This window comes from Daldinia caldariorum, assembly GCF_022478825.1.
Source record: "Daldinia caldariorum strain CBS 122874 unplaced genomic scaffold F4812scaffold_2, whole genome shotgun sequence".
NCBI classification, from domain to species: domain Eukaryota; kingdom Fungi; phylum Ascomycota; class Sordariomycetes; order Xylariales; family Hypoxylaceae; genus Daldinia; species Daldinia caldariorum.
Genome location: NW_025953038.1, coordinates 2,851,382 through 2,921,845, shown reverse-complemented (window position 1 = coordinate 2,921,845; position 70,464 = coordinate 2,851,382). Strand labels below are relative to the sequence as shown.

General features: G+C 31.1%; 14 protein-coding genes across 14 annotated transcripts in view; 8 read left to right on the top strand and 6 right to left on the bottom strand.

Annotated features, from left to right (window-relative positions):
- Nucleotides 1-33,214: 33,214 nt before the first annotated feature.
- On the top strand, nt 33,215-36,003 carry F4812DRAFT_455941 (threonyl-tRNA synthetase; the record flags this gene model as incomplete). The annotated part of the gene is made up of 7 exons (XM_047936901.1): nt 33,215-34,307; nt 34,362-34,891; nt 34,945-34,977; nt 35,096-35,141; nt 35,196-35,429; nt 35,486-35,701; nt 35,816-36,003. 7 exons carry the CDS (start codon nt 33,215-33,217, stop codon nt 36,001-36,003), a joined length of 2,340 nt encoding a protein of 779 aa, XP_047794157.1.
- F4812DRAFT_195941 (GroES-like protein) lies at nt 36,004-37,477 on the bottom strand. The gene has a single exon (XM_047930172.1). It carries the CDS (start codon nt 37,212-37,214, stop codon nt 36,171-36,173), a length of 1,044 nt encoding a protein of 347 aa, XP_047794156.1. The 5' UTR covers nt 37,215-37,477; the 3' UTR covers nt 36,004-36,170.
- Nucleotides 37,478-38,269: 792 nt separating this feature from the next.
- On the top strand, nt 38,270-39,861 carry F4812DRAFT_449719 (uncharacterized protein; the record flags this gene model as incomplete). The annotated part of the gene is made up of 5 exons (XM_047936006.1): nt 38,270-38,456; nt 38,536-38,814; nt 38,847-39,047; nt 39,176-39,669; nt 39,739-39,861. 5 exons carry the CDS (start codon nt 38,270-38,272, stop codon nt 39,859-39,861), a joined length of 1,284 nt encoding a protein of 427 aa, XP_047794155.1.
- Nucleotides 39,862-41,099: 1,238 nt separating this feature from the next.
- On the top strand, nt 41,100-42,205 carry F4812DRAFT_467765 (NAD(P)-binding protein; the record flags this gene model as incomplete). The annotated part of the gene is made up of 2 exons (XM_047938700.1): nt 41,100-41,864; nt 41,924-42,205. The coding sequence occupies 2 exons, from the start codon at nt 41,100-41,102 to the stop codon at nt 42,203-42,205; spliced, it is 1,047 nt and encodes a 348-aa protein (XP_047794154.1).
- A 163-nt stretch (nt 42,206-42,368) lies between these two features.
- On the bottom strand, nt 42,369-45,083 carry F4812DRAFT_195544 (uncharacterized protein). The gene is made up of 3 exons (XM_047930170.1): nt 45,029-45,083; nt 44,287-44,804; nt 42,369-43,782 (listed from the first exon to the last, which is right to left on the bottom strand). The coding sequence occupies exons 2-3, from the start codon at nt 44,725-44,727 to the stop codon at nt 42,757-42,759; spliced, it is 1,467 nt and encodes a 488-aa protein (XP_047794153.1). The 5' UTR covers nt 44,728-44,804; nt 45,029-45,083; the 3' UTR covers nt 42,369-42,756.
- Nucleotides 45,084-47,297: 2,214 nt separating this feature from the next.
- F4812DRAFT_195345 (citrate synthase) lies at nt 47,298-50,144 on the top strand. Its single transcript, XM_047930168.1, has 2 exons — nt 47,298-48,075; nt 48,135-50,144. Exons 1-2 carry the CDS (start codon nt 47,617-47,619, stop codon nt 49,665-49,667), a joined length of 1,992 nt encoding a protein of 663 aa, XP_047794152.1. The 5' UTR covers nt 47,298-47,616; the 3' UTR covers nt 49,668-50,144.
- A 153-nt stretch (nt 50,145-50,297) lies between these two features.
- F4812DRAFT_415679 (uncharacterized protein) lies at nt 50,298-51,243 on the top strand. Its single transcript, XM_047932998.1, has 2 exons — nt 50,298-50,413; nt 50,473-51,243. The coding sequence occupies exon 2, from the start codon at nt 50,623-50,625 to the stop codon at nt 50,881-50,883; it is 261 nt and encodes an 86-aa protein (XP_047794151.1). The 5' UTR covers nt 50,298-50,413; nt 50,473-50,622; the 3' UTR covers nt 50,884-51,243.
- Nucleotides 51,244-52,030: 787 nt separating this feature from the next.
- On the top strand, nt 52,031-52,894 carry F4812DRAFT_449715 (cytochrome c-like domain-containing protein; the record flags this gene model as incomplete). Its single annotated transcript, XM_047936005.1, has 4 exons — nt 52,031-52,046; nt 52,456-52,646; nt 52,714-52,808; nt 52,870-52,894. The coding sequence occupies 4 exons, from the start codon at nt 52,031-52,033 to the stop codon at nt 52,892-52,894; spliced, it is 327 nt and encodes a 108-aa protein (XP_047794150.1).
- Nucleotides 52,895-53,195: 301 nt separating this feature from the next.
- On the bottom strand, nt 53,196-54,961 carry F4812DRAFT_415672 (Snf7-domain-containing protein). The gene is made up of 3 exons (XM_047932997.1): nt 54,585-54,961; nt 54,105-54,468; nt 53,196-54,015 (listed from the first exon to the last, which is right to left on the bottom strand). The coding sequence occupies exons 1-3, from the start codon at nt 54,620-54,622 to the stop codon at nt 53,794-53,796; spliced, it is 624 nt and encodes a 207-aa protein (XP_047794149.1). The 5' UTR covers nt 54,623-54,961; the 3' UTR covers nt 53,196-53,793.
- Nucleotides 54,962-55,101: 140 nt separating this feature from the next.
- F4812DRAFT_195278 (AAA-domain-containing protein) lies at nt 55,102-57,647 on the top strand. The gene is made up of 2 exons (XM_047930166.1): nt 55,102-55,554; nt 55,640-57,647. Exons 1-2 carry the CDS (start codon nt 55,276-55,278, stop codon nt 57,581-57,583), a joined length of 2,223 nt encoding a protein of 740 aa, XP_047794148.1. The 5' UTR covers nt 55,102-55,275; the 3' UTR covers nt 57,584-57,647.
- On the bottom strand, nt 57,638-61,388 carry F4812DRAFT_467763 (uncharacterized protein). The gene is made up of 5 exons (XM_047938699.1): nt 60,745-61,388; nt 60,565-60,684; nt 60,249-60,515; nt 58,369-60,155; nt 57,638-58,263 (listed from the first exon to the last, which is right to left on the bottom strand). The coding sequence occupies exons 1-5, from the start codon at nt 60,946-60,948 to the stop codon at nt 58,014-58,016; spliced, it is 2,628 nt and encodes an 875-aa protein (XP_047794147.1). The 5' UTR covers nt 60,949-61,388; the 3' UTR covers nt 57,638-58,013.
- A 277-nt stretch (nt 61,389-61,665) lies between these two features.
- Nucleotides 61,666-63,042, top strand: F4812DRAFT_415663 (OSCP-domain-containing protein). Its single transcript, XM_047932996.1, has 3 exons — nt 61,666-61,995; nt 62,136-62,453; nt 62,524-63,042. Exons 1-3 carry the CDS (start codon nt 61,837-61,839, stop codon nt 62,728-62,730), a joined length of 684 nt encoding a protein of 227 aa, XP_047794146.1. The 5' UTR covers nt 61,666-61,836; the 3' UTR covers nt 62,731-63,042.
- On the bottom strand, nt 63,043-67,237 carry F4812DRAFT_415662 (Six-hairpin glycosidase). Its single transcript, XM_047932995.1, has 9 exons — nt 66,702-67,237; nt 66,604-66,642; nt 66,431-66,548; nt 66,287-66,383; nt 66,264-66,266; nt 65,550-66,177; nt 65,028-65,487; nt 63,714-64,958; nt 63,043-63,639 (listed from the first exon to the last, which is right to left on the bottom strand). Exons 1-9 carry the CDS (start codon nt 66,823-66,825, stop codon nt 63,285-63,287), a joined length of 3,069 nt encoding a protein of 1,022 aa, XP_047794145.1. The 5' UTR covers nt 66,826-67,237; the 3' UTR covers nt 63,043-63,284.
- Nucleotides 67,238-68,095: 858 nt separating this feature from the next.
- The window catches only part of F4812DRAFT_449710 (ras GEF), a gene marked incomplete at both ends in the record, with an annotated part of 2,670 nt that continues 301 nt past the window's right edge, over nt 68,096-70,464 (bottom strand). Inside the window, 4 exons of the mRNA XM_047936004.1 lie at nt 68,096-68,191; nt 68,256-70,051; nt 70,177-70,380; nt 70,459-70,464. The exon at nt 70,459-70,464 is cut by the window's right edge and continues 301 nt beyond it. Of these exons, the coding sequence (XP_047794144.1) occupies nt 68,096-68,191; nt 68,256-70,051; nt 70,177-70,380; nt 70,459-70,464 (2,102 nt within the window). The remainder of the gene's footprint in view (nt 68,192-68,255; nt 70,052-70,176; nt 70,381-70,458) is intronic.

Sequence of the window (70,464 nt, the reverse complement as noted above, 5' to 3'; positions counted from 1 at the left end):
TATAAAAAATATTAATAAAGTTATTATAATTTTTTTATAAACGGTTTTTTCAAAATATTTATACGAATTGTACTAATAATAAATATATAAAAATATTTTAAAATATTTTATAATTTTATTTAAATACTTTTATAACGGTAAACCGTATAATAATCCAATTAAAATAATTAAATAGTATAAATAATAAAAGTTTTAATATATATTATATTGCGATATAATTAACAGTTATAAAATTATAAATATATATTATTAAAATTATTAATAAAACTTGTATATTTTATATATTAAACATTATTATTTTAAATTTTTAATTTTTTTAAATAGAATAAAAAAAGTTCGTTAAAACGCTTAAACCCTTTAATATTAATTGAAAAACTTTAATTAATAATAAAATATAATTAAAATATAATAATAAAATATATAATATTAATTGAAAAACTAAATTAGTTTATAAATTATTTAATTTTCATTTGTAAATAAGTTTCTTTTTTAATTTATTTAAATAAATGTTTTTAAAAGTTTATAAAAATTATAAATCTTATATTATATATTATATATTTAAATATAATTTTATAATTATTATTAAATTTAAATCTTTTTAAATTTTAATTAATATTTTATAATAATTTATATTATTTATTTTAATTAAACTTTAAAACATAAATTTATTATTAATAAAGTAAATACTTTTATAACGTTTTTAATATTTTTTAATTAAAGTAAAAAATATACATATTATATTATAAATAAAAATAAAAATAAAAATATTTATTTTTAATTAAAACATGTATAATAAACTGTATTTCTTTTTAATATAATTTAATTTTTAAATCTCATATTTGTTTCATTTCTTTATAAAAGTTAAAGAAATTGTTTTTATAATTTATAATTAAATGTTATTTTTATTAATAATTATAAAAGTAATTTTATCCTTTTTTATTCATTTATTTATATTAATTATAAATATTTACTATTTTTAATTATTTATAAGTTTATAATTAAAATTGTTCTTTTATTAAATATAGTATATTTATATTACATAAAAAATAATAACACTTTTTACTATTATATTATTATTTTTAATTATTTTAATAAAGTTTATATTTTTTATTATTATAATAATAATGGTAAGAAATGCTTATATTAATTTAATATATATTTTCTTTTATTAACTTTTATAAATCATTAATTAAAAATAAATTAATATATTTCAACTTTAATTAAATATAATAAAATAAATGATGTTTTTACCATTATAGTAAAAAGTAAACTAATACCATTTTACTTTAAATTAATTAATGATAATAATATTTTATTATTAATTTATAAAATTCAAACTATTAAATAATACGTGAAAGAATTAATTAATATATTTAATTAAATAAAGTAAAATATAAAAAAATTATTATATGCGTTTATTAGTTTTAAAAAATTATTAATATTTTTTTTATTTTTTTTAACTAATAATATGTAGAATTTTTAATAATTTTTATAAGGTTATTTAGTAAGTATTATAAATTATTAATAAGTAATTGTAAATGAAAAAAGGTAAAAATAAATTATTTATATTATTTCCTTATTTTCTTTAATATTAAAATTTATTTTAAATAATATATTTATATAATAATATTTATTTATATTTCCTTAATTATATTAATTATTATTAACTTAAATGATTTATATTTATTTAAATGTATATTATTTATTCACATATTAATAATAAGTAGCTTTTATTAACTTTTAAAATATTTTAAAGTATATTACATTTAAAAAATTAAAATTTAATTTGAGTAATTTTAATAATTTTAAGTTTTAAATACTTTTAATCTTAAATATTATTACATAAAATTAATTATAAGCAAAAAGTAAAAATTGTAAATTAATATTAATAATATTAAAAAATTAATTTTATAATTTATTTATAATTATAATAAAATAAATTAAAAATAAAGATTATTATTAAAATCCTAGAAATGGTTAATTAATATTATTTTAGATTAATTTTATTTTAAAAATTATATAAACCTTTTTATTAAATTTTCTTTTAATTATTTACGTTTTAATATTGTATTTTTTAACATAAATACTTCTTAATTAAACGCTATTATAAAGATTTTTATTACTTATTATAATATAATTATTAATAAATTAATATATTTAAAACGTTTTAAAAATCTTTTAAAATAAACTATTATTAATTATGTTTATTAAAGTATTATATGTAAATAAAATATATTAAATAAAAAAGACTATGAATATTTAATTAATTATATTTAATAATGTTTAAAAATAAATATAATTGTATAAGTATTAATTACCTTTAAATATTTTTATTAAGTTAAATAATAATGTTATTTTATTTTATTTAAAATTATAAAGAATTTTATAAAATTATTTAATATTATTTGTATTTATTTACACGACTTTTATATTTGTAATAAGAATTAATTATTAAAATTAAATTTATATACATAAATTTTATAAATAAGTATTAACGATTTACAAATGTAATTCTTTTTAAATAATAAGTAAAATTTGCGTAAAATCTTCCTTTTTTAAAAAAGTAAAAATGCTATTAAATAGTAAATCATTTTTCTTGATATTATATAATATTTTATAAATAATTTTAAAAATATATTTACACTATATAATTATTTTATCTTAAATAATTAATAATATTCGCTGGAAAAACTTAATAGCTAATAATTCCCATAAAATAAAATAAAGTAAATTAACTTTAAAACTAAAAATATATATTATAAAAATTATCTTATATTATTTTTATAATTATCTTAAATATAAAGCGTTAATATTTATTAAGTTTAAATAATATTTAATTTTATAAAATCATTTCTTACTTTTCATTATAATTTAATTTTTTATAATAACTTATTTAATTAAATAAAATCCATAATTAAAATAATTTATAATTACTTTTAATAAATTATTATACAATTACTTTTAAATTTAATTCATATATTTCAAAATAATCAGTTATTATTATTATTAATAATATAAGCAAATATATTTATTTTTTTTGAACAAAGTATTTTTAATATATTTTATTTTTTAATAAATTTTATATTTTATAAACTCATTACTTTTATAAATAAATAAATTTAATTAATTTACAGTTCCTAAAATTATTATAAATAATATTTATAAGTAAAATTCTTTTTAATTTTTAAGTAATTAAATCAAATAAATATAATTAATTTTTTCTTTAAAAATTATTAAGAATTATTAATTAAATCTTAATATAAAATATATTATTTATTAAAAAAATAAATAGTTAAAAGTTAAATATTAAGCTTGATATTATAAATAAAATATTTAATTTTTAATTTCCGGTTTCATAAAATTTAATAAATTAATTATATAAATATTTATTAATTAAAATTATTTTATATTTTTTTATTTATAAATATATTTAATAATCTTTATTAAAACATATATTTTTATATTAATATAAATTTACTATTTTTAAATTAAATAAAAATTATATAAAATTACTTAATTATTATTAAATATTTATAACTTTAAACTATTGTTAAAATTTTAAATTATAAGCTTTTATTTATAAATTAAATAATTATTTAAACTTATTATTATTTTAATATAAAATAACTTTAGAAAACTTTTAAAATAAATGTTTTTAATTATATATAAAGAATTTAACTTATTTTACCTATAAAATCCATATAATTTTTAACTTAAACATATCCGCATAAATTACTTTATTAATATATATTAATTATAAATAATAATTATAATTAACGTTTATTAAAAAATTAAATAATGTATATACAGCAAATTTCGTTTTTAATATTCGATAATTTATATTAATTTTATATAATTACAATTTTATATTTTTTTTTAAAAAAATATTACGCGTTTTTAATTAAAAATCTTTACGTTAGTATTAAATCAATTACTTCTAATTTATTCTAAAAAAATATTTTTAATTTTTAATTAATTTAAGTTTACTATAAAAATAATAAATAATATTAAATAATAAAAAATTTTTTAAACTTATAAATATTATTAATAAATAAATCATATATTTAATTAATAACGTAAACCACGTGTTAGTGGTTTACATAGGTTAAAAATTTATAATTTTATACTTTTTTAATTAAAATTATTATAATTTAATTATAATACATTAAATTAATTAAGTATATAATTAATCCTTATTATTAAAGGTTTTTACTTTAATTTAATATATTTTTAAATTGTTGTTTATATTCTTATAAATGTTATAACGTTAAGGCGTTTAATAATATTTATTTAAAGAATTACTTTTAATTATTATTTAATTATTTTTAATATTATTATTTTTTTTAAAGCTATAAAACTTTTTCTTTTTTATAATTGTTTATTTTTAACTTTATAATCTTTGGAAAATATGTAATTCTTTTAATAAAGTAATTTTATATAATAAATGGTATATAATCTTTATAATTTAATTTAAAATATTTAAAATATTTATTAATAAATTAAGTAATTAAAAGTTTAATAATAATATATAATTAATTTTGATTATATTAAATTTTAAAATTATTTTTTTATTATTTCAAAAATATAATTTAATTGTTTTAAAGTTTATGCATATAATTTCTTTTATAAATAAAGTTTAAAACATATTAAAAAATGTTAGGAAAAAAATCCTTTTTTGCGATATGTATAAAGTTATAGTATATTAACTCCTTAATAAATAACGAATACACATGTTTTAAAGGTGTAAAAATAAGTATATTTAATGGTTAAAACTTATATAAAAATAGGCAAATATATAAAAATATAACTTTTATAATTTATTGTACGATTTTTAATATATTTATTAAAATACTTTAATTATTTTAACCTAATTTTATTTATTATTTAATTATTTTTAAAACGTTTAATAATTTAAGTATTTAATATATTATTTTATGTTATTAATGGTTATTAATGCGACCACATAATATACTAAAAAGAATATTATATAATTTCATAGCGTACTTAATACTAAAAAATTAATTCTATTAAAAAACATAAAATATAAAGTTTAATTTAATCTTTTTTTATTATAATATATTATGAATTAAGTAAATAATATATTATTAAAATACGTATATTATTTTAAATATATATATAAACCATTAACCCGTGTAAACCGTTAACCTATAATTTGTATTAATATATTAATACTTTTAATTAATATTATTTTATTAAAATCAATTTCAAAAACCTTATAACAATTACTTTATTATAATTTAAATATTATTAATAAAACTATTTTAAAGTAAATATTATTATAATATTAAATTCGGGTTTTTATAATTACTTTTATTAATAAAGATTATTAAATCTTATTTAATTTTTCCGTAAAATTATATTAAAAGATAAAAAAAAGCATATAAAATAAATAATTAAAACTTTTATACAAAATTATATAAAAAACCTTAAAATATTTTAATTAATTAAAATAATTTTAATATTATTTTTTATTCTTAAAAAATTCTTTTATTTTTAATTAATATTTTGTTTAATAATAAAATTTAAATTTAACTTTAAAATTACTTTAATTTAAACTTAATTAACCTTATTCTTTTATTAATTAATATACAGCATTTTATAATTATTTTTAAGCGGGAATATATTTTTTAATATAAAGATTTTTCTTATAAACTTTTTCAAATAATTATATTAAAATATCCATATTTAAGTTATTATTATTTATTATTATTTAATATTAAAAAACTATTTATAAATCGTGAAAATATAATTAAACATATTATAATTTTTTATTTAACGTTGTATTTATTAAATTAATTTAATAAAAAAAAGTTTTTTATATTTAAAAATAAATTAATTTGATATTATTATTAAAATAATTAATAAATTTATAATGTATAAAAATAAAGATAAATATTAAATTATAATGTTAAATATTTTATTTAAATAACTTAACCTTAAAATTAATATTTCCATTTTTATAATATAAATTATGAGTTTTAATTTCTTTTATTTTATCCTTTAAAAGCTTATTTAATCAATGTAAAACATTATATACATTATATTATTTATTTATAACTTTGTTATTATAAATCTTAATCATTAAAAGATTATTTTTTAATATTGAAAATAAATATTATATAAAAAGCTTTAACCTTTATTAATTATCCCTTTTATATAATTAATTAATTGTAAAAAGTTAAAAAGTAATACTTTAGTATTATTAGCTTTTTAATAAAACGATTTTATTTAATAAAAAACTTTAATTATTATTATTTAAAGATTTTACATAATTAAATAAATTAAATAAATTAAGTAAATTAAATAAATTAAAGAAATGATTTTTAAGGGAAATACGTTAATAAAAAATAATTTATTAATATAAACTTTTATTTAATAATATAATAGTTAAGTTTAAAATTATAAAAAGCTTTATATTATAAAAGAATTATAAACGCGTATATAAAATATATTAAAATATTAATAATTAATATTATTTAAAAAAGGATAATTTATATAATTTATAATTAAAATTATATATAAATGCACTTAAAAGTGCATATATAAAAACGAAAAACGTTATAAATTTTTTGTTTTTTTAATTAACTGTTGAACGTTATGGCGTAATTGATAAAACAAAGAAAATAAAAAAATATTTTAAAAAGATATAAAATTATTAAAATAATTTTAAAAGAAAAAGTTTATAAGATTATAATTAAAAATGTATTTACATAATTAAATATAATAAAATAAAATAATAAAAATAATAGTAAAAATATTTAAAATATTTATTTGAATTTTAAAAAGTTTTTAAAATAATAATAATATAATAAAATTATAATAAAATTAAAATAATGATATTTTATAAAGATAATAATAAAAATATACAATAAAATAAAAAATATAATAAAATAATATTTAAAATAAAATAAAATAAAATATAAAATAAAAACTTTAATTTATAAAACAAAATCATAATATAATTAAATAATATTTTATTTTTAAATTAAAATTAAAATAATATTATATATTTTTTAATAAATTTTAATTAAATAAATTTTAATTATATAATATAATAAATGTAAATTATTATTAAAAGATATTAAATTAATTTTATAATAATAAAAAAACTTGAATATAAAAAAATATAAGTATAATATTATTATAAATGAAAATTAAAAAACTTATTCATTTTTAATTTTTTAAATATTATTAATATAATAATTTTATTTTATTATTACTTAATTTACTTATTTTTTATTTTTTACTTTATATATATATTAATTAATATTAATTAATCTTTATTATTAAAAGTTTTTACTTTAATTTAATATATTTTTAAATTATAGTTTATATTTTTATAAATGTTATAACGTTAAAATGCTTATTAAACCTTATTTAAAAAACTATTTTTAATTATTATTTAATTATTTTTAATATCATTACCTTTTTTTCTAATAATAAAAGGTCCTCCTTTTTATAATCGCTTATTTTTAACCTTATACCATTTAAAAAATTATTAATTTTTTTAATAAAATAACCTTATATAATAAATAGTATATAATTTTTATAATTTTATTTAAAACATTTCAAGTAAATTAAATAATTAAAACTTTAATAATAATATATAATTAATTTTAATTATTTTAAATTTTAAAATTATGTTATTATTATTTACAAAATATATTTTAATTATTTTAAAACTTATATATATATTCCTTTTTATAAATACTTAATACATGCGTTTTAAAAATGCAAAAATAATTACATTTAGTGGTTAAAATTTATATAAAAAGTAAATAAACATATAAAAACATATAATAATAATATTATTATAATAATATTTTTGAAATTAAAAATATAACTTTTATAATTATTTAAAATTAATAACTTTTTACAGTTTATTATATAACCTTTCATATATTTATTAAAATATTTTAACCATTTTAAAATAATTTCATTTATTATTTAATTATTTTTTATTATTTAATATTATTTTATTAAAATTATATATATTTTTAAAAATAATACTTTTAATAATTATATTATTATTTAATTGTTAATAAATATATACGTAAAGTTAAAAACAATTAATAGATAAAATAAGTAATAAATAAATTAAATAATAATAGGGTGAAATTATTATATTAATGATATTTAAGGAAAGAAGTTAAACTAAAGAAAGATAAGGGAAAATTTGTTCTTATATAATTTAAAGTATATAGGTATTTCTTTTTATTAAATATGTACCATAATAAAGTATGGATATGTATTATATAATTATTATTTACTCTATTTTTTTAATTACTTAATTATAGATTTAATTATTTAATTTGCATTTTCCTTATTTTTTAATTATAAGTTAATTTAATTATCTTTTATTAAAATCTTTATAACTTTTTTTGGAAAAGGTTTTATCATAATATTAGCTAAGTTATAAGTCCTATATATTTAATAACTATTATTTATTTTTTAGTTTTTATAAGATTATCTTAAAATTGTTAAGTTGATTATTAATCTCTTTTTATTAATATTATGGATCTCTTTTGTATTTGATCAACACGTAGGTACGGGCTCTTCGTGAGCCTCACTCCCGCCGTCCCATACTCTTACGTAGTGTCAAGACCTAGTAAGCCCTAGTTGTATGGTAGATACATAAGTAGTGACCGGCTTACCCGGACGTAAAATACATCATCATCATCATCATCATCATCATCATCATTTTATTAATATTATCTATTTATATTAAATATTAGTATAAGGAGAAAAAATTGGTGTATAAAATGAGAAAGGTTTTTGGAAATAAAAAATATTTTAAAATAAAATTAATATTAAAATTTTAGATTATTTTGTAAAAGGTTTTATTATTTTAATATTTAAAGTATTATTTATTTAAAAACTAATAAGTTTAAAAAGGTTTAAATTTATAATTAATAAATAAAAATTAATATTTAATAATATATAATAATATTTTTTAAAATATTTATTTTTTAAATTAATTAATAAATATATAAAAATTATTATATTTTTAAATTATTAATTATAATTTTTTATAAAATGTAAATATTTTAATGTTATAAATTTGAAATTTTTAAAATTATATTATAAAATTAAAATAATAAGAATTTAATTTATATTTTATTTTATTATTATATAATATTTTAAAGTAATTTCGATATTTTAATTATATTATTTATTTTAATTATTTACTTATAAATAATAATTTATTAAGATTTTTAAAATTCTTTTATAATTCTTTTAAAATATTTATTATAAATTAAATATGAACTTTGGGTTTTTATTTAATATTACTTTAATTAATAAACCTTAATTTGTAATAAATAATATAATATGTAATATATTAGTTTAATTTTTTATAATATATTTTATACTTTTAAAAATAAATAATAATTTTTTATTAAATTTTTTAAATTATAAATTATTTACTTTAAATTAATATAATATTTATTATTATATATTAATTGGAAAATCTTATTTACGTAACTTTCCGGAATATATTTAATTAAAATCTCTTTTTAAAAGTCATCTGGAATAAGTATAAACGTTTTTGCAATATAATTAAAAACTTTTATAATATTATCGAATTAAGTTTTAAATTTTTTTATTATTTTTTATTTGTTATAAGGGTTATTATATATGAATAATTAAGATAAAATATTTGAAATTAAGTTTATTTATTTGAAGATATATTAAATATTTAATTTATATTATAATAATTAAATTAATATAATTATTAATTTTAAATTAAATTTTATAAAGTTTATAAATTTTAATAAAATTTAATTAATAATTTTTTTATACTTTTATAATTTATTAAAATAATAATATTATATAAATATAATGGTAATTAGATTTATATATTTTAGCACGTTTATACGAAATAAGCTATTTTTAATTTTATAATTTGGTATTTTTATTTAGCTTTTATAAAGATTTTGTTAAAAAATTAAATTAATTTTATAAAATTTATTATTAATTATAAATTATTTTTTTTATTATAAAAAGTTATTATTATAAAACTTTTTTAATAATGATGATAATAATAATATATTTTATATCTGAGTAAGCCAGTCATTACCTATATATTTACCATACAATTAGGGCTATTAGGTCTTAACTTTACGTAAAAGTATGGGACGGCAGGAGTGAGGCTCGCGAAAAGCCCGTACTTATATGTTAATTAAATATAAAAAAGATCTTCCTGCGCAGCATCCCACTGTTTACCGTTTGTGGTATGTGTTAGTCCTCTGTGTTTTAAAGAGATATTTTACTGGTCTTACCCTTTTATTAAGGTTTTAAGGTTTTTAAATTATTATATTATTTATATTATTATTATTATTTATATTATACGGGTAAATTCTATTAAAAAAAGAAATAAATTTATAATAGTTTTTATAATTAAATAATATATATATTTTTTTATTAAATTATATTTAAAGATTAAATATTATTTATTAAGTACGTAAGTAAATAAAAAAATGGTTTAGGTTTTATTTATTTTTATACTAATATATCTTTTAAATATTATATTTAAAGCGTTAGTAATATTTTATAAAATTATTATAACTAGATTTTTTTATTAAAAAATAATAAAATATAAATTACTAAAAAGTAAGTTTTTTTAATAAAGGGATTATTAATAATTTTTATTAAATATATAAAAGAAATTTATTATTTATTTATTATGTAATAAAAATATTTTATTATTAAAAATAATTAAGTTAGCGGATGTAAATAAAAGTTAAGAAGGTTTTTTTTTATTTAAGAGTTAATGCCTTTATAACCTAAGGATTATTAAATATTTATCCACCGAGGTTTAATCCTTATTAAAATATTATAAAAAAGAAAGAACTTATATTAAAAGTTATTAAATAGATAGTTTAAAAGATTTTAAATAATTATTATATTATCAAAGTAAAAATATAATCTTATAAATTAAAGTAATAAATTATATTATTTTTACTTTATTTATTTAGTTATAATATAAGCGGCCCGTACTTTAATGTTAAAAACTTTAACCCCGATTAAGCAATTATATATTATATAAAATTTCTTATTGCTTTAATAAATAATAAAACTTTAATTTATTTATTTTAATTTAATAAAAGAATTATTTAAGTAAAGGATTAGGTTTATTAAGGGGAAGGAAGATAATTAAGTTTTATACATTTTTGCACTTTTTTTTGTTTAAGAAAAAAGGTAAAAAGAAGTAAAACCATTTATATTTTAATAAAAATAGTTTTAACATATTATTTTTTAATGCGTTTTATCATTAAAGCTTAGTAAATTATTATTATATTTTTAATAATTGTTAAAAATGTATTATAAAAGGGTAATTTTTATTTAACGTTTCAAAATAAAGAATATTGTAAAGCAAAGTTTATTTTAATATTATTTTAATTAACAGAATTCCTAATTTCTGGTGTAATATTGGGATATTAATGGTGCGTTATATAAGAAGGGCTATTTTTGTTGCTGTTTTAAGGGGTTTGTTAAATATTTTAAAGTAATTTATTATATTAATATAAATAAAGTTAATATTTTTAAAAATTAATCTTTTTATATTTAATTGTTATATTTTTATTATATATATTATAATTAATATTATATATATTTTAATAGTTATAGTTATTTTATTTAATAAAATTTTTTTAAGAATTTTATTAAGGTAATATAAGTAATTAATTATTTTAAATGTTTTAATATTTTATATTAATGTATATGCTTTAAAATGGAGCTTCAAATTAAAAAAGATTTTTAATTATTTTATTACTTTTTTAAAATTTATAATTTTTATATAGAAACTTTTTACTTAAATTGTATCTTATTAAAGTATTTAATTTTTATAAAAATGTTATAACTTATTTTTAACGGAATTGAATTTTAATGTATTTTATTAGTTTTATTTTAATATATTTAAAATATTTTACCTAAATAATTTATTTATTTTTATGGTATTTTTATCTATTTTAAAGATAATTATATTATTAATATACTTAAAGTATATTGTACTTTTTAATATAATTATTAATTATATATATAATATAAATAAGATTAAAGAGATTGGGGAGCTTTATGGCACTTTGTACGTTAAAAGGACTGTATTAAATGTAATATCTTTTAATTAAATTATTACCTTTTTATTTATTATAAAAAGGTTTATTTAATTAATTAATAAGTCAGTTTAATTTTATTATTAAAGTTATAAAATTAAATGCTTACAAAGTATTATATTAAAAACGTTAGAAACATTTAATATAAATAATAATGTTTTTTACTTTTTTGCGAAAGCTTATTTTATATTATATATTATATAAATTGTTAAATTTATTATTAAGTATTTAAGAAAGGCCTTAAATTGTTATGCGTGTAGGATTTAATATTTAATAAATTTTTTTATTATATATTTTATTATAAGTTATTTAAGGCTTTTATTAAGGTAAGAGAATAAGGAAATTAACTTTTATAATTTAATTATTTTAATTAATTTAAATTATAGAAGATAATAATTATACTTTAAGCACTTTTTATAAAAAGTTCGGATTGTGGGATTAATTGTTAGTTATATTATTTATAAGAAACTAGTTAAGAGGCTATTCCGTTCTGGCAATATGTTTAGGGTGCAAATATAAGCGTTTTCCGCTTTTATTATAATTATTTTTATATTTTAAAAGATTAGTTCGTACATTATATAATATTTAATAATAGTTTATAATTTTATTATAAAGGGGTTTAAGTTCGGAGGGCTTAACAGTTTCCACAGGTTTTTAATGTTTTTTTCCGCTATTTAAATGATTAATATTTTATATTTTAAAAGTTTAATTTTATTAATCATTAATTATTAAGAAGGAATAAAAGTTATTTTTTAATTTATATTATTTAATAATATTAAAATTATTTTATTTATTGTAACGTTTTTAATTTAAATACATTAATAATTCTTTTTAACATATTTAATAATTTATTATTATTATTTTATTAATTTTTTTATTTTTCTTTATAAAAATTAATAATATAGGTAATATAAAAGAATTATATAATTAATATATATTTTTTATTTTATTAAGCAAAATTACGTTTTTTATTATAATAAAGTTTATTTATAGTACTTATAACCTTTTTTAATATTTTAAAAAATTAATTAACTAATTTATTAATTTTACTTTTATTTTATAATATAGTAAATATTTTAGTTCACGCCTTTTTCATTATTTAGGCAAATTATAACTTTAATTTATTTATAAGGTTAACTTTTTTTATATTTATTTATATATTTTATTTATAAAGATTTTATTAATAATAATAAAGTGGTTAAAATTAATATATAAAAGGTTATTTACTTTTATTAAGTTATTTATAATATTATTAATTATTAAATTAATTATATTTTTTATTTTATAAATAGGGGCATTTAAATTAAAGACTTTTAATTTATATAAGTTTAATTAATTTATTACCCTTTAACTTAAATTATTATATTAGTTTTTTAATATTATTTTATTATAATTAATAAATTATATTAAAATTTCCTTTAATTATTAAATATAGTAGGGTTAATTAGTTTTTTAATTTAATAAAAAGATTATAAAAAGCTTTTTTATTAATATAAATATTTTTTATTATAATATTATTTATTTTGCTTAAACGCGTTTTAAGACCTTATATTTTAATTTTATAATTATAAGTAAAATTATTATAAAATATTTTTTATAAAGAATAAAAGTTTATTAAAATCGTTTTTTATTATTTAAATTTTCAAAGATTATTTTATTTTTTTACAAAATTGTTAATTATTTTAAAAGAGGACCTTTATTTTAATATATACTATATTATTATTAGGTATTTTACTTTAATGAAGCTTTATGGATCTGTGGTGGGGCCTTTACCATGTTTATATTTAGGCCTTGTTCCGGCCCTAAGTCCGGTATTAAGGGAATATTAAAAGATCTTAGCTCTAAGTATAAGCTATTAAGTACGGGGGAGGGTTAATGTTACAACTTAAACTATTATTTACTTTATCCTTTATTTTGTCCTTTTCTTTATCCCCTTTTTCGTTTAAGCTAACTTTAAATATTATTTTCTTTATATTTATGGATATTAAAGTTGGTGGGAGCGCTGCTGCTAGGGCTTTATTGCGGGCAAAGGAGGGTAAGGCTTTTAGCGTATCTATTAATAAAAAAGCTATTTGGTTTTTTATAAGGTTAAAGGACATATATTTTCCTTTATTTAAGGTTTTTTTTTAAGTTAATAATATTAAGTTAAAAAATTAAAACTTAATATTATTATTTTTTAAAAGTTTAAATATTTATTAATTAATTTTTAATAAACTTAATTATAAATTTATTTTTTTAATAAGTTAAATTATATATTATAATATTAAAAATAAATAAAGGCTTTTATAATTAAAGCATTTTATTAATATAAAATATTTTTTATATTTTTTTTATTATAATTATAATAATATTTTATTTTTTTATAATTACATTTATTATCAAAGTTAAAGCATTTTTAATATTAAATAATTTTAACTTTTTATTTTAAAAAATATATAAATTTAAAATTAAAAAATTAAAAACTTTTTTTTTACAAGTTAGTTAAACAAAATAAGTTCGTTCTATAAGGATATACCCAATACCGTTCTGGCCCTTTTAACTAAAGTAGATTTAGCGCCTATTTAAGTTATAACTTTTTGCTTAATTATTACGTCCATTTCCTTCTGGTCCATATAGGTACAAAGGTGCTCAAGAACTTTTAGGACTATATAAGTTACCTAATTCATAACCTCATTAAAATGCAAATTAAGGATTTTTAACATTTTATTAAATATAATTACAGACTATAACAGTTTATCTTATATTTATTTTTTAAATTTCAATAATATATATAAAATTTAATTAAAAAAATGTTATTAAAGTAACTTTTATATTAATTAATGTAAATATATTTTATTTATAACTTTAAAAAATTTAGACAAATAGTTGCCAATTTTTAAGGTATATTTCTTTTTTAATTTAAAGTTAAGCGTTTGCCACTATAACTAATATTAAAGAAATTAAAGATTATTATTTTATAAAAAATAAGTTTATTATTATATTAATATATATTTAACTATTATTATTAATCCGTAGGGGCGGCGTAAAAAATAAGCTTTTATTTATTATATTATTAAGTGTTAATATTTTAATAGGAAGGGAAGAAAAAAGGAAAAAGAAATTAAAGGAAAATCAAAGTGACTTTATATTAAAAATTAAGGGCGCTTTTTTCTTTTTTTACTTAATTTAAATTATTATTATTTCCCTTAAAAAATTATAACTTATTAAACGAATTAATATTATTTTGATTTAAATTTAAATAGTATTTATTTATAATTTTTAAAGGTTTTTTTAAATATTTTATTAAAGAGAAATTTAAATATTATAAAAATATAATTAATATATTAAACTTAATTTTAATATTTACTTTTATCTTTTTTTTAATTACTTTTATTATATTAAATAATAAGTCCTTAAAAATATATTTAAATATATTTAAAAAAATTAAAATAAGTTAAAATTTTTTTATATTAATATTTTTCTTTTTTTTAAAATATAATAAATATATTAATATATTTATTTTAAAATTCTAAAAATAATATCGTTATTTAATAACTTAATTATAATAAATATAATATTAATATTTTACTTTATTTTTATATATATTAAGTGGGGTAACGGCGTGAATGTTACCGGGTGTTTATTGCCCGTTTTAAGGCCAAGTCCTAAGGAGGTTATATTACCTTAAAGGGGGGGTCTTCCATCTTTAAAGCAAGTGTTAATTTAAAGGCAAGAGAGTAAAGTTTATAATATAAATGGGATATATATAAATAAAAGTCTTGGCGTTGTAGTGAAAAAGGTGTAAAAGGAAGAAATAGATTAAAATTTTTTAATAAAAGGTATTTATTTTTAAAAAAGTTACTTTTATAAGATTTTAATAAATACAGTAAGTTAAGTTAATAAAGTTTTATTATATAATATTAAAATTATTAATTTATTTTTTTATTAGGTAAAACTTAATAAATTTAGTTTATTTTTTTAATTTATTATTATTTTAAGCATTTTTATTTTAATTTATCTTTTTACAATTAATTCTATTTTTTTAAAAAAATATTAGTTTTTGCTAATATTAAAGTATAAACTTTTTAAGAAATTTTATAAGGCTTATATATATTTTTAAATCTGTTTAAGTTAAAAGAACTTTTAATTTAATTAATTTTAATTTAATTATTAATAAAGTTTATTTTAAAGTTGTTTATAAGATGATTAAGGAGTTAAATAATAAGGTATTTTAGGAAGGATTTATTAAATTTTATAAAAAGGTTTAATTTTTTAAAAAACTTAAAAATTATTATTAAATAATATAAATATATTTTTGCTATTTCAAAAAAAATTATTACGTTATTTATATATATTATTAAAAATTGATTATATGGTTTTATTTTTTTATTTATATAATGTTAAGCATAATTAGGGTTATTTCGAAAGTTTATTAGCGTAACGTTAAAGATTTTCAAGCGTTTAGAAAAATAATTACTATTTTATTACAATAGTTTAATTATATAAGTAATTAATGAAAAAATTTAAAATTATTTATTATAATAATATAATATACGCTATAAATTTTATTTATTATTTTTGGTTTATTAATATTAAGTTTATAAACTTTGGTTAAAATTTTAATTTAATTTTATTAATCTTTTATTAAATATATTTTTATTATTTTATTATTAATTATATTACTAAATCTTAAATTATCTTAAATATTAAAACTGTTAACTATTTTTTATACTTATTTTGTAAAGTAAATATAAACATCCTTTAAATAAATATATACGCCTTTTTTTATCTTTCGGAATAGTATATTTTCTGGACGTTAAGCTCCAAAAAAGGCGGTAATTTCTTAGTTACATTATTGATTTTAAAAGCATTTTAAATATTTTTTAAAATATTTTTGTTTAAAGTGAAAATATAAAACAAATTATTAATAAAATTAAACTTTAATAATATCTAATAATCTTTATAAATATCTTAAGAAATGGTTATTATAATATGTGTAAAAATTACCTTTTTCTATATAATTATTAAGTACCTTTTTTCGTAATAATTTTTTATATGACCTAATTTATACTTTTAATTAATATGAATTAGTTTCTTTATAAAATTAAGAAAAGAAATAACTTTTTATCATTTAAAAGAAATTAAAGTTTTTAGTAGGTTATTCATTTCCAAAACAAAAATATAATTATATATAAATCTTTTATAATTTAATTCTAACAAATTAACATATAAAGTAAGGATTTATAATATAATTTTAAACAATATAATAATATTAATCTTTATTAAAGTTTATTTTTATATGAAATTTCATTTACGCATTATTTTTATTAATATTTTTAATTAATTATAAGAATTTATAATTATAATTTAATTAAAATAATAAATATTAATTATATGTTTATAAAGGAACAGTATTCTCAAAAGCAAATTAAATTATAAATCATTATATATTAATAAGGCCTTAATAATAAATTAACTTATAATATAATTTTAATTGATAACTTTTTTTATTAAAAATTCTTTTTTAACTATACCTTTTATTAAGATTAGGGCCATTATATATAAATATAAAATACAATTTTATAAGCTAAAATCAGCTAATTAAAATATTAAAATAATTTATATTTACATAAACTATCGTAATTTTACGGTGATTTTTTAAAATAACCTTTATATACAAATATATATAAGCTACAATGCTTAAATTAAGGTAAAAACATTATGAAAACTTTATAACAATAAGATTATAAATCTTATTTTCTATAAACGCTTACTTTTTGTAAAATTATGTTTATATATTCTCTAAAACGTTTAAAAACTTTAATTATATTTTATATATTTTAGAAAAACTATATACGAAAAAAGTTATTTTATTATTAAAATAATCATAACAAATTTAATAAATAAGAATTTCTATAACTTCATTTAAAATAAATTTAATCCTATCCTTATTAAAAAGTATCTTATAATTATTTAAAAACGTTTCATATTTAAGAAAACAGTAAAATAATTATATATAATATTAATTTCTTTATTAATCTTATCCTTACTTACTTTTACATATATTTCTTTACAATCCTCTTTAATTATTTCTTTTACCATAATATATCCTTTAATTATTATTTACTATTTAATTTAATCTTCTTAAAATTAATAATATTTATATATATTTTATCTTAAATTCTTAAATAACCATTAATAAAATAAGTAAATTAAATTTATTATTAATAAATTTAATAAAATAATTGCCATTTGTAACAAATGCGTCTATAGAATCTACTTCATCCATAAAATCCTCCTCATTTATAAAATTTACTTCGTAATTAATAAAACTAACAATTACTCCATTCACAATTATTATATCCATAACTATAACGTCCATAATCTCTACTTTAACTATATTAACCACCTTTTTCAAATTAATATAATTTTTAATTCTAATTTATATCTTCTGATTTACCAACATAAACAATATTTACTATTACTTTAATAAATTTAAGAACAATTACTATTAATGATACTAAAATAATAAAAATCGTTAATAATATAAATATAATAAACAAAATTAATTTTATATATAAGCCTTCAATTATAACATTATTTTAATAAACTTTTTACTTTTCCTCAATATAAATAAAATAATTATTAAGAACTATAATATTATAAAACTTATTAATAAAGCTTTTTAAATTTAAATAAATGAAATTATATATTTAACTTATTTATTATATATAAGATTCGAAATCACACGCTTTTACATTTTAAAAAACCTTTATAACTTAATACATAATAAATATATTTTCAATTAATTAAGTACAATTATATATTATAACTTTTTTAATAATAAAGTTTAAAATATATTTTAAATTAATAAATATAATAACTGTTTATATATTTATAAAGTAAATTATTTATTACATTTAAATATGTGTATAAAATAATTACAAGAAATTATTTTAAAAAATATTTTACTTAACAGAATTAATAGCACTTATTTAATATAAATTTATAAATAAATAAACATTTTTCTAATAAATATCTTTAAAAATAATTTTCATAACCTCAAATAAGCGGGTCTGTAAAGGAGGATTAATTAACTAAAAAGGATAATAGGTCCAAATGTTGTACTAACTATTTTACTTAATTAATTAAACTTTTTATCAATAAATTTAAGCGAAAATTTAAAAAGTTATTTAAATTAAGTTCAAAAAAATATATACAACTTTTATAAAAGTAATTTAAAATTGTTAATGCGTTATAAAAATACGTTATCCCTTAAATCAACAAGATTTAATATATTATAATAAAAAGTTTACTATGTAATTAATATTTTAGAATTTAAATTAACTTATAATTTAAAAGTTTTAAGCATTTTTATTTACTATATATTTTAAATAAAAAAAAATATAATTATCCGTTTAAATAATTTATTTATTAACTTAAAAAATATTTAAGATTTATTTAATAAAATACGCTTTTAACTTATGATTTTAAGCTTAATTTATCCATTAAATACTTAAAAATGGAATTTAGTATTTGGTTTTTACTTTATTTAAAAAGAATATAATATAAATAATAATTTATATTACCTCGTTCTAAATTTTATAAACTTAAATAAACTATAAATTTATTTAAAAAAGGAATAATTTAATAATAGTTAATAATATTTGAAACTTTATTAATAATATTGAAACAAATAAAAATTAATATTAAAAAGATAAAAGATTAAAAAAAAGGAGATTTATTAAGTAAAATGCTAAAAGAATTTGCTAAAAAAGATTAAGTTTATTATATAGCCAAAGGATATATAATTAAAAAAGTAGTAATTATTAAATTTAAGATTTTAAAGAAAGTATAGCGGGTTTTAGGGGGAAAACAGTTATTAATTTTAAAACTTTGAAAAAAAATAACGGATTTTAGGGAAAAAAAGGTTATTATATAACTTATTATAAAATTAATTTATAAAAAAGTATAATCTTAAATGTGTATAACTTATTTATTTTTAAGAAAATATTATTCCAATAAAGGGGAAAAAGTAAATATATCTTTCGTAAGAAAGTAAGAAGCTTTAAGTGTAAAAGGCTATTATAAAAAGGTAACAAATTATTTTTAAAAGTCGAAAAGCATAAAGTTAAAATGGAATTAAAACTGTAAAGCGTTTATTAAATATAATATCAAATTTAAGGTTATATCTTTGCGAGAAAGATAAAATTAAGTAAGAAATTAATTTAATAATATTAAAATTAAGAATAATTTACCTTAATCGGTTATTTGGGTGGGTAAAAAAATTAAAGTGAGTCATTTATTTAAAGGGCTAATAATTTAGCAAAATCTTTTTATTTATTAATTAAGCTAATAATTAAAATAAAAAATAAGAGAAAAGGAAAAGGAAAAGGTATTATTAAAATTATTAAATCTTAATTTTTAAATTAAAATAAAATTTCTTCATTTATACTTTTATCTTTTTTATCTTCTTAATAAAATTACAAAAAAATATATAATAAAATAAATAAAAACAAAAAGATTAATATTATATATAATTATTTATTTTATTATTTTTTCTAATTATAAAATACCTTTTAATAACGATCAAATTAAGTTTATTTTAAATAAAATTATAAAAAGTCTTAATTATTAAACTTATTATAATTATTTTAAAAATAAAATAACTTTTTTATATATAACCTTTTTAAAATATATAAACATAATTTTACAAAAATAAATATTTATAAAAATAAATTTTATAATCTTATTAGTATAAAACATTAGTAAAGTTTTTACATTAATTTAAATCTTATAATTTATACATATTTATAAATAGAAATTACATTAAAAAATTACTATAAAATTATAATAATTTATAAAATTTGTATTTTATATTTATATATAATCAATTTATGTTTAAAAATATTTGTCTGTTATAAATGTATAATTAATATTTATTATTTTAAATATATATCCTTTTTTAACTTAAAAAAAGATGATTAATAAGATTTATAATACACATTACATTATTATAATAAATAATTCCAAATTCGTTTATTAATTATTTATATATTATAATAAAATAATTATTATTTCCTTAAAAAGCTTAAAAGCTTTTAACATTACATTAATAAACGTTAAAAATAAACCTAATTCTATTTAACATTATATAAATAATGTAATAATCTTTTCGAAAATAATTAAAATATATTTATAATATTTAATAATAATTTTTTAACTTTTTAAAAAATTAAACCTTTTCATTAAATTGAATAGATCCTTTTTTAATTGTCCTATTATTTAATTTTTTAATTCTTTTAGAAATAATTCTAAAATAAACTTTATCAATAATTAAATTACAACTTTATAAAAATTAAAAGTAATTTATTTTATATAAATATACTAAATTATATAAATTTAATTGTAACTTATTTATTAAAAAGAAATTAAATAAAAATAATAACAAATGAATTTAAATTAATTTATAAACTTTTATAATTATTTTATATTATTATTATAAATTTTATTATTAACTTTTTTAAAATCTTAATAATTTAAAGTAAAACAAATTTTAAAAAAGTAAATATAATATTAATTATAACTTCTAAATTTAATGGAAAATTATGATTTATTCCCGAAAATACAAAATATATTATAAATTATACTACTTATTATAAATTAAAGTTTATTAATTAAAATAATATTGAATAAAAACTTAAAATTTATATTTAACTTATAATAAACATTTTAGAAAAATTATTACTTAAAAATAAATAATTAAAATAAATAATATAATTAAAATATTATATAATAATGAAATATAGTATAAATTTAATAATTTAAAATTTAAAATATTAAAATATGTATTTGGAAACAATTATATTAATAAAAAAATAAAAACATACTTAATAAAAAGACTTTACTTTTATTTCTATAAAAAATATTATTTATTAATAAAGAATTAATTATTAAATATTTAATTAAATAAAAAGATTATAACATTAAAAGAACTAGTAATATTTAAGGAAGTTTTTAATGAAAAACATTTTAAAATTTATATATAAATATAAATAAAAATATTTTAAAAAACTAAATAATATAAATAAAAATATTTTAAAAAACTAAATAATGTAAATTATAAGTTAACAATTTACATAAGTTAACGGTTTATATATATAGCTAAAATAATATATATATTTTAATAATATATTATTTAATTAATTTATAATATATTATAACGAAAAAGAAATTAAATTAAACTTTACGTTTTATACTTTTTAATAACATTAGTTTTTTAATATTAAACGCGTTACAAAATTATATAATGTCCATTTTAATAACATTAATAACTATTAATGATATAAATTTATAATATTATTACATAAAAAATTAACTTTTAAAAAAAAGGATATTATTATTAAATATAATTTGCATTTATGGTAAATATTATAATTACTAAAAGTATTATCTTTAAAAATATATATAATTTTAATAAAATAAAATTTATAATAAATATTATAATAATTATTATAATTATTATAACTTTAGAAAAATGTTATAAATTTTATTAAATAATATTAAATAATAAAAGTTAATTTATAATAATTTAATAGTAGTACTTTTTATTATAATTATAAATAAAATATATTAAATAATTAAATTATTAAACTTTTTAAAAATAATTAAATAATAAATAAAATATTTTAATAAATATATTAAATATTACAGTAATAATATTATTATATACTTTTATATATTTACTTATTTTTTACATAAATTTTAACTATTAAACATAATTATTTTTATACCTTTGAAATATGTATATTCATTATTTATTAGAAAGTTAATATATTGTAACTTTATACATGTTATAAAAAAACTTTTTCTTAATAATTTATAAAAGAAAATATATATATAAATTTTAAAATAATCAAATTATACTTTTTAAATAATAATAAAATAATTTTAAAATTTAATATAATTAAAATTAATGATATATTATTATTGAACCTTTAATTACTTGACTTTTTTTAAAATATTTAAAATATTTTAAATAAAATTATAAAAATTATATATTATTTATTATATAAAATTATTTTATTAAAGAAAAAGTTAATAACTTTTAAAAAATAAATTATATATTTTTTAAATATTATAACATTAAAAATAAATAATTACAAAAAAAAACCTAGAAAAGAAAAAGCTTTACAGCTTTAAAAAAAAGATAATAATATTAAAAATAGTTAAACAATAACTAAAAATAGTCCTTTAAATAAGCGTTATTGGGCGCCTTAATGCTATAATAATTACAAGAATATAAGCCATAATTCAAGGACATATTAAGCTAAGGTAAAAACCTTTATTAATGAAGATTAATTATATAATTAATTAATTTAATATATTATAATTAAATTATAATAATTTAATTAAAAAAGTGTAAAATTGTGGACCATTAACTTATATGAATTGTTAACCCGTGGTTTACATTAATTAATAAATATAAAACTTATTTATTTTATTTAATAAAATAAATAAAAATATATTACATTTTTATAAATTTATTTTAAATATTTAATTTTCGTAATTTTATTTAACATATTTAAAACATTTATTAGTAAATAAAAATAATTATTATAAATTTTATTATACGTATAAAAATTTATAAAATAGTTTTATTAATATAATTTAATTATTTTAAAATTTATACATATATTTTTCTATAAATAGAATTTAAAATATTTTATAAAATATTAGGAAAAAATCCTTTTTCGTAATATATATAAAGCCATAATATATTAATTCCTCAATAAATAACAAATATACATGTTTTAAAAATGTAAAAACAACTATATTTAATGCCTAAAACTTATATAAAAAATAAACAAACATATAAAAACATATAGTATTATTATTACAATAATATTTTTAAAAGTCTATAAACATATACTTCTTATAATTATCTAAAATTAACAGCCTTTTATAACTTATTATATAACCTTTAATATATTTATTAAAATACTTTAATTATTTTTTAAAAAATTAATAACCTAATTATTTAATATTTTATTATGATAATATTAAAATATAAAATATATTTTACTTATAATCATAATAAATAATAATATTACCTAATTTTATAAATTATTTTTTATTATTTAATATCATTTAATAAAATTTATAATATCTTTTTAAGGTTATACTAATTATACATTATAAATCTTATTTTATTAAAATTATATATGTTTTTAAAAATAATATCTTTAATAATTATAATATTAACTATAAACGCAAATTATACTTAATATATCATAAAATTCTTGCAAATAATTTATTGATAATTTATATAATAATTAAATTAAAATTTTAATTTATATTATTACTTAATAAAGCTTATAACCTAATTAACTTTAATACATCCACTATCACGTTCCTATAATAAAATATTAACTATTTCCTTAACATAAAAAACCTAAATAAAAAATATTTACTCATTTAATTTAATAATATGTTTAATAATAGTATCCTTTTTTTAAAAGTTAATTTTCTACGTAATAACATTATAAATTTGTATTATTAAAATATGTGTGTTAATTTAAATATATATATAAACCACTAACCCATATAAACTCCTAACTTGTGGTTTATATTAATATTTATTATAAATTATAATTTTTTTTATTAATTATATTATAAAATATAATAATTAATTAACAAATAAAAAGTTTAAAAACAACTTATAATTTATAATATTTTTCATTTTTATACACGCACTTTTAATTATACTTATATATAATTTTAATTATAAATTATGTAAATTATCCTTTTTTAAATAATATGAATTATTAATATTTTAATATAGTTATTATATTAAAATAATTAATTTAAATAATTTTAAATTTTAATATATTTATATATATATATATATATTTATTATAAATTTTTATTTTTCATATATTTAAATATTTATATTTGTTATAATAAAAAACCTAAAATTATATATTTAAAACCATAATTTTAAAATTAAAAATCATTATAATTTATACTTAAGAATAAATTAAAATAATACATTTACTTTTAATATTAATTAATATAAATATAATAATTATAAAAAAATATTAAATATTAAATTTTAATATAAAATATTTATTATTTTTTTACCATAACGTTAACCACAAGTTAATAATTCACATAAATTAATAATCTATAATTTTATACCCTTTTAATTAAAATAATTATAATTTAATTATAACATATTAAATTATTTAATTATATAATTATTTTTTACTATTAAAAGTTTTTACTCTAATTTAATATATCCTTAAATTATAACTTACATTCCCATAAATACCATAACACTAAAACGCTTAATAATACTTATTTAAACAATGATTTTTAATACTATTACCCTTTTTTTACAATTATAAAACTTTTTTTTTTAATAATTATTTATTTTTAATTTTATAATATAAAAATATATAATTTTTATAATTTTACTTAAAACATTTAATATACTTATTAATAAATGAAAATAATTATTATAAATTTTATTACATGTATTAAAAATTTATAAAACAATTTTATTAATATTATATAATATTTTAAATACTTAAAATAAGTTAAATAATTAAAAATTTAATAATAACATATAATTATATTAAATTTTAAAATTATTTTATTATTATTTAAAAAGTATAATTTAATTACTTTAAAATTTACACATATATTCTTTTTATAAATAAAGTCTAAAATACTTTATAAAACATTAAAAAGAAATTTCTATAATATATACACGCGTTTTAAAAGTGTAAAATCAATTATATTTAATGCTCAAAACTTATATAAAAAATAAATAAACATATAAAAATTATATTTTTATAATTATTTAAAATTAATAGTCTTCTATAATTTATTATATAATGTACACCACGGGTTAACAATTCACACGGGTTAATAATTTACAATTTTACACTTTTTTAATTAAAATTATTATAATTTAATTATAACACATTAAATCAATTAGTGATATAATTAATCCTTATTATTAAAACTTTTTACTTTAATTTAATATATTTTTAAATTATAACTTATATTTTTATAAATGTTATGATATTAAAACGCTTAATAACATTTATTTAAACAACCACTTTTAATTGTGATTTAGTTATTTTTAATACCATTACTTTTTTTTAAAAAAACTATAAAGCTTTTTCCTTTTTAATAATAAAAGACTTTTTTTATAATCGCTTATTTTTAACTTTATAACATTTAAAAAATATAATTTAATTGCTTTAAAGCTTATATATATATTTTTTTTCCATAAATAAAACTTAAAACACTTTATAAAATGCCGGGAAAAGGTCCTTTTTCGCGATGTATATAAAGCCATAACGTATTAACTCCTCGATAAATAATAAATACACGCATTTTAAAAGTGCAAAAATAATTATATTTAATGGTTAAAGCTTATATAAAAATGAGTAAACATATAAAAACATATAATATTATTATTATAATAATATTTTCAAAAATAATACTTTTAATAATTATAATATTAATTATAAGTATAAATTATATTTAATATATTATAAAACTTTTATAAAAAACTTATTAATAATTTATATAATAACTAAATTAAAATTTTAATTTATATTATTATTTAATAAAGTTTATAACTTAATTAATTCTAATGCATTTATTATCATATTTTTATAATAAAATATTAATTATTTTTTTAATAATATATTTAATAATAATATCCTCTTTTTTAAAAGTTAAATTTTTATATTATAATATTATAAATTTATATTATTAATAACTATTAACATAATTATATAATGTATTAAAAAACATACTATAATTTTATAACGTATTTAATATTAAAAAACTAATTTTATTAAAAAATATAAAACGTAAAATTTAATTTAACTTTTTTTATCATAATATATTATAAAATAATTAAATAGTATATTATTAAAATACGTGTATTATTTTAAATGTATATATAAATTATTAACCCATAATTTGCGTTAATATTAAAAAGTAAATAATTAAAAAAAATTTAATAAAACTTATTTATTATTAATATTTAAAATAATACATATATTTTAATAAAATTAATTTTATAATATTAAACGTATTATAAAATTATATAATATCCTTTTTAATATTATTATATTGTTAATAAATATGTAAATAATAAAAAGCAATTAATAATGGGGTAAGATTGGTATATTATTAATATCTAAGAAAAGGAAGCAGATTAAAGAAGGACGAAAGAAAATTTATCCTTATATAATCTAAAGTATATAAGTACCTTTTTTTATTAAATATATACTGTAACAAAGTACGTACTTATATTATATAACTATTATTTACTTTATTTTCTTTTTTATAATTACTTAATTACGAACTTCATTATTTAATTTGCGTTTTACTTACCTTTTTAATTATAAGTTAATTTAATTATTTTTTATTAAAACTTTTTATAATTTTATTTAAAAAAGCTTTTATTATAATATCCGCAAAGGTATAAGTTCCGTATATTTAATAAAATATTATTTATTTCCCAGTTTTTATATAATTACTTTGAAATTATTAAATTAATTATTAATCTTTTTTTATTAATATTACCTATTTGTACTAAATACTAATATAAGGAAAGAAAGTTAATATATAAAATAAAAAAAGCTTTTAAAAGTAAAAAACGTTCTAAAATAATAGTAATAAAATAATAAATAACAAAATTAATATTAAAACCTTAAATTATTTTATAAATTTCGTTAATAAATATATTATAAATAACGCACTTATATTTAATAAATGATTAATAAATAATATTTCCAATAAGTTTTTTATTATTCGTAAATAACTTATTAATAAATATATATAATTATAAGTTTTAAAAATTTAAATTAATATAATTAAATCTGCGCATTTAATTATTTAATTATTATTTAATTTTAACATTAAAAGGTTTAACTTTTTTAAAACCGGGTTTAAAGTATTAAGCTACTATTAAATAATTAAAAGCAACTTCAAACTAATATATAAAAGAAATATACGCTTTCCAAGCCTTTTATTTTACAAATTATTTAATTATATTTAAAGATTTTACGTCCAATAACGCCAATTTTTTAATTTAATTTTTTTAAATAATAATAATTTTATAATCCTTAATTCTATTATTTAATATCTTTTAAAAATATACCTTAATTTTAATTTTAATAAATACTTTATTTTTAATAATAAGAAATTTTATTATATTTATATTTAAAATATTATCCGTTTAAAAGTTAATAAATTCAAATAAATTTAAATCCATTATTAATAAATAAAAGTTAAATATTAATAATTTTATATAGAATTTTTATTAATAATAATATAAATAAATTTTAAATTAATAAGTATTTAATTTTATAAAATTATATAAAAATTTAATAATATATAATAATATTTCCTTAAAATATAAAAATAAAAATTAATATTAATTATTAACTAGCTTTTTAAATAATAAATATATATATTATAATAAATTCTTTATTAAAATTATTATATCTTTAAATTATTAAACGTAATTTTTTATAAAATATAAAAATATTATTATTCCTTAATATATTATTATATTATATATTTTAAGTTGCAAAATACCTTTTTCAAACAAAATATCTAATTCGTTTATATTTAATACCTTATATAGTTTTCTTAATATAATTATCTCCCCATTTGCTTAAAATTAAAGTACTAAATTAAAATTATCCTATTCTTTAATATTAATATATAAAATAATAATATATAATAAGTTATTAATATATATAAGGTCCTTTTTAAAATAATTTAATAATTATAAAAGTTAAATATAAGCTTAAGTAATTCAATTTTAATTTCTTTTAATAAAATTAAGTTCTTTTTAAATTAAATATAAAATTTAATATATAAGTTTTAAAAAGTGGATGTCCCACTTAACGTATTTAAGGCAACAGTAACGTCCTTATTAATAACTATAATAACCTTATAAAATCCCTTTTAACTGCTATTTTCTTTATAAATAAATGCTTTATTATTAATAAAGAGAAACATAAAAAAAGTTACTTTAATGTTGGATCCGTTACGAGTATTTAAGGTATTATAAATAAAGCATTGTAACTTAATTTTCTTAATTTTTATTATTACCCTTTAAATTATTTATACTTTTTAAGTTTATGCAACAGTAAATAATAAATCTATATTAATTTTTAAATAAATATTAAAAATTAAAAAAGTTAAAATAAAATTATTTAACTTAATAATATTATTAACTACCTTAATAACTATTTAAAAACGTAATACTTTTAAATTAAAACTTTTAAATTTATTAATAATAATTTTATATATTTTATAAATAAGGTTATAATATCCTTTAACCTTTTTAATAAATTAATAAACTTCTATTAATATTTAATAATAAATAATTCTTATTATCCGTACTTTATTTTAGAACTTAAGGTTATTGAAATTCGTGCCCGCATTATAAAAAATAACATTAAAAAAGCTCAAGTAAATATTAATTTAATATTAATTTAATATTTCTTAATTTTTTTATTAAAAATATTTTTTATAAATTATATTATTTAAAAACTTATAACCATATTAATTACATTTAAACCCAATTTCTTATTTAAATATATAATATTAACAATTATTTATAATTAAATTTTATATTTAAATTTTTTAAAATAAACTTAAATTATTAAAAAGCTTTATCCTTAATTTGATAATAATAATAAAATTTATTATTTTTTTAAAGTTATTTATATTAATATTATATTCAGTTTTATTTAAAAAGTTATATAATTTATTAATTAATGGATAATTAAAATACATATATAAATATTGTAATTTTATTTTTATAAAATAAGTAACGTTTTTAAATTAAAACCATAAATATTCTTATTTCTTTTCAATATTAACCGTTATACCATTCTTAAATATTAATTAATTAATAATATTATTAAGGTATATTTTTAATTAATTTATATTGTTAAATAATAATAAAAATATTAACCATTTTTAATTATAAATATATAAATAGCTTTTATATTTAATATAATCCTTTAAAAATATTTTTTATATATTAATTTAAAATAAAAATAATATTAAATTTGAAACTATTTAAAAAGAAAAAAGTAATAATATAATAATAAAATACTTAATTAAATAAGTAAACAGCAGTTATATATAAGTTATTATTTTTATTAAATTTTAATATTAAATTAGTTAATTTACTTTCTTTATATTTAAGTTCTAAATTTAAGTTTTTAAATCTTTTGTAATTTGTTAAAAATATTATATAATTCTTTTTAAAAAAGCCCTACTTAACCTTTTATTTTTTTAACTTTTTTTCAATTATATTTTAAATAATTTATAATAAATAATAATAATAATAATAATAATAATAATAATAATAATAATAATAATAATAATAATAATAATAATAATAATAATAATAATAATAATAATAATAATATTTCTAATTAATATAATAAATTTATTTATTTATTTATTATTATTATTATTTATTATAAATTATTTTATTCCTTTTATAAGTTTTAATAAATATTTAAAATTTATTTACTAAATTTTTAAATTATATTAATAACTTAAGAAAATATACTACAATTAAGGTACAGTTTAATAAGCTTAATATACTGCCGTAATAAATTGTTACTCCTTTTTAAAATTAAAACCTAATACTTTTTAATATAATAATAATTTATTAAAAAAAATTTAAAATATTTTTATATTAATTTTTCCTTTATTTTACTTTTTTATTTTAATATTAAAAAAGGTAATAAATATTTAATTATAATAATATTAAATTTTCTTTTATTTACTATTAAAATTAAAATATATTATAAAAAAATAAATAATTATTTTTTCGGTAAAAATAATAAAAAATATAATATAAAATAAAAATTATTATATTTTAATTATATAATAAATATTAAAAGAAATTATTTTTAAAAATATTATAAAGTTTTTTTATATAATTATTTTTATCATTTTATTAATTATTTATTTATATAAGTAATAAAGTTATTTAAAAAAAAATAAAGTTTTTAATAAAGTAATTTCCTTTTTTTTAATTAACGTCTTGTAAAACTGTTAATATTATATATAAATTACCTAATAACAGTTTAAAAAATTTAAAAACATTTCTTAAAATTAATAAGTTAAATTATGCTCTTTATATTAAATTATCATTATATATAAAATTATATCTTTAATTATATTTTTATTAAATTATATATATTAGATTATTAAGGTAAATATTACTAGAAGTAACTTAAGGAAGTGCAGTAATTCCTTACGGGAAAAAAAAGAAAGAAAAGGAGGTAATTAGTACTTAAAAGTTTAGTTAATTATTTTATTAAGGGAGAAAGGGGGGAGGGGAGGAGGTAAAGGAAAGGCTAAGCGCTTAATAAAGAAAGGACTAAGTTATAAGCTTTTATAGTTAAATGGGCAGTAAAATATAAAATATTAATATAATTTATTACTTTAATTAAATAACCCTTTTTTTACTTGTAATATATATTATTAACTTTATAAATAATAATATAATCCTTTTTTACTTTTAATAACTTATTATTAAATATTATTTTATATATATTAACGTTTAAAAATTAAAAATTATTAATTATTATTATAATATAATATAAATACGTATAAACATTTATACATTTAAGTAAATTAATTTTTATTTAATATTATATATTAATACGCTTTATATTAATATATTAAATTACTTTTATTTAATTACTTTTAATTTATTTAAATTTTATATAAATAAATTATATAATAATATAAAGTTAATTAATATTTTTACGTAATTAATATTATATTATTTTATATAAATACTTTATTATATTAAAGTAATTTAAAATATTAATTATAATAGTTTTAATATATTTATAAAATTTATTATTATAAATCCTTAAAATTAATTTTAATATTTATTTATTATTTCTTTAAATATTTAAATATATAATATATTTATATTAATAATTTTTAAATTTATTAATTAATATTAATAAATATGTATATAATAAAAAATAAAAAATAATAAAAGTAATTAATAATAAAGTAAAATTAATATATTATTAATATTTAAAAAAAAGTAAATTAAAAAAGGATAAAGGAAAACTTATCCTTGTATAATTTAAGGTACATAAGTACTTTTTTCTATTAGGTACGTACTGCAACGAGGTACGTACTTGTGTCACGTAACCATTATATATGGAAAATTAACTTTTTTTAAAAAAAATATTATTATTAAACATATTATTAAATTAAATACGTAAATATTTTTTATTTAATTTTTTTATATTAAAAAAATTAATATTTTATTATAAAAACATAATAATAAATATATTAAAAAAATGTTTTTTTATAATATATATAAAATTATAATGTATTAATTTTTTAATATATAATAAATATATATGTTTTAAAAATGTAAAAATAATTATATTTAATGGTTAAAATTTATATAAAAAATAAATATATATATAAAAACATATAATATTATTATTATAATAATATTTTTAAAATTATAAAAAAATTATAAAAAAGAAAATCTTTTATTATTAAAAAAAAGTTTATAATAATAAAAATTAATTATATAATTAAATTATAATAATTTTATTATTAAAAAATACATTTAATAAAACATTTTTTCTTTTATAATGCATTTAATAAAAACACTTAAAACGTTACGCACGGCCGAATTACCTAATTCGGACAAGCTGGGTTAATATAATATCCCGAACAAATTCGGGCACGAGCAATATTTTAAATAAGTTCGGGCAAAACATAAAGATGCGGGGCTAGCGGGGTTAAAAGGCGTTACTATTAAAAATAATATTTTACGATAAGCAAGCGCTGCCCTGGTACTGTATTTGGAACTCTTCAACAGCGGTACGTTTACCAGGTTGTTCCTTCCATCAGTGCCATTGGTCGTAACCTTGTGACTCAAATCAATCTTTCTTTGAATCTTTTACCTTCTGAAGTCGCGGCCCGCAATATTAATTTCCGCTTTGCGCGTGGAAAACTTTCGGCTTCCCTTACAACAATAAGGCATTATGGCCGAAGCCGGTTCCGTGGATGTCAGAAAGGTCGTAGTTGGTGGACCGAAGCCTTCAAAGAAGGACAAGAAGAGCAAAGGAGCCGCCGAAGATGCTATCTCTGGTCCTCTCGAAATGACGCCACCCCCCGATTTCCTCAAGACACGTCTCGAATTATTTGATCGTCTCAAGAAAAAGTATGACGAAGACATTGCCAAGCGACCGCGAGAGCAAATTACAATTACCCTACCCGATGGCTCTATTAAGATAGGGACGAGCTGGGAGACAACCCCCGGTGAGATTGCGAAGGGTGTGTCGAATAGCTTGTACAAACGCTCTGTCGTTGCTAGAATAAACGGAGAAAAACTGTGGGACTTGGAGAGGCCCTTGGAACAAAGCTGTAAACTCGAACTGTTAACTTTCGACGATCCTAAGGGAAAGGAAGTGTTCTGGCACAGCTCAGCTCATATCCTCGGTGAAGCATGCGAAAGGAGATTCGGCTGCTCCCTCTGTATCGGACCCCCGATTGACGATGGTTTTTACTATGAGATGGCTCTACCAGGTGGAGCTGCTGTCCAGACAAGCGACTGGGCACCACTGGAGCGTATTGTTGGAGACATCGTCAAAGAGCGACAGCGATTCGAACGTCTCGAGATGACTAAGGACGAGCTTCTCGAAATGTTCAGCTACAACAAATATAAGCAACACATCATATCCACCAAGATTCCCGATGGCACCTCTACCACAGTATACCGCAATGGCCCCTTGATTGACCTTTGTCGCGGGCCTCATGTACCTGATACGGGCCGTATAGAGGCTTTCTCCATCATGAAGAACTCGGCATCATACTTCTTAGGTTCCCAGGAGAATGACTCGCTCCAGCGTATTTATGGCGTTTCTTTCCCGGACAAGAAGAAGATGGCGGAACATAAAAAATTCTTGGAGGAGGCAGCCAAGCGAGATCACCGTAAACTCGGTAAAGAGCAAGAACTTTTTATGTTTCACGAGCTCTCCCCTGGCTCGGCCTTCTTCTTGCCTCATGGCACGAGGATCTATAATACCCTCCTAGCATATCTTCGTGACCAGTATCACAAACGTGATTACCAAGAAGGTCTGTATAGTTCCAATACTAGTCCCTCTATATTTAGCTAACTCTCCATTTCAGTTATTACTCCCAATATTTTCAACTCGGAGCTTTGGAAGATGAGCGGACACTGGGATTATTACCAGGATGATATGTTTGTCATAGATTTGGATAAGGAGAAATGGGGCCTGAAACCCATGAACTGCCCAGCCCATTTCCTCATGTTTGCTCATAGTCCTAAGGTATACAGCCAGTTGCCCTTGCGTCTTGCTGACTTCGGTGTCCTGCATCGAAATGAGGCCAGCGGTGCCCTATCTGGTCTTACTCGCGTCCGTCGTTTCCAGCAAGACGATTCCCATATATTTTGCCGTCTTGACCAAGTTACGAGCGAAATTACCGACTTGTTCGATTTCCTATCCGAAATGTATGGCCTTCTGGGATTTACCTTCAAGCTTCAACTATCCACGCGCCCTGAAAAGTTCATGGGCCAAATTGAAACTTGGGACAAGGCAGAGAGCATGCTTAAGGAGGCCCTTGATGGGTTTGCTGCCGGTCCCAATGGTGTTTCATGGACTCTTAATGAGGGGGACGGCGCCTTCTATGGACCTAAGGTAGTTTTTCCTTGCAAAAATATCCGGGTACAGCTTCACTAACGCTGATTTAGATCGATATCAAGATCTTAGACTGTTTGAACCGAGTTTGTCTACCCCTTACCCTACTTTGTGGCTAGACCGTGATATAGGCAATCGCGTTTACTTTACGCTTCGACTGCATGTGTGTCTACTTTACAACACCGAACTGACATTATTTTTAAGGAGTGGCAATGTGCTACCATTCAACTTGACTTCATGGGCCCCGAGAGTACTGCTTCCTGCCCTTTAGTGGTTTAACATGTTCGCCGCTAACACATGGTAGATTTTGGTCTCGAATACGTCACGGCTGAGACGCACGCTGCGAAACCTAAGCAGGAAGAACCTACCGCGAGAGCCAAAGCAAGCGAAGTCCAGCCAGTCAGTGCTGCTGCTGCGGATGCGGGCACAGAGGGGGCTGGGGCGAAACGAGAACGGGTAATCAAACCGTTGAGTCCCGGTTGCGCACGCCCGGTGATTATTCATCGCGCCATGGCCGGGTCTATAGAGAGATTCATGGGTAAGAAGATCTGAGAAGCATGAAGGTGATTGGACTGCTGATGTTAAACTATTTAGGCATTCTCATCGAGCACTTTGCAGGCAAGTGGCCTTTCTGGCTGAGCCCGCGTCAAGTGATGGTCATTCCAGTTGGAATGGGATTCGTGTCATATGCACAGGAAGTTAGGGATATCCTCAAGAAGGAGAAGATATACGTCGATATCGATACTAGTGGAAACACGCTCCCCAAAAAGGTGCGAAGCGCACAGCTAGCACAGTATAACTTCATATTCGGTAAGCTTTCCTTTTTTTTAAAAAAAAAAATTCCACAATCGTTCTTAGGATCGCATGCCTTAGGTGTCTCTCATCTAGGTCTATCAGAGTGCTGATGTGGTCGACAAAATTTAGTGGTTGGAGACGAGGAAATGAAAGGCCGACAAGTAAATGTGCGTTATCGGGACGACACATCGACCCAGGACCGGGGTAAGCCTGTGTCTCTGGATGAGGTGGTCACGAAGTTACGGGGACTACGGGCCGACCGAGGCACATACAATCCATTCCCGCCCGAGAAACATGCAGATAAGACAGCAGCGTGAGTTGAGGCTGGGATGACAAAGAAGAAGCTAATAGGGCCATGCTGAGTTGTTTGACCAGGGATCGTACGGGGTGGTAACGATAAAATAGAATCATAAAGTTGTGATATGAAAAGGTGACATGTGCCTACGATTCTATGTACCTCCTAACTTCTTTTGACGCTAATAGCCTATGAAATCTTGTAAACTAACTTCTCAGCTCTGACTTTGCCCTCTTGATGCTCCTTTAAGCCGGCCAATATGCTATCAAGGCCACCCCGCTCTCTCACTTTGTTGGGCTTGATTTTACCCTTAGAGAGCAACTCTGGGAGCATGGCCAGGTACTTCTCCCACAATGCCTTATCCTGCGGAGTCGGCTCTCCACAGTTGTCGAATGAGTCGTACTTTATAGGACGCCCAAATACTGTATACACGATAGTGCTCTCCAGTTTAACTTTCTCGTTTTCGATCTTTTCCCTGATCTTGTCGACAGCGAGGGTGGTAACGATGTGGCCGCCTTTCGTTGGAGACAGAGTCTTTGAAACTGCCTCTACCGTGCTAGGCTGGCTGATGCAATCGAGAACGAGCTCGAGTCCGTTGTGAGTGAGCTTTCGAACCTCTTCGGTCCAATTCGGGTCCTTATAGTTAATGACAGCATCAGCACCCAGCGACTTCAGCAACTCGTGATTCTGAGAGGACCCGGTAGCAATGACAAAGGCGCCGGCTAGTTTGCCTAGTTGGATGGCGTACTGGCCGACGCTTGACGTACCCCCGTTGACGAGGAAAGGGAAGACATTTTTAGCTGGGTTGCTCGGCTCCGGCAGCTTCAACCTCTGGAATAGAGCTTGCACGGCGGTTGCAAAAGCTAGGGGGATCGCGGCGGCATCTTGGTAGGAAATATTGTCTGGGATTAGATATACCAAGCTCGCCTCTGTAGCGACGTATTCTGCAAAGGCCCCTCGAGTTGGGTTGGTGGAGGATCCGAATACGAAGCCGGCAACACGCTGTCCTTCTCTCCAGTGGGAACCGTTGCTGTCATGAACTGTGCCGGCGAAATCGCATCCTAAAATTCGGCCGGGGGGCACGGACAGCATACTCTTCCAGTCCGTAGGATTTTGAGCAACGTAGTGGGTTTTGACTATGATTTCTCCTCCGCCAGGTTTTGGGACATCTACGTCCTGAACCTGCGCTGTCTTTCCTTCGACAGTGACTAGGGCTTTCATTTTAGATGCCATTGTTACCTTTTATTAACCGATAGGAACTGTTAGTACCTAAGTTAACTTTACTGTGGGATACGATGGATATGCATATATTGCTTCAGACGGTATGTGGGAAAAGAAGAAAAAAAACAGGCGGAAAGAAAAGGAGTGTGCGTGAGACCGCCTTGTTCGACATGTTTCGATATACATGCTTTAGACTTTAGTAGCTCATACGGTTATGAACCTACCTACCTAACCCAACCTAACGTTCGATGTAATAGATTGACAATCATTACGTACCTCCGTCCACGTACCGTCCTCAAATTCTAACTTTCCTATTGACGTAAATACATAATACAGCAGTAGAGCAGCAACCCCTGATCCACCTTATAATGAGGTAACTAACTCGGTATCAACGGCTCTAAATTCTACCTAACCTGAACTACGGCAATGGATGCCTTTACTTGCTATGCCAGGTAAATATGATTCCCTTGTTCCGAATGATTTATAAGCTTAGGACCTGGGCGCTATCTACATTTTCTTATAGCTAATGAATATCGTAAGGACATACACGAACCACGGTTGATACAAGGCCGGTTAGTATTATTTAACCTATAGGGGACACTCTGCAGTGCTAATAATGTGCAAAAGCTGGTCGTTTTACCTTTTTACGAAACGATCGACGAATTGATGCAAGATCTCAACAACTGGGCTAAAGGCCATGGCATTGCCTTCGTTAAAACACGATCTAACACGATCTAACAACTATATTGTTGTCACGGACATCGCCTGCAATAGGTCTAACTGCAAGTCAAGCCATAATTTGACTCTGATTTTATACTTTCTGTCCTCGAAACAGAATTTGCACTAAGATTCAAGACCTCGAACTTGTAACCAGTCCAATTGGGTAAAGTATTGATGGTTGTCAATCAGGTACCTATAAATGGGCACTGCTTCTCGTCTATTCAAGTGCCTGGCGGCGAGAGCCAGACAAAATCAACTCTTCAAACAAAATATAAACACTACCTGTCGATAGCTTGCACAACGCCGACTTAGCCTAGCTCGAAGTAACACCATTGGGAGCTAACAAAATGTCCTGGCACGACTTCCCTGCGGAGATCCGACTTACAGTCCTAGAAATTTTATTGCAGGACGGCTGCAGCCTGGCTGGTTACGCCACCGTGTCGCAAGAATGGCAGACCATCATCGAACGCCATAACTTCGCTCGAATCAAGCTGACGCCGTCACGTCTAGCCGACTTTGGTCCCGTTACTCACCGTAATAGAGGCCTAGTTGGGCTATATCTGGCTTTGTCTGGAACTCCAAAAATACGATTGCTCTCAGTGTGCGCCTAAAGATATGGAGGGCATGAATATGGAGGACAGTATTCTAATTTCCAAAGCTCTCGAGGATCTATTCTCGACTCTCAGTCAATGTGACCCAGAAGGCAACTTGCTGCTCGATATCAGCGTTCATTCCTCCAGTGACTCAGAGCATTGGTTCAAATATCTGACCTTTGGACCTGATATACTTTCTGACGAGTGTGGCCTAAATCGACGCGAGGAGCTGCCGATGCTACTCAAATCTGATGACCAACGGCATGGTTGGATTGCTGGCAGTCGAGCTTCTGCGCCGAGTCGGCTTGCATGTACAAAATTTTCGACGAAGTTATGGGCGAAGGACCGTTCGACGATGACGAGCTGGAGTTCCAATGGTTGGACCAGCTGCCATTAATCCCATCAATCACAGGTGTGCTTTTACGGCAACAAACCCGTCGACGATGGAAGCCGAAATCGTTACTACACATGTTCGGCCGCTTTCCCAGACTACGGGAGATTTACTACGAGCCTTGGAGGGAATGGGGCGATGGTATTTAACAGAGGTGGACAGATTCGGGTAGGACTTACGGAATCTATTCGAGCTTCTTTCCCGTGGGCTCGCTACCTTATTGTTGATCTAGAACCATTACATACTAATGATTATGATCTTAAATTTAGCTTTCCGGTCGCTTTTTGAATCCCTTACTTCTAACAAGCTACAAAAGCTAATCATCTTTGAGAATTTCAACCAAGGATACTCAAGCGTTATGCAGTGCAAGCCTATTAGAAAGCCGAACTCTCAGATCAGCCAAACGATCGCCATAGCTAGCCTCAGGCTTGAGTATCTCTCGGCTTCGTTTATGGCGGATGCGAGTCATTTCTTCCATGCTTGCCAACCATCCTGGGAGTGGCCTAATTTGACTTCGCTTGCGCTGACCTCACAGCTCTTGACGCCTGATGGAAGCCCGAGCGAAGTCGCCAATATGCTCCAAGCAGCAGCGGCGGCGGCCATGAAGATGCCAAGACTCGAAATAATGGAGATATGGAACGGACGAGAGGGATTGGCGATGCTCTTTAGATATCAGTCACCCAGGGGCAGGGCGTCTGTGATAACTTGGAGAGGAACACTGGAAATCGTCTTGCCACCTCCTGCGATTCGGGCATGGCAAAGCGTTACCGTTAAGCGTGGTGGCGACAGATGCATCATTGAGATGGAATTGCTGGATCCTAACACTATTTAGTGTCACGGCGATTCAATCCATCATTTGAAACTTTCAAATCAGGTAATTCGGCCTGTGTCGTTACGGCAGCTTCGTATGGAGCAAAGCATTTGCAAAGGACTGTGCAAAGGAGTGCTTAACTAGCACTAGTATGCAGTAGCGCATTGCTAGGTAGTTAGCCCTGACGTATCAAAATCCAACATTTAGATACATCTCCACTAAATCAATATGAGGCTATTCTGTACTGACTTTTCAATGAGTGTGATTCGAATACTGGTATTTTCATTAAAGCTACCTACCTAGGTAGCTATTGTGTTAAATATCGTGAGGCTAGTACATTATTTAATCGTATTTGTCTTATATCACGCGTTCTAACATTCCTTAGTATCACAAAGCACTGCATTCCATTCTTGATATTTATCGTGATAGCCAAGTCACTTAGACGTAATACGTCTTGAAGGTTCTAGATTAGCAAGCAAAGGCCAGGGAATTTCTCATACAAAAAACCCCTAGTAACTAGCTAATTGTAAAATATGTATGGGGCAATGGAGCCGCTAACTCTTACCATCCTTTTGGAGATGTACACGAGACGACCAGGAGTTGTAGTGCAGTCGGCTTGAGAGCTTGACGTATGGAGTATGGACTCATCAGGGAACTTATGGGCCCCCTCAAGAGTAGCAAATGCTCACCATCGCATCATAACAAACTAGTAGCCTCAACTTCTATCCATCTAATGCTGTCCAACGTTGTCTAGCATAATATTACTCTTACGACGCTAACACCACGGGCCTTAGGACGTAGATACCTACCTCGTAAGTCCCCTGATTCTTCTTCTTCTTCTTCTCCTTTTTCTTTGATTTTTATCCTGTATTTTACATCAACGATGGCAGAGAACTCCGCATCGGCATTGTAAATAGTAATTTGCCTAGTCTAGGTAAGAAGAATTTGCTAGGCATGTGGGACTTAGAGTTCATAGCCTAGGCTGGTAGAATGGTATCCATAGATACCCGTCGAAAAAAAAAACCATGAATCCTGATTACGATGTATGATATAAATCCGAAAGCCGTGGTGTCCGGGTTAGGCCCATTTAGTAGTTGACCGTAGATGTATCGAGACGTCATCCTTTTTTCACTCATCGTCCTTGACCAAGATGTATTATATACCTTATATATATATAGGTATTCTAACCCTCACCTAGTAGACGGACCACGTACCTACATGCCTACATACCTACATACCTACGTTTGAAGTGGTAGCAAATCGCCTTTACTGCTAGACTAGCATCGTTTAGTGTATCCTCGCTAGACATCCATCACCTAATATTATTTATACTTCCCTGTCAATATTCGAGTGGTCGATAGTCGCATTTACATAACTTGAAAATGGCACCAAATAAGACCCTCGTTTTCAAGAAGATTCCTACAGGGTTTCCGGTTCCAGGAGAACACCTTGCTGTTGAGGACCGACCTCTCGACCTTGAGGCCGCACCTCCAAAAGGTGGCCTAATCGTCGAAATACTTTATGCCTCCTTCGATCCATATCTACGCGGTAAGATGCGTGACGCTAGCGTCAAGTCATACACGCCGGCTTTCGAGATGAACGGCCCCTTCACGAACAGTACTATCTCTCGTGTTCTGAAGTCGGGCACATCAGATTTCAACCAGGGAGACATAATTTCTGCGTATACTCCTATTGCCGAGTATGCCATAATCCCAGACCCATCCGCCGCCCAAGCGCGCAAGATCAATAACCCATACAATCTGGACCTTGGTATGTTTCTGGGTCCCTTAGGCATGCCTGGATTAACGGCCTACTCCAGTCTTCACAAGATTGGAAAACCGAAGAAAGGGGAGACAATATTTATTAGTTCGGCCGCGGGCGCTGTTGGACAGGTTGTGGCTCAGATCGCGAAGAATGCAGGACTCAAGACTATTGGCTCGGTCGGCTCTGATGAGAAGCTAAGTTATATCATGAATGAGCTTGACTTTGACGGTGGTTTCAACTACAAGAAGGAGAGCCCGTTTGATGCGCTCAAGCGCCTCGCACCCAATGGAATCGATATTTACTACGAGAATGTCGGTGGAGAGCATCTCGATGCCGCCTTAGAGAATATGAATACCCACGGGCGTATTCCAGTCTGCGGAATGGTGCCGTCTTCCCTCCCTATCCTTTCGGGTAGTCCAAGCCTGTGCTAACGAACATTTAGATTTCGGGGTATAACTCACCACCTGACCAGAGATATGGCGTCAAGAACCTCATGCAACTCGTCGTGGAGCGCATAACTATGCAAGGGTTTCTTGTCTTCGACCCTGAATTCGGACCTGCATACTTTGAAGAGCACCAGAAACAAGTACAAAAATGGATTGCAGAGGGATCTTTCAAGGCCAAGCTTCACGTTACCGAGGGCATTGACAATGCTGCTGAAGGCTTCGTGGGAATGCTTAAAGGCGATAACTTTGGCAAGGCTGTCTTGAAAATTAGGGATTAGTCAATGTCGACCCCAGCGTCCGTACCTCGAGGTATGGTTTGTCGGCTAGAAAGGTAGCTCGCATATCCATGGGGGTTTAATGAGTTTATCCACTGCAACATTAGTAGATTAGGACTCAGCTGTCAATCAAGACTAATACAAAGAACATGATACCTGGCTACTTCTGGCCTGATGGGTGCAAACCAGGATAGAAGCTGTCCTAATTAAAAAAGTAGTTTATAGGAGAATGCTATGAAATGCATTTTGAGTTCAAGAGGTAGGGACACGAGGGAGGGAGGGACAGAAGGGAGACACAAAGGGTTAAGGCATGGCGAATTACTCCAGTCTATTGCATTTGGCTCGTGAACGGGCTTCTATAAACTAGTAAAACCAGTATCTTCCGGAGCTTCATGCTTCATGATCAGGTCTCTGTTAATCTGATTCAATTCTCTACCCCTGAGCGTACAACTTTGTGACTGGGTAGTCACATGTAAATCCATCTCACCAACTTATACCTGTACGTGCTTTACGCCTTAAAATCGGAAAATCGTGTTTATTATATTCATAGGCGCTTAGCCCTGGAACTCTTGAAGCTTGCTCTCTTCCCATCGTCCGGGGATGAGAGCAAGGGGTACGATACCGGACACGTGGATCTCAGGGCCGAAGATCTTGGCCTTCAGACCAAGTTCTTGTGTCGCAGCCTTCATATTCTTGAGGCCTTCCTGGTAGTTAGGCCCGGCACGACGAACCCAAATCTGTACATTGTGCTCGTTCAATTGCTTGGAATATTCTCGCAGGGCCCGGATAACACCCTTGAAAGTAGACGCCACATTTGTGAAGTTGGCAATACCACCACCGATGAATAGAACCTTGCCCTTAGGGTCCATGGGAGCACGAAGCATCAAATCTAACACAGTGCGAGCGTAGTAGTAGGTCTGAGATTCAGTGGGGGCGCCAGAGTATTCTCCGTAGTTGGCTAGGTCGTCAGCAAAGCCAGCAGACGCGATAGCATCAGCGTAGACGACGGAAGCACCACCACCGGCGACCAAAGTCCAGATGCGGCCGTTGGGGTTTAAGACAGTGAGCTTTAAGGAGGCACCAGTTTTGGCGTCAAGTTCGGCAATGTAGGCTTCCTCCTTGGAGAGTTCACGGCCGAAAGGCGCGGGGAACTCTATCGGGGGGCCAGCATCAACACTGACCTTGTCACCGGCGCTAGAGACAGCGGTAATGCCCAAGTTTGTAGGCGACCGCGCGATAGCCCATTTCACACCACACTCAAAGTCGGCGGTTTGATCTAGCTTGGCAGCTAGATCGAGGAAATGAACTTCAGCTGACGTGCCATCGGAGTTAGGGATGACAACTAGCGGGTTGATCTCGAGGTAGGTGAACTGGCAGTCAACATATACCGCGTATAGGCGGGTAATGAAGTCAACCAAGACATTGTGGACACCCTGGGGTACCTTCTTCAATAGGGTGTTGGCGATCTCCTCGTTAGAAGGGTATTGTGAAAGGTCGACAGGAATGAGTAGCTTCTCGGCTTTAGCATCAACGTCACCAACATCGACACCACCTTCGTGGGTGAAGAGAATCCAGTCTCCCTATTAATAAACAAGTCAGTAATTTCTCAATGCTGATTGGATAATGATAATATTGGTCTCGAAGAGATAACAGGTGTGGACAAGGCTGGTATGTGTTGGTAATGGTATGGCTGTGATGAGTGGACGAAGGAGGAAAGTGGATGCAACGGAAGCGCATATGGTTTAGCCTTCCGTTCGCCCGTACACACCGGTTCACTCCTTGATTCCCAATCAAATAAGAGCATGGCAGCGTCCATTTGGGGCACATAATTCCATAAGTGATAAAAAAAAAAAACAAAAAAACGCAACCTCTCCGGGACTTCCTGGGTACCGTTCGCATCTCTCCTTCCTTTACTCTTTTATTTCAACCTCCTCATTCTGGGGTTTCCAAGCATTTTTGCAGCCACACACTGGTTGACCGCTATTGACGGAAATGATTCGCCCGAGGAAGAGAGCGTCGGGAATAAAACAAAGCTCGACAACAGCAGGGCAAAAATGGTTAAATGGAGAGTACCGCGCACTTACATCTCGAACTGAGTTTATGTTGATGTAGTACTCAGTGCCATCCGGGTGAGGTACGAAGGGCTCAACGAGGAACTGGCGCAGAACACCCTCGGTATGTTCAACCTTCTGTACCTTACCGGCGCGTTGAGCAATCCACTCCTTGGCCTCAGGCCAGGTCTTGTTAAGGGCCAGAAGGCCACTCTTGCCTCGCCTCTTGATCAGCTGGTCGGGCTTTGCGACGAACTTGGCGCCGCTGTGAAGCAACCACGGGTACGTGATCTCAGCCTGGTTCAACACTGCGTTGACGTCAGCGTCCTCGGGGAAGTAGAGTGAAGCTAGCTTCGGCGGCGGGTTATGCGTCGTAGGCTTAGGGAGAGGACTCGGCTTGATGACAGGAGCACGGGTGAGGTGGTAGTTGAGAATGGCCTTGCCGTCGGCCTCGTAGATTGCCTTCGCGGACATGTTTGCAAGAGAAACGAAATTATACGGAAGAGAGGTATGTGCTCAATTACACTCTTGTTCTATTGCCAAGATCGTTTCTAGACGGGGTAATCAGTATTTACGTTTTCGATATTTTGGGGTTTAACCACGAGTGTGGAAAGGGAAAGATTGCGTATTTGGACTCGTAGAGAGTTCGAAGTTGGGGAATAAAGGTGCGTGCAACCCAGAATCTGGTGCAGGTGGACAGGCCCGCGGAATGAGGGGATTGGCAAGGCCTTTTTTTTTTTTTTTTTTTTTTTTTTTCTTTTCTTTCTCTTCTTACCTAGTCGCAGGTGAATATCTCTCAATCCAGTGGGTTGGAGGCTACACAATATGACCAAGAGGATTGTGGTGAAGGTTGTGGTAAAGTTTTGACTGCAAAAGCAATAATGTTGAAGTCTGCAACAGCAACAGCAGCAACAACAACAAGAAATTGGACGATTTGAATATTGGTCCTCTCGAAAAGACTAATGAAGGTGCGGTACGATATGGTGCGGTGCGAAGCTCCCCGCCAACGCAGGTCCAGTCCCGTCCCTTTTTTTTCTTTGCCCGGTACAAGGTACTGCTGGCTGGTCTGTGCCCAACTAAATACAGTGGATCCAGCCACTTGGTGGGTGCGAGTGGATACCCGCATTGGGTTTTTTGGAGGGGCACTAGACCAGTACTGGCACTAGACGATAGCTTAGGGGGGGGAGCCAGAAGGCATCACGCCAAAACTATTGGGGCGATCCCGGCAGCCTCGTCAGCAATCGGAGGCTTTTTTGTACCGGTACCCCAACATCAACAATTATAGGCAATACCACCACGATCGATTCCGATTATTGTCTCTTGCACGGCCATATTGATGGCAATTTGCACCAAAAAAGGAAGAGATTGATATTTCTCTACGCACATTGCTTCTATACGCATGTTGCTCTTGGTTTAGATACCGAGACATTGAAGCTAATGCTAACTATCCTTTCTTTAGTGAGCTACGTCTATTAGAGATAGCAAGCTATCCGTTGTAACTTGTCTCTCTATCATCGGCATTATTACTTTCCCATCAGGATTTTCCCTATACCCACACATCAATGATTCCTTATCCGAGATCTGACCCGGGCTCTGTTTTATCATTAGCAGATCGGGCCTTATCACTCGGGGTTTGGGGTTTGGAATTTGGAATTTGGAAGGGATTAAGGATCTGTCAGCATTCGAGGTATCCAATCCTTCACATCCCAGATTCATCCGCTGTTGATGACAAAGCTGTCATCAGCCTCAGCTGAGAGATTATGCGAGTGATTCACCAGGTAGGTAGGGGAATATTGCATCGCCTACTGCCTGGTGAGACGTTCCGCAACACAACACCCGTACCGGACTTGCCCCGGAGGTGGATATTGGGGATTATCCGGTGAAATATGGCAATGAGTACATCCCGTTCAAGTGAAGGGGGCCTTGTTCACAAGTTTGAACATCCCGTCTCGTCTTTGCAGGTTTGATATGGTTTCATTATTCTCTATTCAATAATTGTAAAGGACCATTTATTTGTTTTCATTTACTCTTGGTCAACATTTTGCTGGCCTGGATGGAGGAAAGCCAATCGGTCGTCAAGGTTTTTTTTTTTTTCTTGTCCTTTTCTTCCCTCTTTTAGGATGGTAAGATGGATAAGACGGAAGATAATCCTGGTGGTAAAAGAAGAATAGGTAACCACGAGGTTGATGTTAAGATCTAGGTACTAGTACAAAAAAGATGGGGACCTCAAAGGGCGGGGATTGGCAAGCCAGCTACTTAGGTACAATGCGTACCTGTTCAATGGTACCTCACTACTCAAGCTTAGGTGGGGTGGTCTCATCAGATATACCCAACCAGCATCCTCCGGTCGCCAACATAAGCAGGATTGCGCAGGATCAACCACAATTGGACCAACAAGGCACCACCGACATAGTAGTGTGCCAGGCCCTTGACACTGGCGGAAAAAAAAAAAAAAAAAAAAAAGGAGTCCAATTCAACAACAACGCACATAAAAATTTACCCCAACTAATCCGAACAAGACCAATTTTCTACCGGACATTTTGTGGGCTCATTTTCTATGTCGCGAATAGCAACAACCCAGATCATTGCATAGAAACGGAAGGAAACCGCGGCTGCATCGCCTCCCTTTCCTTGTTTTATTTTTCTATCATCTCTCAATCGGTCAACAGCTCAACGCTAAACGGTACGTATTTACTTTGTATTCATATCCATGTTCCGTCCTGATCGTAAACCCGGCATATCCCAACCCCGTTTTCCCCGCTGTTGAGCCATTCACTGTGGTAGCATCAATTCACCTCGTCTTGAGGAAAAAAAAAACCCATCGTTGTCCACAGCCTCTATTCCCTCTTTCTTCTCAATACTCATTCTATCCCAAATACCCCTTTTCCCCGGGATAGCATCTCTCCCCACTAGCTTGGTGACTGCAATTTCGTCTAATACTTGTGCAGCCTCCAGTTTGACGAGACAGTGAATTCCAGTCTTTGAGGTAAGTCAGTTTTGCAACAGCTCCCTTTTTCGAATTGCATGTTATCTTGTTTGCGTCGCCCATATTTCGTCAGTCGCCCTAAACTTGCTATTGCAACGGTCGGATTCGGTTGATATTGTTCAGCTTCGGCACTGACGGTCCTACTAAATCCTTCCAGTGCAGGCACGGGCTGAATCGGCCGTCCTGAAAATCACCGAGATTCCCAAAGCTTTGTTTTACTGCTTTTTTACTGCTGAATAGCCCAAGTAGTTTCCCCTGTGTTAGCGAACCTGCACTCGATTGTCCGTGCTCAACCCAAGTTAGGAAACATTCTTGGCTAACTCAAGTCACCAATTCTAGAGGAAGTTTGCGGATTTCGTACTACGACAACGACGACGATGTCTTCAGCTGCTGCCAACGGTGTTAACGGCGCCGCAAGCGGTGGTTTATCTGCGAATGATAACATCACTCGCTTCACTGCTCCTAGCCGACCTCTCAGTCCTCTTCCCGCACATGCCTTATTCAACAACAAGACAAGATGTTTTGTTTACGGTCTCCAGAATCGAGCTGTCCAGGGTATGCTGGATTTCGACTTCATCTGCAAGCGGCCCACACCTTCAGTCGCGGGCATTATCTACACTTTCGGTGGCCAGTTTGTCAGCAAGATGTACTGGGGAACCAGCGAGACCCTCCTCCCGGTTTACCAGGAGACAGCCAAGGCCATGGCTAAGCACCCTGATGTTGACGTCGTAGTCAACTTTGCTTCCTCACGAAGTGTCTTTAGCTCGACAATGGAGCTGATGCAATACCCCCAAATCAAGACCATCGCCATCATTGCTGAAGGTGTGCCTGAGCGGGTAAGTGAATGATACCGGTTGATCTTAACAAACTAGCAATTTCCTAATTAGTAAAATAGCGAGCACGAGAAATTGCCTACGTTGCGCGACAGAAGGGCGTGACTATCATTGGCCCTGCTACCGTTGGTGGTATCAAACCCGGTAGCTTCAAGATCGGCAATACTGGTGGCATGATGGACAACATCGTTGCTTCCAAGCTTTACCGCAAGGGTTCCGTCGGCTACGTCTCCAAGTCCGGTGGTATGTCGAACGAGCTAAACAACATCATCTCACAAAATACGGATGGCGTTTATGAGGGTATTGCTATTGGTGGCGATAGATACCCGGGAACCACGTTTATCGACCATCTGCTGAGATACCAACAAGATCCGGAATGCAAGATACTGCTACTACTCGGTGAAGTTGGCGGCGTCGAAGAATATAAGGTGATCGAGGCGGTAAAGCAAGGTATCATCACCAAGCCAATCGTTGCCTGGGCCATCGGCACTTGCGCGAGCATGTTCAAGACCGAGGTTCAATTTGGCCACGCTGGTTCATTTGCCAACTCACAGCTAGAGACTGCTGCTATGAAAAACAAGCAGATGAAGGAGGCTGGCTTCTACGTGCCAGATACATTCGAAGATCTTCCTCAGGTTCTTGCTTCTGTCTACAAGAAGCTTGTCGAAGACAAGACCATTATACCCCAACCGGAGCCGGTCGTACCCAAAATTCCCATCGACTACTCTTGGGCCCAGGAGCTTGGTCTCATCCGGAAGCCTGCTGCCTTCATCTCCACCATCTCCGACGACCGTGGACAGGAGCTTCTCTATGCTGGTATGCCTATTTCTGACGTTTTCAGAGAGGACATTGGCATTGGCGGTGTCATGTCCCTCCTATGGTTCCGTCGTCGTCTGCCTGATTACGCTTCCAAGTTTCTGGAGATGGTTCTCATGCTTACTGCCGATCACGGCCCTGCGGTATCGGGTGCCATGAACACTATTATCACTACTCGTGCGGGTAAAGATCTGATCAGCTCCTTGGTGTCGGGTCTCCTCACTATTGGTTCCCGTTTCGGCGGTGCTCTTGACGGTGCTGCAGAGGAATTCACCAAGGCTGCCGACAATGGCCTCAGCCCCCGTGAATTTGTTGACTCTATGCGCAAGCAAAACAAGCTCATTCCGGGTATTGGTCACCGTATCAAGTCGCGGAACAACCCTGACCTCCGTGTCGAGTTGGTTAAGGAGTATGTTCTGGCCAAGTTCCCAAGTCACAAGCTGTTAGATTACGCACTAGCAGTTGAGACAGTAACCACTTCGAAGAAGGATAACCTCATCCTTAACGTCGATGGTTGCGTTGCCGTCTGTTTCGTTGACTTGATGAGAAGCTGCGGCGCTTTTAGTGCCGAAGAGGCCGAAGACTACATGAAGATGGGCGTCTTGAACGGTCTATTCGTGTTAGGCCGCAGCATTGGTCTGATTGCCCATTACCTTGACCAGAAGCGACTACGCACCAGTCTGTACAGGCATCCTTGGGATGATATTACCTACCTGCTCCCGACTCTGTCAAAGACCGGACCGGTTGGTGAAGGCAGAGTTGAGGTCTCGGTGAAATAGATGAACAGCTGTTGTATTCTATGGCGTATTTAGAGGTATCGCATTACAATGCACTCTTTCTCTTGACAAACGGGGCGAGTCTTACTAGATAGTTGCACAGGGGTAGAGATAACTACATTATAGCTCAGCTCGAGGCTGATCTTCAGGGGAGATTTACTATTTAGTTCAGCAGAAGCATGGCCAGAGCATGTTTGACGTTTGTCACATAATATGAAATCGTAAAACTCCTTTTTTTCTCTCTCTTTCTATTTCCCTTAATCGAGTCATGGTGATATTAGAAGAGGTTTTATAACATTACGTAGTATAATACTTTGATTTTTTATTCATTTATTTGTTCATTTATGGCAATGATCTTTTTAGGTATTTATTTATTCATTTATTCATTCATTCATACTGCGTAGTTGATGCAGGAATTGTGAAGTTATCAACCTAGCTGGGCTTATGTAAGACTCTATCTATGGGTTAGGTACCTACCTTAGGTACTTGGGGGTGGGACCTCACTCGGGAGTCGGTAACCTCAGTAGGCAAAACTTCGGGTAACCCACTTTAAACTCAACGGATCTCAAAGTTGAGCGTCGCAAGGCCAAGCATAATCGTCGATTTCGAGATCCGATCTTGTAGACCTGAAAAGCAGATTTTCTGTGATAAATTAGGTATGTGATACTCATCCCATGGCTCTAGGAGCTTTAAACTCCATCATATATATGCTCTGCGGTCCTCCGAAGCTCCCTTGAAAACTTTTTAAGGTATTTATCAACTGATCTTACGCCAGTCAAGTCGATTTATTCACGCCAGGGCGAAACAGATTCGAAGGATACGCTTCTATCAGTCCTTGCAGGTCAAATATTCGTAGTGCTACTTGGACGACAATTACCCTCGCTCGTACCTACAGTCCGACTTGCTAGATCTCCCGGCTCTGTCTACCTACGCGAGCAAGGAGGGAAGAGGAAGGAGGATGTCGTACTTTCGCATAACACTTCACCGGTCTGCTATTGGTCTACCGCAACGCACGCGCGGTGTGTTGGCGGCGCTTGGCTTGCGCAAACGCTCGCAGACCGTATTCCACCCAGTCTCTGCACAGGCGGCGGGTATGATCCTCAAAGTCAAAGAGCTGGTCAAAGTATCCGAGGTCGAACGTGTGCTTACGCCTAAGGAGATGCGCGAAGAGCGGAAACCGGAACCAGGGTTTTGGATCGAGAAAGCCGTGCCGCGGTGAAATTGGGGGGAGGGGTGGGGAGCGACGTATAAGCTTAAGCCTAGGGGAGAGGGAGACAAGATGGTAGAGAAGAATATTGTTATACCAACTAGGAGGTGTGACATAAGAAGCCACTTAGCATCAGTGTGATGTAAAAGTAATGCGGAATAAATGCCAGTAAAAAAGGGCATAGCTCACTTATCCAAAGCTCTTTCTCAACCACCTATACATCTAAGATCGTACGGCCACCTGCTTATATAACCCTAGAGGCAGGGGAAGTTGTCAATATATATATATATATATATACCTTATATATACATCTACGAAAGCTTGCAGGGCTAGTCCACCGATAGGACAAGGTACGTGTGTGGACTGAAGTAACGACAGTGTTCTCGTCGGACCTCTACACGGAATATGATATCTCCCTCAGGTGACGTTACGAAACACATCTGTTTTATTTTCGCGGCAAAAAGGAGATAAATACTTATGTTGGCAATTTGGTTGTTGTATCTTTTGACAACTCATCTTGCACATTACTTACTACAGTCTACCTACTACGTAGGTACCTAGGTATAAGCTTATAGTGGGCTCGAGCTGGCGGTCTACTACATTAGGTACGTGTAGCCTGGTAACGTAGGAATTTCCACATCACCTGGGTTTGTCGAAAAACTTCCCAAGACTTCCACCATGGTCTACAATTCCGAGATTCGTCCCCCGTCACTGGTCGATCCATTGCCCCACTATTATTTATTTAGCTTGTGAATCAACCCGCCCCAGAAAGAAGACAGAAAAAAAAAAAAAAAAAAAAGGAAAAAGGCCTAAAAGGGTTTTGAAATCGGCTGTCCCCGGAAGCGTATTACTTCAGCTAAAACCCTATTGGCTAGAAAGAAGGAGCACCCGCCACATTCGTGGCTCAACTTTGTACAACCTTACTTGTACCGAATGCCAGGCCTGCCAATGCCTGCCAACTGCCCGCTGAGCTCATCGCTTTAAAAATTCCCAGCTTGCGCCGATTTTTTTTCTCCCTTTCCCTTTTCTCCGTCACATAAAACTTCATATTTTAGACGACCTCCTTTTCTTTCCTACAGAGCGAACGGTTCAACTGTGTCCTCTCACACCTAATCAGTAATATTATTCCTCTCACACGTCCCTACTTTCCAACGACAAGATGGGTTACTCTCCCGGTATGTACACGAGTCCCTTGCGTCTTGCGAGAATTTTCCTCCCGTCATGACAGCCCACACGTCACCGCCTTTCGAGCCATTGAACCACCACCACTGCCAGGATGGCTGCGATTATGGTCTATGAGGTACAATGTCCTCAGCCCTATCGTATCGGCTACTCGCCTGCGTGCCTGTTGTGTGTTTGAGACTTGGGGCCTGGGATGTCACAGCTACGTGCGCCATTTTACCTGGTGGCTTTGAGCGCTGCTATTGCGCAGTCGCACATGGGTCTATACGGCGTGGGCGGCCTTTGGGTTTAGCTACGGAATGTCTCTCCGATGGGAAGGGCTTGTTATTATGATCGAAGACAAGCAGCGTACACACACGCATTATGATCAAAGTGCTTCTACTAACGTGTCAATTACCTCAGGTGATTCCAAGAAGGGTGCCAACCTCTTCAAGACCCGATGTGCCCAGTGCCACACCCTCAAGGAGGGTGAGGGCAACAAGGTCGGCCCTGCGCTACACGGTCTCTTCGGCCGAAAGTCCGGTCAGGTTGAGGGCTTCTCCTACACAGATGCCAACAAGCAGAAGGGCGTCGTCTGGGACGAGAACTCTCTGGTATGTAACCTCTAGAGGCATGAGTCCAGCGACTTCACTAACATAATTTTCTTTTTCTTTTTGTTAGTTCGAGTACCTCGAGAACCCTAAAAAGTACATTCCTGGTACCAAGATGGCCTTCGGTGGTCTGAAGAAGGAGAAGGACCGGAATGACCTCATTACGTGAGTTCCTATTAAGTTGAAAGAAGATGCCTGAGACTTGACATACTAATTCTGTTTACAGTTTCCTTAAAGAGGCTACGGCATAAACGAAGTTACGAGAAAGACGTGTACCAATGCATACCATCATAGCATAGACGGGGACCGGCCAGTTGTGTACTTATAGACCACTAGACCGTTTCGTTGCGACGCCCACGTTGGTGCGAAATATCATATATCCATCTCCTCTTCCCCTTTTCTAGCATTTTAAACACCCGGTCGGAGTGCTAGGAGTTTAGGCTTCAGCAGGAAGGCTTGGATCGGATCATGTAAAATCTGTTGCGAGTAATTGAAAATAGACGCGAAAAGAGCTTCCCCTCTCAGAATTTTACGGTATTGCCGCCTGTCAAGTTTTTCGTGCGGGAATGTCATTGTTGCCATGGTTTTGCGTAGAGCTGTGATCATTCCTCATGACGTAGTTGCACGCTGGGATTTACAAGAATTGTGCGTAGTTGAGTGGGTAACGGGCCATTGACCAATGAGGTTTGTTTGAATTATTTGAATTGCTGTCAGCATTTTGGCAATCTAATACCTAGGCTAGTAGGCCCGCTATAATAAGCTATAATAGTACCGGCAACAGGATGAATTAGGTCACAAAAGCATTAGTGAAGCCGTGTTACTTTATTTGTGCATTACACGGCCAATACCCCCCAACAGTTTGTGTTCACGATACTATCTAACCTAAAGCACCATCTACGCCTAGGTACCTTCTTCCCCAACTCTGGCAGAATGCTTACCTGCGCTGACTAGCAAGAAGCGTTGAGGTCAGTGTTACTACTAAAAAAATAAAAAAATAAAAAAAAAGAGGACCGGTGTCTTTGTGTAGATATCCAAACCCAAGAACGCATTTTTTCTTCTTCTAGTTTCCAAGCAGTAATTCATTATGTAACCATTCGCCAATGTCGTAATTACTGGCGGCTTCTTAATATTCCGACTGTTCGCGCCAATGTTATGCAGTAAGCATAGCTCTCCTTTCCGGTTCCTGTCCCGCTTCTTGCTCCTGTGCCGTCACTTGTTGTGGTTCTTTAACTTCCAACGGAGGGATCTTAGTATCCGGAACGTTAGGTAGTTTCGCGGGTCCATTAACTTCCTGTTCGAGGGCAGCTAACTCGTCTTCGACTTCATCCTCGTCTTGGTTTGTAATTCTGCCGCCTAGCATCTCGCTCACCTCCTGGAAGGAGCTGTCAGTATAGATCCATTGATGGACACGTATGTATGTAATGCGGCGGTGCAGGAATATTCTTGTGGATGGAAACACACCTTCTGGTAAGCAATCGCATCTGCTGTATCGCCCATAAGCTTCTCGACGTGCTCGATGCCGCCCATCTCGGCGTGGATATCGCGGAGCACCTTGGTACCCTGCTCCAGGCCGAACACGACGTCTTTCTGAATGAGGGCGAACTCGACGTTGCGGGTTAGCTGTTCCAGCTGCGCAAGCTGTGCGTCCGTCTTCTCGAGCAGGGACTCCTGGTATTTCTTGCGGCGCAGAGCTAGCAAGGCGCGCTTCTTGTCACCAGCTGCTAGCATCTGTCGCGCCACGGCGGTCTCCTTATCGGTTAGTACCGTGATGCGCCGCTGGTACTGGTGCAATTTATCTCGCTGTAATTTGAGGTCGAGGATTGCCCTGCGGAGTTGGAGTGTTAGCACGTTTATCAACAATAGAGGAATGGGTATTTAGTTGGTGTAAGGTGATATAAGGGTAGCGAAAGGAGGAAAGGAGGAAAGGAAGGAAGCCTTTACTTATCCTGGGCCGTCACTCGGCTCGAATTATTACCCATGTTCGCCGTGCCCTGGAATCTGCTCCGAGATGCGAAGCGCGCATTGTCTAGCAATACCGAGGATTGATGGAAGAGCGCGATGGTCAGGCAGATGCCTTCTCAGGGCAGCCTGGTTCTTTTAGTGATTGATCGGCCGAGTTTGTTGAGCATGTGTGCGTTATTAGTTAGAGACGGCGAAAGAGTTGAAGGGCGTTAATGTTGTCACGAGCTTTTAAGTGAGCGGGCGTTCCATTATCGATTGCAGGGGTGGGAGGGCCTGTTGCATCTGTGCTTGTCTTTATCAGTACCTACCTGACTATCCTTTTAAAGGTATAAAATATGTAAGCACTTGCATTAATTTGCCTTAGAAAAAGTACAGTGGAGCTAACTATGGTACCTACTTCTTACCATTTTTTTAGGGGTGTACATGCTACATAGGCGCCTAGGTACATTGACTTGGCTTAAAGAAAGCTAGTCCCACTTAGTTTCTATGCGTTGAACTTTTTAAAGAAATTTAGATATTTTGGAATTGTTGAAGGTCATTTGACTGTACAATCGTATTTGCTTCAAACCCCAGGGAGAAAAAAAAAAAAAGATTATGCATAACTGCGTTCTGTCATAGAATTTATAAACATTGTTTAGCCGTTTCAATTACCTGTTATACAGTAAGTATAATGGCCAGGACACTCCACGGCTTAGACCGTGATGTCTATCAGATTATCAGAAAACTCGAAGATGATCATGAGCGGAACACTCCCTCGAAGCCGCTTAAATTTACCGTCTCGGGGGTTTACGACTCCATAAAAAGATCAAATTCTAGTCTCTCGCGTCAAAAGAAACGTCCATTAGAAGACTCTATCGAGCGGGTTCTTCGCCTCCGGAAGGAGGAGCGAAAGGAGGAAGACGAGGAAGAAACTCTAGAAGAGGCCCCCGCAGAATCACCGAAAACCAAGGTAAACTCCTTCCTTGTCTGTAGTTTTCTAGGTTTTCGATTTATATCTAGTCCCTAGCCATCGATACTTAAGCTAACACATATAGGAACGCGACTATTTCGTAATGAACAAACACATTACCCAGTCCTGGAACATACCCAAGGCCCAACCCACAGTACCATCTGAAGCCACTACTCCGGGCGGCAATGCTTCTGGCACTGACCTAGCACCTGTTGCCATCATGAATGACAGACAGCCTAACGGAGAGTCCCGGCCTAAGAAGAGGAGAACAGAGAAGTCTAAAGAAGATCGTAGCCCGCCTAGCGGTGTTTCTCTGCAGGATCTCGGAGGGATGGATGACGCTATCAAAGTCCTTGCTGAATCAGTCACTTTCCCTGTGAGGTTCCCGAAGATTTGTCTAGAAAACGACTTGGAAGCCACTCGGGGTGTTTTATTACATGGGCCTCCAGGCTGTGGAAAAACCATGCTTGCCAATGCATATGCCGCTTCACTCGGCGTTTCATATATACCCGTCTCTGCGCCGTCTCTCGTTGCTGGCATGTCAGGAGAGTCGGAAAGAAAGATCAGAGAGCTATACGACGAGGCTAAGTCGCTTGCGCCCTGTTTAATTTTTATCGATGAGATCGACGCCATTATGGGGAAACGTGAGAATGCGCAGAGGGAGATGGAGAAGCGAATAGTAGCTCAAATGCTAACCTGTATGGACGACCTCTCACCTCAAAAGCTAGGAGGCAAAATTGTCGTTACGCTAGCCGCGACGAACCGACCGGATAGTATCGACCCTGCCCTTCGAAGAGCGGGACGTTTCAATCGAGAAATAAGCCTTGGGATACCAAATGAGGGTGCTCGAGAGGCCATTTTGCGCAAAATGCTTCAGCACGGTCGTGTATCCCCTGATTTAGACTATAAACTACTGGCAAAGAGGACGCCAGGATTTGTAGGGGCCGATCTGAAGGATGTTGTTTCCATCGCCAAAAATGAGATGGTCAGAGCGACCATGACCCAACTGGCGCAAACTGGTCCGTCAGAAATGGATCTTGATTCTGACGACCAGATGTCTCCGGGACTTCAGCTGCATCTTGCAATTTTGGGAGCACCGGACGAGGCCGTGTCAAGCGACTCACTTATATTAACAATGGATCACATGTTAAGCGCAATTGCGAAGGTCCAGCCGTCCTCCAAGAGAGAAGGCTTCACAACAATCCCAGATACTACTTGGGCCCACATTGGCGCGCTCCACGACGTGAGGAAGCAACTCATGTTGTCGATAGTAAAGCCTATCCAGGACCCCGAACGATTTACCAGCAAGGGTCTCGAGGCCCCCTCCGGTGTGCTTCTCTGGGGCCCTCCCGGTTGTGGTAAGACTCTCCTAGCCAAAGCCGTCGCCAACGAGTCCAAGGTAAACTTCATCTCCGTGAAAGGACCTGAGCTCCTTAATAAATATGTCGGCGAGTCCGAACGTTCAGTCCGCCAAGTATTCAGCCGAGCACGCGCCTCAGCTCCCTGCATCCTATTTTTCGACGAGCTGGACGCCCTAGTTCCTCGCCGTGACGGTAACGGGCCCGACGCCAGCGCCCGCGTCGTCAATCAGCTTCTCACGGAGCTCGATGGCATCGGTAGCCGGTTAGGTGTGTACGTAGTCGGCGCAACAAACCGCCCGGACATGATCGACCCGGCGATCCTGCGTCCGGGTCGTCTCGGCACCAACATCTTTGTTGACCTACCCGACGCCAACGGCCGCGTAGATATCCTGCGCACTAGAATAAAGCGCCTTCTGCCTTCTTATACCGACTACCCCGTCCTCGAGGCCGTCGCCCGTGATCCACGCTGCGAGGGGTTCAGCGGTGCTGATCTAGATAACTTGCACCTTGCCGCGGGACAGGCGGCTGTCGAGCGAGCGGACTCCAAAGGCGGGCCGGATGTGCTTTTACCGGAGGATTGGGAGGCCGCACTAAATAAGATAAAGCCAAGCGTGTCGGATGGCCATTCTAGCAAGTTTAGAGCGTTAAAAGAGATGGGATGGGAATAATAAGTACTTCAGCTAGTTATAATAAGCATTATATTAGAAAAGAAAAATTTAATATTTTTCGTAAGTATACATATAATACTTGTAATAAAGGTTCTTGATAACGAACCAAGTTTACAAGTCCATATAGCTAAAAGCCAATTATACATTCATAAAACTCCTTAGCCCGCAAGGCTAACATATTGCCGCTTTTATGACTCAATGCTGTAATACCAGTACCGACCACGCCTTGCCATGCAATCATACTTGAAAAAAATGGCAAAATGCCACATGGGGGTATCTCAAATGCTACCGTCCTGTTGAAACCATACCGACCGACAGCGTAACTCCGTATCATTCCATGTCCATCCACTCGTTGGCCCTGATAATGAACTCAGAGAAATGTTGCCAAATTCATCAACTTGTCGATCTCGAGTCAGCACGCCGCTGAAGATCAACGATCCACCCAGATTATCCGTTGCTCGGGAATAAACTGCGGTGACCCGCGACTTCCGATATAGGGACCGTGGCTAGGAGTAGCTACAAACTGAGGGGGGTAGTCATGCTGATACTGTATCCGCTGCGGCGGAAGCGCTGCTGTCTCATATGATCTATGGTCATGCCTTTCCCATCGGTCCTGCGAGTGTGGAATTGGTGCAATATTCGAATATTCTTGAAAATGACGATCATCGTCGCCATGCTGTCTATACGTCTAGGTTAGCTTATGTTTTGACACGTCTGCAAGGACCTAATGAAGCCACGAATACGAATAGTACGTATATTTTCTTTATAGGCTTTAGTCCACTTACATTCCGGGGCGAGCCAGCCCGACAGGAACAGCAGCTCGAGCCTCCCGAGGGACGTGTGTAGACCACTCTCTCGGTTCATACAAGTGCTGGCTACGCTCTTTGTAATGTCTGTGTTCAGGACCAGGGGCGGCATCGTCTATATGATGGCGTAAATCAGGCGCTGCCGCCCCAGACATGTTGGGTTTGTGACACGAGGGCAATTCGGAATTGTAATCGCTGACAGGCCGGCGGTAATCAAAGAAGCTCCCAGGTCGAGTGGGCGGCAGATCAGTTAATACAACTCGGGGCTCATCTCGGAAGTACACTTCTTCCCGAGGGACAACGCCGTGGAAATCCTCATGTCCTGACGTGCTAACAGGGTGACCTCTATCAGGATGCCGTTGCACTCCAACCACTTGACGAGGTCTGCGAAGCATATGATCATCGTCATCAATGATAATCGGATTTGTTCTGGTCCTTAGAGAATTATCACTATTATAGTACACCGTCCCTTCACTAGGAACCGGCCAAGGTTGATTCTGGGAAGGTTGGCCTGAGGCCCTAAATGACGGTGGCGGCTGGTCTGGATAGTACTCAGATGGCACGCGCCGTGGGTCCTCACCTCGAACATGGTGGTTTGCTGGGGCAAACGAATTAGGGTACGCATGAAGAGTTCCAGAGGAATAGTCTGCACTATGAAGGCGTCTTGTTACCAACACATTACCATGACTCACGACTCTAGGAGATTCGGGACGTGAAACAAAACCTGTACGGTTGTGGAAGGGCCCGGAAACGACGCGAGGGTCCTCAGCGAAGCGCTGAGGCTCTCTGTGGACAACAGGAGACGCAGGCTCGATAGATTGCAATACCATATCTTGCAATCCGTTTCTTACTGGCGAAACTGGAACGGGTAGATGACTATAACTTGCTGTTGCATGCCCAACTTTGGGTCTGTGGCTGTCTGGAGTGTGCATTAGCTGAGGAGACGCGTATTCACCGGTTTCAGGAAGACCATGAGTGATGGTAATCATCTCCCTCAGGGGGCCATCTCTGAAATGCGGCCGATCTGGTCGTAATTCAGAATGACGCGGCACGTGTTCAATACGACGAGTACCATGGGCCGCCCCTATTGGCTCGCAACTCGAGCCAATATAGTGGGCAGAACCCGGACTTCTAGTAAGATCGATTGGAACAGCACTAAAAGGAGCGACATGCGGGACATCAGCATAGACTCTCTGGTCAGCCGAACCTGCAAGAGCTTCGGCGGCGGCGGCATATCTCCTAAAACGCTGCGTCTTCCGATCGCTTCTTTTCTCGGCCTTTGCTATTGCTCTCTGCTTGGACGGCCCAAGGACATTCGGAATAGATAGATCACGACCGCGACTGCGACTGCGAGTGGAACAATGGGTTTGCCGCTCAGGGTCAACAGCTTCTTTACCTTGTAGCTCTGCCATAGGCCCCGCCGATGCATTAGCGGGCATCATAACAACGCGTCGGGGTGGTATGGACTCCGAATTGGGAGATTCATCTTCGGATTCATCCTCGGTGTCAGATATTTCGATGACCTCACGAAGTATCTCATCAAGCTGGTCACGACCGGTCTCTTCGTCGCCTCGCCACTTGACGATGACGTCTAGACACGGCTTTTCTACAGCTTTTCGGGCGTTGTGCCAGTTAGTTTCCTTTAATAACTCATCATAGCGCGTATGATTGTGCCTGATGTGAGCGATCGCCGCAAGTTGAACCCGACGTGCTAGGGTTAGCTCTTTAACCATGCCAACTTTTGACTCGCCATGGAATTTTCCATCCTGTTTTATAAATAGAATATCGTATCAGTATATTTTCTTACGAGAACAATATATAAAGAGAAAAGAGCAGGAGAAAAAGGGAAAAAAACAAACTTTTTGAAACGCATGCTGAATAATTTCGCGTCGATCGGTATTAGGTATTCTTGGGAAAAGATCCCTTAGAACCGCATCTGCTTGAGCATCAATTTCTGCCTGGCTCTTTGGTATCGGTTCAGGTTCGCCAGGTTTACGGGTTGGGGGGATATGGACAGCTTGTCCAGTAGCTGCTAGTTTCGAACGAGCTTGGTCAACAATCATCTGTCTAAAATGATACCCGACACGGTTTACATGGTGATCGAGATTGTCCGGGTTCTTGGAGTCCTGGAACCACTGTTAGCAAACCGAGGCGCAGAGGAACAGACCTGCGTACTGAAACAATAAATATCATGGCGTCTTGTTCTCTCGAAAACTCTTTGCACATTTGCGTCAACTGTGGATATCCAACAGGAACAAATTCAAAGCCAGGAGGTGGGTGTCGATCGATCGTGATCTGTTGTTAGTCAGTATTGCTTGCTCATGGCAGCCAGCCTTTTTGGCGACACCTCTTTACCTTGAACTCGAGCTTCTTCTTTTTGTCGGTATTCTCGACCAATTCGAAGGTTGTCTTATGCTTCATCCTAGGCGGTTCCTTTAATGGATTTAACGCTCGCCACGCGTTATCATGTTGCCTTTGTGTTTTCTCAATCCTTACACGGCGGTTTAGGGCCCGTACACCGCGGGCCGTCGCCGGAGCTTTTTTCCTCTCCCTCGTCATCACGGCTGTAATGCTAACCTTACCATAGAATAGAATAGAATAGAATAAAAGGATGGATTGGCTTTGCGATACTGGTGCGCAATTTTGAAAGAAAATACGATGGACTACAGCGACACGGCTACCGTATCGTATCCAAATGCATATGCGTCTCAGTCTCTAAGATCCCAAGTATATCAGACAACCCGATCAAGACAAAAACAACTTTTTGTGGGATGTCGGTTGAAGATGAACGTAAGGACCTAGAGGAATATGAAGCAAATCAACACGCCTGCTAAGTTGGGCGACAGAAGAAAGAAAAAGAGAGAGAACACCGGAGGTTAGGCAAAGCAACGCGCCCAAAGTATATTCTCTTCTGGGGTTGACGAGTACTTTGTAGAGAGTTGTGAGACGGTGAAGAAGTTATTCCAGGGTTTGGAACGTTTCGGGCTGACAATTTGAAGGAAATCGAAGCCCTGCCACAGGGGGCGGGGGGGGCGCCTGAGAGGTAATTGTGGTACCTAACCGAATGCTGCTAACGGCACGTGGTAGGCAAGTACACTACGTCAGTACTTTCTTTAGATTAGAACATTGGACAACAGAGATTTCAATGTTTTAGGAAGGTTCCTACCTAGGTACCTAGGTACGTTTATGTAAGGTACATGTAGTGCATAATTCAAAGGGGGGGCCTTGTGGCTTTGTGGCTTTGTAATGTTAGGTACTTGATGTACCTATGTAGTTAGTAAATACTGACCCACTCTTTCTAAGTCTGTTTTGGCCCGCTTAAACCGCGGGATCGATTTCTTGCAAACGTCTTTTGAAGCCGAGCTTTGCGAATCGACGAACAAAAACCTATCCTTTTGTACTTCGTACTAGGTAATACTCCTCTCTTCTCTCCCACCCACTGCCGCCATGTTCGCCCGACAGGCAATCCGCTCAGTCCGAGCTGCGGCTCCTCAGCGGACCCTCGCCCGCGCTCCCGTACGCTCATACGCCGCCGCCGCTGCTGCCCAGGATGTCAAACCTCCCGTTGCCGTCTACGGCCTCGACGGTACCTATGCTACTGCTTTGGTACGCCAACCCCCCTCTCGAAACCTGATGCTTGCTCCCGGGATGTACATCAGGGTCCAATTGAGGAGGATATGTTATAGACGGAGTCATTGGTCGATCCCGGAATAAAGCCGAACTTTTGACTGATATGAGCTATTTAGTACACTGCCGCTGTCAAGACTTCGTCCCTCGATCCGGCTGCGAAGGCTCTGAGCGCCCTTGGTGACCTCCTTGCCAAGGATACCAAGCTCGCCACTATCCTGAACACCCCTACGCTTACCGACAGCGAGAAGAGCGCTATCGTTGCGGAGTTGCAAAAGAGCATAGGTCCTGCGAGCTCGAATGATACCGTCAAAAACTTCCTCGCTACCCTGGCTGAGAACAACCGTCTGGGAATACTTCAGGGCGTCTCCGAGAAGTTCAACCAGATCGTGAGAGCGTCCAGAGGCGAAGTGGAGCTGGTTGTTACCAGTGCGCAGGTACGGAACTCCCAACTCGGAGCGTACGATGGGGGGTTACACGGGATAAATATGCTAACGTTCGTCACAGCAATTGGACAACAAGACTCTCGTCCGCATCGAAAACGCCATCGCAAAGTCCCCCTACGTCGGACAGGGCAAGAAGCTGAAGGTCACCAACCAGGTTAACCCGGACATCATCGGAGGTCTCGTCGTGGAGATCGGAGACAGGACAATCGACCTCTCGGTCTCGGCCAAGATTGCCAAGCTGAACAAGCTCCTAACTGACACCTTGTGAAATAAACTTCCCTTTATCTTGATGAGAGCATGGCAACCTGCTTTGGAGAGGCGATCGTGGCTAGAAGACTGGTGTCCCTGTGGAGATACTATTTGTGTATAGGCTCGTAAAATAGAGGAAGCATTCGTCCCCCGTCCAAATTTTGCCTAACGAACCTTTACCGCGAATAGTATTATTCGAATTACGACCGTATTGAGGGTATAGACCACCGGGCTATGAATTCCGTAATATTTTTGCAACTAACTCTCACGGTACGTTGCCCTAGCCGGCATGACGTTTCACTCATTTACATCACGTAGCACGATTTGGACATTTTGTTGTATAAGGAGTCAAGGCATCCCATCATATGCTGAGCACAATCGTATTCTTTCTAACCAACTAAACAATATAGCCGTAGCTTCTTATGTGCCTTATATCTGTATATCTGATCTGCGTATATTCGTAAACCCTCTCCTCCTTTCTCCCTTTTCTTCTCTACATCTTCTCATCCCCGTCATCCAATCTTTCATATAGTAATTCTCTTATGACCAACTTCCTTTAAATCCTTGTAAGATTTATAAATGTGTCTCGTACTCATCCCTGTCTGCCAATCCCTCAAAGTCATCATGGTCTTTAACCCGCTGAAGCTGTTCCGAGATATACTGGTGCAGATGAGCATCTGCCTCCTTACGCTGGGCCTCTCGTTCCGAGTCATCCGGTACCACGCTGCGAACATCGAATTCTTCGCCGTTAACCGATGCGTCGAAGTCGCTGCGTGCGCTGATGGATCGCGCTGTGGACGACCGCCGCATGTGGCCCCGCTGCGGTTTGCTGATGCCGATACCCACGTGTCGATGTAGGATGTCGTCGAAGTAGTGCGACATACCGGCTGTCGGTGTGCGAGGGGTCTGCGGAAGGCGGCAGCTTATACTATTGCGGGTTTAGTACCTAATATAACTGAACGGAAGATGTGTGTGTGTGTGTGTGTGCGTGGAAGAGCTTACCCTGTATCGTGAATCATACGTGCGATTAGGCCCGTCCAACCGCATTGGTGCGTAGCTCCCAGTCCACGACCCGTGTCGCCGTCGAAGAACTCATGGAACCACATATAATCTCTCCAGTTCGGGTCAAAGTCCAGCATATCATTTCCGCCATTGATACTTCGACGTCCATCATCACCACGGGCAAATAGGTGCTGTAACCGATGTTGAATCTCTTCGGAAACGTGTCCCAAGTGCATATATTCACCGGATCCGGTAGGGCATTCGATTTGGTAAGTCGGGCCGTAGAAGAGGAAGAATCGCTGCAACGATTCCACCAGGAGAAAATTAACACACAACCAAATAGGACCTCTCCAGTTGCTGTTACCACCGAATAGCCCGCTATCAGAGTCACCCGGGACATATCCCACCGTGAACTTTTGACCATTGACGTCCATAGAGTATGGATGTTCTTTATGGTATCTCGATAGCGATCTGATACCGTGCTCGCTCAAGAACTCATCCTCGTCGAGCATACGCTTCAGAATCTTTTCCAATCGATCTTTGCTTACCATCGCAAGAAGGATACGATTCCCCTTACCCCTTTTCCGAATGCTTGCCATGTTCCTTTCGGCCAAGTCGCATCGGTTCTCTATGAACCAATCCACGCGCTTCTTGAACGAAGGTAATTTGTTGATTAGCTCCGGTTCTAGAGTCAGTGTTGCGTAGAGCGGAATCAACCCCACGAGTGATCGGACAGGTAGTTGTTGAATCCAAGGCCCGCCCCATGAAATGGCATCGTAATAGAAGCCATCTTCATCATTCCATAACGACTTCTCATCCTTTTCACCTGACTTGAATGTCATGGCATCGCTGATGAATATAAAATGTTCAAAGAACTTCGAGGCAATATCCTCGTAGATTCTCCGATGCTTGGCAAGCTCGAGCGCGATGTTGAGCATGCTCAAGCAGTAGAACGCCATCCACCCCGTGCTGTCAGCCTGTTCTAAAACACCTCCTGTCGGAAGGGGCTCGGAACGATTGAAGAGACCGATGTTGTCTAGCCCAAGGAAGCCTCCTTCGAAGACATTTTTTCCGTCCATATCCTTTCGATTAACCCACCAGGTGAAATTCAATAGTAATTTCTGGAATACTCTCTCCAAAAAGTCGAGATCCTGTCTTCCGTACATCTTGCGCTCAATCTTGAACACACGGAAAGTCGCCCAAGCATGGACTGGTGGGTTGACATCACTAAAGTTCCATTCGTATCTGTAATCAGGTCAGCATATGTTTTAGTGTTGAGAACTTGTTTGCCCTCTCTCTCGCATTAGCACGTACGCAGGAAGCTGGCCATTTGGATGGCAGTACCACTCTCTGGTGAACAGATCAATTTGCTTCTTCGCAAATTCTGGATCGATCATAGCAAGCGGAATGCAATGAAACGCAGAATCCCATGCCGCAAAGAAGGGATATTCCCAGGAATCCGGCATGGACAGGACATCGTCAATATGTAAGTGCTTCCATTGGGAATTTCTAATCGCCTTCCTCTCGGGGGGAGGTGGTGGCTGGGAGGGATCGCCATTAGCCCACTGGTCCCATATGAACTGGTAATGTTGTTTACACCACATCATGCCCGAGAATGCTTGGCGTTGGATGTTGCGAAGATCCTCAGACATCGGTAAGGGGCTGATCCTGTAGTAAAACTCATCTGCTTCCTCTCGTCTCTTTTCAATGATATCATCGAATATTTCTTCGTCTAGGTAACTCTCATTTTTCCTCGTAAATCGGAAACGAACAACTATCATGCGTGTTAATTGACACCCCGGATATAGTTAAGTTGTGAATTCATTAACAGCGTACCGGCACATTCGCCAGGGCCAACACCCCCGGACTCGTTAAATTGGTACCAGGCAGCACATTTTGTGCCCGTCCTGGCCGGGTTCACGGCTTGCTTCTTCCCGTCGACGATGTATTGATGGAATGCGTCTTTGACGTATGGGACTTGATTCTCGCCGTCGTACAGTAGCTCGTAGTTGGTGTCGTTGTCTGTGAAGATAAGTTCTGGCTCAACATCCTCTCCGCTAGTTCCAACACCTGGCGAGGGTGATAATAGCATGTATCGGTCACCTAGTTTATGGTGCCTCGATTTGGCCATGTTTTCGGTGAAGTATGAGATAGCTGGCTTCTTATCTGCTGTCTCCCTTCCCCAAGCCCATGTGTTGCGAAACCAGACATGGGGAATGATGTGGAGTGGAGCTGGATCCGGACCTCGATTCCATGCCGTGACTCGGAAGAGTATCTCCTCGGGATCATCCGCTTCCTTGGCAGTCTCGATTATAATGTCCCAGTATCTATCCTCGTCGAATATCCCAGTATCAATGATCTGGTATTCCTTTTCCTCCTTCGTCCTTTTCCCATTCGTTTCTATGAGATCCTCGTAGGGAAAGGCCTTCTGCGGGTATTTGTAGAGGTATTTCATATAAGAGTGCTGGGCGGACGTCAGTAGTGACCGAGGGTAGAGTTTGTCTTATTATTTCTTACTGTCTACAATTATATCGTTAGCGACAGCCACGGTGTTAGTTACATCTGAGTCTTACAGGTGTGTTATCGAGGTGGAAGTGTGCTTCCTTGATACTTTCGCCATGATTACCCTGCGGGTTCGCTAGGCCGAAAAGCCTTTCCTTTAGAAAGGGGCTATCATTCGTCAGTAAGAAGTTAGTCGTAAGGAGCTTAACACCTACTCTTGCTCGTTCCAGAAAGCAAATGCAATGTTCTGTAGGCCATGCGTATCTGACACTCCAGCTATGCCGTCTTCCCCCCAGCGGAATGCTCGAGATCGGGCGTGGTCGTGCGTAAAATCTGCGAGTAGAGACGAATTAACAGGTGAGTGGTAGATTATGAGAGAAGCGCTTACGACTCCAAGCATCGCCATCTGCGCTATAATCCTCTCGGACTAAGTTTCAAAAGGTCAGTTGAATAGCTGGTCGGAACGAGGTCATCAACTCTGCTTGCCTGTAGCCCATTGTCGTTCGGCAACGTAGGGACCCCATTTCTTCCAATATTTAACGCGGTTCCTATCTTCCCGAAGACGCTTTTCTTCCTCAGTGAGGTACTCGTGGTTGTCGACTACAACCATGTTGGAAGGGCAGTCTGATAGAACAAACTGCACAAGCAAGATAGATGGCGAAGATTGACTACCAAGGTAAGAGCGGAAAGGCAATTAGGCGTTCAACAGCACACAAGGCACGAAGGTTAATATCAACGAAAAGGTGGAAAGACAAGAGAAAGGAGATATTGGGACTTGTAGATCAATTTCAGGTAGGCCTGCAGCTGCAGAGCTTGATATTCTACTATCTTATTCAGGTAAGCCGATGGGTTAGCGGCAGAGTGAGTTGGAGGGAGCTAGTCAGATTGAAGCTACGGCGATGCACGAGGACGTTGTTGCGTCAAGGCCTATCAAACTAACTTGAGGCCGTGATAAGGGGAAGGAAAAAAAAAAAATCAACAACAACAACAACATCAGCAAGGAGAGGAGGGGTAAACTATAGGTGCGGGCAGCTATGACATCATCATTGGGTACCTATAGAAATTATTATCAATACATAATGTACTTGCAGAAATGTGTATACCCAACCAGGTAGGATACATGTACGTAAAGACACAGTTACCTACATATGCACATATAGCCCTGGTTTATACCTAATGTGGTTCATAATACAGGTAGCTTACATATAGGTATCACATACATTCACATGTAAGTCTGTAGCACTTTATACCTGTACCTATGTAAGGGATGTACGTATATACATACATAGGTAGGTTTGTATATAACCAAGATAAATATATAGGTAAATAAATAAAGGTATTAGGTTAGGCAGGCATTGATAGGTACCTGTAGTAGGCAATCTATATAATGTACGTGGACCACAGCGGGGCACATGTCAATATATGCCACCTACATCATGTAGGTAAGGTGCATGCGTTATAGTACATACGTGTAAATGTGGTATTATTCTGCTAAACACGGACAACACACGATCCACACTTTCGAATGATAAAACCGCAAAATAAAATGACCACCTATCGAGTAGCACCGAGGGAGCTAATTCTACCAAAACTCCCTCGCGAGCTTCCATCAATAAGTCACAGATACGAGGGGGGGAAGAGAGTCTAGAAGTCCTAATAATATAAATAAAATATAAAATAAATAAATAAATAATGAATATCCAACCCAATAGATATCTGCCAAATTCGCTCAAATCCACCTACAAGAATACCATGTCCAGCGATAAGGTCAATATAGGTTCATATCTTCTTCCCAACGCCAACTCCGCTTCTCGGGGGGGGATTGGGGATCAATATCGAAACGAATCATCCCGTTGAAGACTGAATTCCAGCGCCAGCTATCACTTTGAATTCGCAAACCATGGGAATTTCTTCTTCCCGGCATCCGAAGAGACGCCACTCGGCGACTCTACCTGGACGCTTCGTTGGTAAATGTCCTGCAAGCGTTGCGTTAGTTTCCGCTGTTATAATTTGATCAAAACTGACAAAGCTCTATCTCACCTCTTCGTCCGTAGGCATCAAACAATCTAAGATAAGTTCCCTTGCCGTATCATGCTTGGATAGGTTCGGATATGGAGTACCCTGACTCTTCATGATTGGCAAGAGGATTTCCCCTAGAACTTCAAATTTCTTCCAGTTTATTCGATCGCCTTGGGGCCCCACCATTGTCATGCTGCCCTCTTCCGCCGATACAAGATCCCTACGATGCAAAGGAATGAAGGGGATACGCGGTAATGGTGAATTTTCCCATGCTAGTCGGTAGGCGAAGTGGCTCTTCTGCGTCCCCATTAAGAGCACTAACCGCGCAAACCGTTTTTGCACGTCCGTTGGTACGAGCGCTCGGGTCTGCGACAGGCGATGAATAGCCGTCCCATTGATACCAGCCAGTACTGCCGCGAGTCCGTTGTAGTTGTTTAGCTGCCTCAGTTTCAACGCGATATTCATGAACTTCTCCAGCATCTGGGCACGATGCTTGGCCTTTTCTCTCATGAGGATCATATTGGATACCCAAGTCGCGATATGGTTGAAGTGAGCAATCATACGGTTGACGTTCTTCATAGCTCTGCACTTCTCCTTCTGCTCTGCGGACAAGCTGACATGGCGGATCAAGTCGCGTATCCGGATCGAAGAGAACATAACCCAATCAATCCTTGTCATCTCATCGGCGATATCGTCGTTCTGCGTGTCCATGAATATATGGTACCGAAATTTAGTTAGCGGTAATGTATATGTGGGCACCATCGTCGCCGCCTCTCGTTCGTAGTCCTCGTATGAATGAGACTGGAATGAGTGTATCTTCCCAGCAGGCCCAGATGGCGGTCCAGTATCCATTTGGAATGACGAACTAGCCGAGGGCCGTCGTTCGATCGGATCGTCCACACCAAGAGAGCTCATACTTTCTGACAGTTCAGCATACCTCCTATTGGTATCTCTTGTACTCAGCTCGCGATCGTCTAGTTGCACATCCTCGAGGCTATCAGCCTTCTCCCAGCCTGTGTCATCAGCCTCGATTATGCCGTATTCCATTGTCTGGCGCATCTGTTGTGAGGCCGCAAAGAATGCCGGTTCCGTGGCTAAGTGTCTTATGAAGTCTTCTATGTTTCTTCTTGTCGCCGGCCGCGCGAAATCCCCGGGGTAGGTTGCGACCCATTTGGCGATCACTTCGATAATTCGAAACTGGGAGGATATCTTGGTAAGGTAATGGACGGACTTGTCGTCCTTAATGCGGTCCAGTCGTGACGAAAGGGATGAAAAGAGCTGTCCCGGAGAGGCGAACTTGCGGTACAAGCACAAGAAGATCTCCAAGAAATTATTGTCTGCTCTAGACATTTTAGGAGCGATGAGACGGTCGATTAGTTCTTCGAAGGTAACGCCTATTTTCCTCGCCGGTCGTTCGAATACCGATTCATCGGTCCGTTGCAGCAGGGGTATATCGTCGTATCGCATAGAGTCCGCATCTGAGTCGTCAATATCAGGAAATGAGGTGGTCTGGGTATGATCCAGCCTAATACCAGGGGTGCGGGGCATACTAGAGATAATTTGAGCAGAATCTTCGTCTGCAGCTTCTGAAAATTGGTTTCCAGCAAGATCATGACGAGGTTGTCTCGAGGAGTGGCGGTAATCCGTTCCCGGTTGGTTCGATATACCTCGAAGTAACGACATATCCGAGCTAGCGCGGCTATGCTTGCTATGTTGGCTTATCGGTCGCGTATTTGTAGGTTCTATTTGAAAATCAAGGTGAGCAGCCGAAGCAGCCCTTCGTCTTGAATTACTTATCCCGTCCACGCTGTCGACGTCTACGGTTACAGTTCATAGTTAGATGATAGACCATAAAACGCAGCTAAGCTTTGCTTGAGCTATAGATGAACAACCCCGGTGCCCTATCTCGTAACAAAGAGCTTCCTCGGGGTGGTGTACTTACCCTGATTCCTTGCCACCAATGCTTTTAACAACGTAGACAAAGCTATCCTCGCACTCTCTGGCTTATTGGCTGACGTTTTAAAAGTTGCGAGGCAAGATTGACATGCGGCAGCGACCGCCTCCGTATCGATGTGGCGTAACTTCTCAGGATTGTCGCACTTTGTCGCAACAAGGACCGCGGGTAGTGAAGAATTCACAAGAGCATCTAGTCGAATTAGTTGTCGCTCGTCATCTAAAGCGCCCTCCCCGCATTCGAGCAAGGCACTGATGAGTGACCACTTACTCAAGG

Coding starts and splice junctions, on each gene's coding strand:
- F4812DRAFT_195941 (XM_047930172.1), bottom strand. CDS start 37,214: ATGGCATCTAAAATGAAAGCCCTAGTCACTGTCGAAGGAAAGACAGCG.
- F4812DRAFT_195544 (XM_047930170.1), bottom strand. CDS start 44,727: ATGTCCGCGAAGGCAATCTACGAGGCCGACGGCAAGGCCATTCTCAAC. Junction 43,783..44,286: donor ACATAAACTCAGTTCGAGAT/GTAAGTGCGCGG, acceptor GTTTATTAATAG/GGAGACTGGATTCTCTTCAC.
- F4812DRAFT_195345 (XM_047930168.1), top strand. CDS start 47,617: ATGTCTTCAGCTGCTGCCAACGGTGTTAACGGCGCCGCAAGCGGTGGT. Junction 48,076..48,134: donor CTGAAGGTGTGCCTGAGCGG/GTAAGTGAATGA, acceptor TTAGTAAAATAG/CGAGCACGAGAAATTGCCTA.
- F4812DRAFT_415679 (XM_047932998.1), top strand. CDS start 50,623: ATGTCGTACTTTCGCATAACACTTCACCGGTCTGCTATTGGTCTACCG.
- F4812DRAFT_415672 (XM_047932997.1), bottom strand. CDS start 54,622: ATGGGTAATAATTCGAGCCGAGTGACGGCCCAGGATAA. Junction 54,469..54,584: donor CGAGTGACGGCCCAGGATAA/GTAAAGGCTTCC, acceptor CCAACTCCGCAG/GGCAATCCTCGACCTCAAAT. Junction 54,016..54,104: donor ATGCGATTGCTTACCAGAAG/GTGTGTTTCCAT, acceptor AGCTCCTTCCAG/GAGGTGAGCGAGATGCTAGG.
- F4812DRAFT_195278 (XM_047930166.1), top strand. CDS start 55,276: ATGGCCAGGACACTCCACGGCTTAGACCGTGATGTCTATCAGATTATC. Junction 55,555..55,639: donor CAGAATCACCGAAAACCAAG/GTAAACTCCTTC, acceptor TAACACATATAG/GAACGCGACTATTTCGTAAT.
- F4812DRAFT_467763 (XM_047938699.1), bottom strand. CDS start 60,948: ATGACGAGGGAGAGGAAAAAAGCTCCGGCGACGGCCCGCGGTGTACGG. Junction 60,685..60,744: donor AGAAGAAGCTCGAGTTCAAG/GTAAAGAGGTGT, acceptor GACTAACAACAG/ATCACGATCGATCGACACCC. Junction 60,516..60,564: donor CCATGATATTTATTGTTTCA/GTACGCAGGTCT, acceptor CAGTGGTTCCAG/GACTCCAAGAACCCGGACAA.
- F4812DRAFT_415663 (XM_047932996.1), top strand. CDS start 61,837: ATGTTCGCCCGACAGGCAATCCGCTCAGTCCGAGCTGCGGCTCCTCAG. Junction 61,996..62,135: donor GTACCTATGCTACTGCTTTG/GTACGCCAACCC, acceptor TGAGCTATTTAG/TACACTGCCGCTGTCAAGAC. Junction 62,454..62,523: donor TGGTTGTTACCAGTGCGCAG/GTACGGAACTCC, acceptor CGTTCGTCACAG/CAATTGGACAACAAGACTCT.
- F4812DRAFT_415662 (XM_047932995.1), bottom strand. CDS start 66,825: ATGGTTGTAGTCGACAACCACGAGTACCTCACTGAGGAAGAAAAGCGT. Junction 66,549..66,603: donor AGATGGCGATGCTTGGAGTC/GTAAGCGCTTCT, acceptor CTCTACTCGCAG/ATTTTACGCACGACCACGCC. Junction 65,488..65,549: donor TGGCCCTGGCGAATGTGCCG/GTACGCTGTTAA, acceptor CACGCATGATAG/TTGTTCGTTTCCGATTTACG.